The sequence below is a fragment of the Notechis scutatus genome, chromosome Z (assembly GCF_049901735.1).
Source record: "Notechis scutatus isolate UNSWTSFEM ecotype Mainland chromosome Z, rNotScu1.2, whole genome shotgun sequence".
NCBI classification, from domain to species: Eukaryota; Metazoa; Chordata; class Lepidosauria; order Squamata; family Elapidae; genus Notechis; species Notechis scutatus.
In genome coordinates, this window is record NC_142025.1 from 135,431,685 (window position 1) to 135,503,773 (window position 72,089).

Here is a 72,089-nt window from a genome sequence, read left to right on the forward strand (position 1 = left end):
CTGGAAGCTTGGAATAAACTTCAAAATGGATGCGCTCATTTCATGTTCTAGGTATTAAAAGAAGGGCCATACCAAATGACCAAAAATAGGGCTGTTAAGAAAGGTAGTACTAGCACAAAATGAATGAAAAAGAAAGAGGTTGAATATTTCTTCTGCTTATGTCTGTGGATTTCCTGCCCATCCGATCCCCAAAACAAAAACCTTTCTTTCTAACGGATTTTTATCAGGTTGCTAGGAGGAAATGGACCACTAATTAATTACTTTGCTGACAATGATGCTAAAAAGGAGCCCTCCCCGCCCAAAAGATCTCCTCAGCTATCCCTCCTACTCTTTATAGTCCCTGCTTGATGCCCTTGTCTTCTCAAGATGGTCCATTCCATTTGAGGTCTTGATGGAGGGAGAGAGATGGGTCATACCACCTTGGCAGACACTTCTGAATGACTAATCCTTTGTCCTTATGGCAGCCCAAAATGGCCGGAAAAGTTGAGGATCTTTGACTTATTTTACAGAAATCTGGCAGTGACCTGATGGCTCTACCACCATCCACGAACTTGATTAGGATTCATGCTACATCATGCTAGAGGAAAGTTCTGAATAATACTGGAAGCAAAGAATAACATCGCTTTTTGTAGCACATTCCATCCTCACTGATTCCTGAATTATTGTCATTCCACACTTCCTGCTGTGATACTACTTATCATTCATACTGCAGTTTTCCAGACATTTAATTTAAACTTTCACTCCTTGAGAAAATGCAACAATGGCAGCTAATCAAATCCTGCTGTAGTGGGTTCCACCAATCAATGACAGCACACATTTCTCTAAAAATCTGGATCTTTCTTAGTTTTGTCTGGTACGTTTGGCATCCCAAGTCAGATTTCATGCTGGGTTATTTCCAGTTCTATCAAGATATTGGGATTTGAAGACAAATTTCCATTCCTCTGAGCACTCTTACATATAGACAGTCCTTGATTTACAGCCATTTATTTAGTGACTGTTCAAAGTTACAACAGCACTGAAAAAAATGACTTATGACCGGTCCTCTCACTTATGACTGTTGCATCATCTCCACAACCATTTGATTAAAACTTGGCTCCATGTATTTACAACCGATGCAGCATGCTGGACTCATGTAATCGCCATTCCTGACCTTCCCAGCTGGCTTTTGACAAGCGAAGTCAATGGGGGGAAGCTGGTTTCACTTAATGACTGTGTGATTCACTTAAGTGCAGTGATTCGCTTAACAACTATGGCAAAAAGGTCATAAAACTGGGTGCAGCTTACTTAACAACGGAAATTCTACGGTAGTCCCAACGGTGATTATAAGTCGAGGACTGCCTGTACGGTGATTTTGTGCCTCTTTTGTATGGGAAGAAGCACAAGAAATGTCTACAAGAGCAGCAGTCCACTCAGTTTCTCACACAAAAATGCACAACTACCCCCTTGCAAGCGAGGGACAATGGGGAAGTGACACAATCACGTGCACACATTCCATTTCTGCCCCCTCCCAGTGTGCACAGAGAAGCCCTGCGCTGTTGGCTTAAGACAGTAAATGGAAATGATTGTATCCAACATTTCATCTATTGCATCATATATATTTTTTTCTATTGTCTTTTGTTTTGCTCCGTTGAAGCGCTGTGCTCTCTCAGTCAACTGAAGAGCATCCTAGTCCAGTTTTCTATCATTTTCTATAATCATTCCCTTAGCATGGAGAGCATCAGTGCACTGGTGGATACATGGTTCAGGCTTGTGAAAAGGGACTCTTTTGGATGTGAGTCATGCGCTGAAGTGCAAGGGCTGCGCTGAAGTGCAGGGCTGCGATTGTTTCATTTACTTATTTACGTCCATCACAGCACACAAAACGGATGAGTCTGCATGTTTCTGCCTATGAGGTGGTGTTTGTTTGTGGGTTGTTATCTCCCTAGTGAAGGGGGCCCATGACTGTGATGTTTATATATGCGTTGAAGAAAGAGAAGAAATAAAGGTAAGCACAAGAAGAGCAAAGAAAGTGAGACGGGAGAAGAGGAAAATGTGCAGGAAAAAAAATATCACAGTTTTCTGTTTGAACAAAGTCACAGTTTTGTCTCCTAACATCCTTTCCCACCGCAAGGTCCAAACAGTAGTGGAGGGAGGCCCTCCACCACCCACTCCCTGCCCTGGAGCCTGATGGCACTGGCTGCTCCAGCTGCCAATCTGTGGGAGGACAGGGAATCCCCCCACCTGCTGGGACCCTCACTCGGTGCTTGTCCAAAGAGGAGCAGCCCTGCTGTTTGCAGTAGCCCGTTGCCACCAACCAGAGGGCCCCACCCCACCAAAGTGCCACAGAGTGGCAGGAAAGCCCTTTTTCTGGATATAAAAGGTCTGTTATGGAAACGCAGGTGGGAACAGCTCCCCTGTACCCCCACCCCCCGCTGCAAATTGGCTGGTGCAAGGGATTGGGTGTTTTGTCAGGGGGGCTATTCTGGTGGCACTTGGGGTAGCAGTAGCAGAGTGTTGCCCCTCTCTGAGATGTTGTCTCTGTTCTCCCTTCTGATTTTTTGTTTTCTTTTAATGAGAATATCAGTGGTTCCAGTCCCCACTGTGGTTTTATCTGTGATACTCTTTTGGTTGAACAATTCCCCTTCTCTGTGGCAGGGAGATATGACACTATGCCATCTCTTCTTGGTGGCATCCTGGCAGCATGCCCTTGGTGGGTTCATTGGTGGCCCTGATCTGCATCCCCCTCTCCATGGCCATCTTCATGGTATTGCCTTTGTTCCTTGAGTTGGGCCACAGTGCCATCTCCACCTTCTGAGTCTCAATCACAATTCAGTCTTTTCTCTGTTATTTCATCTTAAATGTCTTTCTCTACCCCTCCCCCAGGCCCGCCCCATCTGGCGCTGGTCATACCTCGGACTCCAGGCTGGAGAAATGGGCCGAACCACGCCTGGCAAAAAGCTCCCCGCTTCGACTCACCCGGCGTGGCAGCCACTCCGGGGAGAAGCCACCCTGGTGTCGATGGGAAGCCCCACAGCGCATCATGTGGCAGGAGCTGAGGTCCTCCAGACTACGGGAGGTTGGGTGAAGGACTCCACCACCTGGCCCCATCTCACAGGAATGATGATGGCAGCGTCGGTGGAAGCCATGGCGATGCCGAGGAACCAGGCAACTGTAGTGGCTACAGTGCCGATGCTCCCAGTCCAGCCGGCGTTCCAAATGCTCTTCCGAGCAGCTCAAATAATGCAAGGCTTCCTTGCGGCACGGTGGAGTGGGTGGCGGGAGCATTTCTAGGCTCAGGCAGTGCTGGCAAGGACCATGACACCCGTGGCATTTGGCCAACTTGTCGGCTGACCAGTAGTGCAGAGGCTTGTGCGTGGCAAAGAGCTGCCTCTCTCGGGAGGGGTAGGTGCAGAAATAATCTGGCGACTGGTACCAGCAGCTGTGGCCATCACTATCCCTCTCACAGATGTCAGAATCAGAGTCCGAAAAGTCCACATAATGACTTTGGCTGCGCAAACTGGCACCGACGGCAAGTGGGTGGGAATGGCTGCGGCAGATGTGAGCCCGGGAGCTCCTCTCGCGGCTTGACGTGGTTGGGCATTTTGCTTCTGGCTCAGCTCGTGGCAGAGACGCCTCCTCTGCATGTCGGTAGCGGGGGACTGGTGGGGAACGCTCATCTTCGTAGGACAGCCGGGTGTAGCCATAGCGGCTTCGCTCTTTCCCGAAAGATCGGGAAGTGCTCCTCTCCAGCTCACAAGGGCTTTTAGTGGGATAACTGCTTGAAGGACCATCATATTTTTCACCTCGGAAGCTCGGCCAGCCCCTTTCCCTGCTTGGAAACTTTCATACAAACCCCGGAGAGATTTGCGTTGCCAACCTGATGCCACCGGTGGCATATCTGGAGAATCTTTTTCCCTCACTATAGCAAAGTAGGACGGAGGGTTTTCCAGCCCACGGGAAGGCTGTGGGGGAGAGATCTGACAGGGTGCCATTTTTTTGCTACTGACATGATCTGAAAGCCCTTCGGGTTCAATGGGGCCATAGAACCGGTGGAAGCCATCCGAGAAAGGACTCTTGAGGCTGTGGCGTGGCGGTTTAGTGGTAGGGAGTTCTGCAGGTGTAGGGGGGTACAAATCCTTGTAACAGTTGGGGCTACGGGCATGACGCCACCGTTCCACAATGCGCCGTTCACGAGGCAGGAAGCTGGAACAGGGGAGTGGAGGCCCAGGAGGACTGGGCAGAGCTGGGGCTGCACCTCGTGATGGTCCATAGGTGTGATTCAGGATGGGCAACTGCTGCTGGTCTGGTATTTTGGGGTCTTCACTGCTACAACAACTATACATGCCCTGGAAGAAATGGGAGAAATAGATAATAGATAATAATAGGTTCTTCAACCATAGCTGTGTTTTTTACCTGTAGTAAGCTTACACTTTCTATAGTGTAGAAAATGCACTGGAAAAATTGATAACAAGAGAGTGCTCCCTTAAATGACACCTGAATAGGTAGGACAATTAAATACAGGGGTCCTCGGTTTATGACTGTAATTAAGCTCAGAATAAGTCATAGTGATTGTTAAAGCAGGTCACTACCTGATGGTTCCTGATGTTATAACCATTTTTGCAGCAGTCATTAAGCAAACCCATTGCACCCAATTGGCATTTTTTCGGAAATAAACATCAGTTTTTGGCGAAAAAATGTAAATTGCAGTCACATGACTGTGAGATGTTACAAATGGTCCTAAATATGGACTAGTTGCTAAGCTCCAAAATATAATCACATAGCCATGGGCAGTGGTGGGATTCAGCCGGTTCGGCCCGGTTCACATGAACCGGTGGTAAAAATTCTGGCTGGCCCACCCACCCCGCCCTATATATCTTGCCTTCGCCATTCGGCCCAGCTAATGTCCATGCCTCACCCACTCTGTTCACTAAAGGTAAGCATGCCACCCACTCACCCTTCGCCTCAGGTCGGGGCCTGGGGATGTGCCATTCCCCAGCCTTGCCCTGGAGTCTCCACCCACTTGCCATTTGCCTTGGCCAGGTTGGGGAATGTGCCACTCCCCGGCTCTGGCCATCCCGGGGAGCCTCCGTCCACATGCCGCCCACTTGCTGTTCGCCTCAGGTTGGGGAATGCGCCAGTCCCCGGTTCTGGTTTTCCTGGGGCCTCCTCTCACATGCCACCCACTCTCACTTTGACTTGATTCAGGGGACGCACCAGTCCCTGGCTCTGGCCTTCCTGGGGCCTCCTCCTGCATGCTGCCTGCTCGCCCTTCGCTGCGCATTGGCCCATTTCCCCTCCTTCAGAGGCCCCAGCCCTTATTCAATCTCCCTGCTTCCTCTTCCACAACCGCATCTTTCTTCTTCTGCACGTGCAGCCTCCAGCCGCTGCTGACGGCTCAGTTCCGGCCGGGAAAGAGCGGTGGCTGTAGGCTGCTCACACTGGCAAAGAGGCAACAGCTTTGGCCATTTTCTGGGCTCGAATATGGCCCAAAAATGGCCGAAAAACTGCCTGAAAAATGGCAGATGGAAATGCCCCATTTTCCGCCTCCATTCAGCTATCTGCATTGTGTTGGATCATGACGGGGAGGGGGGGGAAGGAAAAAAGCCCGACGAGTCGTACTCACCAGCACGAGGAAGAATCTCCACCATGCGTTTTCAAGTGGCTGCTTGAAAACACATGGCTGGGGCGGAGGAGTGGTCCTCCTTAACAAGCTCCAAAACTGCTCCAAGCCCGGGTTCCTCGTGGGCGGGTTAATGTGCCTGGAGTGAGGGGGAGCATGGGCTGACAGGGTGGGGAAGGCTGGTACTTCTAGTGCCCAAGAGGAACCCAGGCATGGAGCAGTTTTGGAGCTTAATCGACCTCTCCTCTGCCCCAGCCATGCATTTTCATACGGCTGCTTGAAAAAGCACGGCTGAGGCAGAGGAGTGGTTCTTCTTAACAAGCTCCAAAACTGCTCCAAGTCTTGGTTCCTCATGGGCACTGGAAGTACCGGCCTTCCCCACTCTGTCAGCCTTCACTCTCCTCTCACTCCAGGCACCGATTCCCCCAGTGCCCCATGCGCACGGGTTAAAATTTCCGCCACTGTCCCACTGGCATTTCCAGGCAACGCGGGACCAGCGCGATCGTCCATTCGCGCGCTATTCCCAGGAGACTGTCTAGGAGTGCCTGGTGGGCTCAGGCTTGGCTGTCTCGCGAGGCAGTGGTGGCCACGGGTGCTAGGATCACCACTCAGGGGATGCAGCCAGGCTCCAAAAGTTAAATGCTTCTTTTTCTTGCAAATGCATACAAGCATCATTAAAGGGAGAAATGGTGAGTTCTGTAACCAGAAAAACTGAGAAAGAAAACAATGTATTCCAGTTAAATTAGAAGTGGTTCTTTGTGAAGGATCTGTGAAAATTTTGGAATATTGCAATAAGGCCCAAGGAAAAAAAAAAGCAGAAAGATTTAATTAAAGGAGAAGAGAAAGAATGGTAAGACATCTACTAAGTGACTGCTTTGAAAATGCCTTTCAAATATGTTTTCAATCGTAGGATTGGAAATATTTGCTTGACTGTATGCTTTAATGTTCAAAAAGAATAATCTTTATCAGTATAAGCAGAGATGTATTCTTCAAGCTTTAATGCATTTAGCAAAAATCATTGTAGTAAACTGAATACCACTGTAGAACATAATTTCTCACCAAAAATGCAATTTAATGGAGAGTAAAGTAAGATTTTACACAGGCAAGAAAAAAGTATAGAATAGGTGGTGCCTGGCTCAACTGGAAGGAAATGTGAGATGGATCTGTGAGATGGAAACTTATCAAACAGATCCAACCTAGAAATAAGAAGAAATTTCCTGACAGTGAGAACAATTAATCAAAGAAATGGGTTGTCTTCCGAAATTGTGGATATACCATCACTGGAGGTTTTTAAGGAGAAATTTGTCCATAATAGTATAGGGTCTCATGCTTCAGCAGGGGTTGGACTAGAAAGCTACCAAGGTCTCTTCCAACTCTGTTATTCTTTATAAATCTCTCCATTCAGTCTTTCCAAGAGAATGGTGATAAACAATATTTGGAAATGTCCATCAGGTCTTCTGATAGCAAAATCTCATCTTATTGGCTAGTATCAAGGGGAAGATGACTTTGAAAAAGCTTCCTCTCTCACCATAACATGCAAGACGAGGCAAGGAGTGGCTGGGAGGGGGAGGGAGAAGAACTAGGAGAGGCCAGGCGAGGCGCCCCTCGATGTGAGTGACATCAAGCTGGCCACACCCACCCAGTCACATGACCACCCAGCCACGTCCACCCAGTTACATGATCACCCAGCTACACCCACCAAGCCACACCCACAGAACCGGTAGTAAAAAAAAAATAGAATCCCACCATTGGCCATGGGAGTGGGTGGGTGAAGGTCTGTCTTAATTTTGAACAATTAAATAACCATTCATAAGTCACAGAATAACAGAGTTGGAAGGGACCTTGGAGGTCTTCTAGTCCAACTCTCTGCTCAAGTAGGAAAGCCTATATCATTTCAGACAAATAGTTTTCCAATATCTTCTTAAGTCAAGAACTATCTGTATTAGTTCTGTACCAAGAAAGTTCTATGTTGAGTTCTCAGAATAATCTTTGAATAGGTTGGAAAAACACCCGCCTTCACAGTGATTGCCAAGATAAGGGAGATGGTATCCAAGCTAGCTGAGCCGGGGATCTAACTCAAGTTAAGACACCTTTTTATCTACCTGCAACAGCTCCTGACATATAACAATAATAATGACAATATAAATCACTGCTCCCCAGTTTTATACAATTATCTTCTTCTAAATGCAACTTAAGAATTTCAATGAGATACAAATGACTCCGTTCATCGACCATATCACATCTTTCCCATCTGTCCATTTCCTATGTCGTCTGTGCCCTCCCAACAGCTTTACTCTTCCTAGCACTGTAGCTCAGCATCAAATTCCTCGGCCAATTTATCTTTTTTGAGTCTTTATATCAAATCCCCACTTTGACAAGCGTCATCCTAACGAAGCCTTGCATAACATACTTATTCAAGATGTAGCAAGGCAGCACTATGAATTCTAGAAAAATAGGAATTCTTTATCTGGTCAGCCCTATAATGTAGACCAGACTAAGAAACAGACATTCTGTAGGCCTAAATCTACTTTTATTAGAATAGCTCTAGTAACATGCTCTTTGTAAGTCTGACTCTACTTTCTTCCCTCCCTCTTTTATTTGCATGTGAATTTGGGGAGAGGGGCTCTGAGCCATTTTTTAGGTACAGGTAGTCCTCGATTTACAATAGTTCATTTAGTGATTGTTCAAAGTTACAATGGCACTGAAAAATGTGCCTTATGATAGTTTTTCCCAGTTATGACCGTTGCTGCATCCCCATAGTCATGGGATCAAAATTCAGCCGCTTGGCAACTGGTTCATATTTATGATGGTTGCAGTGTCCTGGGGGATAAGCAAAGTCAATGGGGAAGCCAGATTCATTTAAGAACCTTGTTACTTCCTTAACAACTACAGGTATTCACTGAACAACTGTAGCAAAAAAATATCATAAAATGGGGCAAAACTCACTTAACAAATGTCTCACTTAGCAACAGAAATTTCGGGCTCATTTGTGGTCATAAGTCAAGGACTGTTATCTTATTGTGTCCTTGACTTATAACCAGTCACTTAGCAAAATACCAACGAATCTCCCCAGCTCAGTTCCAGAGCTACAAGAGCCCCCACATGATCATATTTTGGATGCTTGGCAACTGACTCTCATGTATTGCCATTTGCTGCTTCCCAGTCATATGAAAGTGTTTTACAACGTTCTTGCTGAAAACTGGAAGCAAATACAGGTTTTTGGCAAAACCAGCCCATAGCTAAAAAGTGGTTCACTTAACAACCATGGTGTTAATGCTTAATGACCACTGTAAAACAAGGTCATTAAATCAGGTTGGTGGCCTGCTTTACCATCATCATGACTTACAATTGTAATGTAAGTGAAGGAATTCCCCCTATGGGCTCCAGCCGATTTGATTGTTAACTTGGATCTTCCCTCTATCTGTCAAGGGCATTCTGTTTCTTAACCGGGGCAAGTTTAAGATGAGTGGATTTCAACTCCCAGAATTCCCCAGCCAGTTCCGCTGGTAATCTCTACAACTTCCCATCCTCTCTCTCTTACTCAGTTATGGGAACAACCATGTGAATCCTTCTACCTTGAAGCTAAGAAAGATCATCGCCCCCTTCTGCTACTGATAGAGGTTGAATTTGTGGTTGAATTTCCCCTTCAGTATAGACAAATGGCTGTAGAGAAGGATCTCCAGGCTAATGAATGCAGAGAAGCAGAGAGGAAGAGCAGCAGAAGGGATGGTAGGGTAAGGACAGTTAGGATTACAAGAGATCAGGGAAGCAAGCAGATAAATCAAATGGGAGATCAGATTTCTGCCACGTGGATAAATGGGCTCTCTCCCACCATTTTTAAACTTAATTTCAGTACTAGACAACAGTAATGTTAACTGTTGTCTAGTACTGAAAAGCGATAGACATGTGCAAATAAAGCAACAGACATGTGCAAATAAAAACTACAGACAGCCCTCGATTCACAACTACACCTGGAAGTGGAAGTAAATCATGCCTGATTTTACAACCTTTTAGATTGCAGTCGTTAAGCGACTCCAGCTTCCCCCATTGTCTTTGCTTTTTGAAAACCCCTGGGAAGGTTGCAAATAGTGATCACATAATCCCGGGACTCTGCAACTGGCATAAATACATGCCAAGCATCCTGCCAACGGTCATAAGTGTGAAAAATAATCATGAGTGACTTTTTTCAATACCACCGTAAATTAGACCAGTCACTAAATGAACTGTTTTAAGTCGAGGACTACCTGTTGCTCCTTTAAAACCACATCAAAGTTTGATGCCACCTAGGCTTCCTTTAGTGGTCTTTGTAAAAGCTCAAAACTAGGCTTTAAAATCAAATAGATAGCTCCTGTTCCTTCTCCTTGTCCCCAACTTTTTAGAAATTAGCCACCAATAATCTAGATTTCTTTCTTTCTTTTTTTAATGGAGGCATGGAGTTGTAGGATGCAGGCTGACATCACATTAACATTTGATTGATGCATTTCTTCTTCTGCTCCCTACTTCTGGGAGCAAATCTGCCTTCTCCCAGTGTGTCACTACATTTGATAGACGTACAAATCAGCACGTCGCCACCTCCAGTTCTTCAGGCAAGCTAGCCACTTTTCCCCCCCTCAAGTTGAATGAAAACAGATTTATTCGACAGCATGCTAATTGTCTGCCTTAATTTAAAAAGAAGTGCAAATTTTGAGAAGCAGGGGCTTGTTTTTACATTAGAGACACTAACAACTGATTTATGTTTGCAAGCTAATTTTTGCTACAGACTACTACAGCCAGTTTTCCATAGAAAAGAGATGTCTTTTTGTAACCGAAACATGCTGTGTAGGCTTCAAAAGTGGGACTATTACTCAATGTATGTACATCAGTAGACATGCCTAGATAAAGAGATGGGAACAAGGAAGACAGAAGCAGGAATGCATGACCTAAAAACAGTTGATTCTCATCTCAAGTAGGCTAGCTTCCATGTTCAGTACACATGATTTTCAACAAGCAAACCTGCATAAGTTGATTCCCTTTGCATAATTTAGTTTTAGGTAATGTCGGATCCAACAGTTGCACTTGCAATCTTGATCACCTCCTTGCCCTTGTTTATGAGATTCCATATCCCATTGTCTATATATACACACGCACACTTAAAAAGCTTCTAGAAATCTATGGGTTGTTTTTTTTAACCCATAAAATTCTAAAAATGCTGATTTTTGTATCCATTTCTCCTTGGAACATTTGAGCCATGCAATCATAGAATTCCTGCAGCTCTAGATAAAAGGAGAGAAGTAGAGAAGAGCGCCCTTTTAAAAACTCACCCTGCTGAAGGCGAGTAGGAAGTCCAGCCGTCCCGTATGTCTCATGCAGTGGCGCAGTTTCCAGTAGATGAGATGTTCCCAGGCAAAGACCAGCAGGCTCAGCCCCATCGCTACCAAAAGCATGTAGAAGACCCCTGCCATGTTGTCTATATCCAGTTTACTGCTCATCACCTCTATTTTGTCATTGTGGCAAATCCCTGACAGCCACAAGCGCTCCAGGAGCTCGATCTCATCTGAAACAAAGAAGGGCAGCGGTAGAAAAGATTGGGGTGTCAGGCCTTTGAGGTGGCCCAGAAGCACCAACTGTGAGTACTAATAAGGGGTGGGAGTTATTTTTTTTAAACAACCGGTTCTGTGGGTGTGGCTAAATTAGTGGGCATGGCTTGGTGGTCATGTTATTGGCTGGGCGTGGCCAATTCAATATCACTCACATCGAGGCACGCATCTCCCGGCCTGGCCTCTCATGATTGTGGGGATGCTGCAACAGTCATAAGTGTGAAAAATGGTCATACGTCACTTTTTGCAGTGCCATTGTAACTTTGAATGGTCACTCCACACAAGCAAAATACCAGCAAAGGAGGGAAAAAAACATCCAGAGAAGTTCCAGAGACAGGAAGTCTAGTCCTGCCAAGAATGTAATAAGGGTTAACGGAGAGGCAGTTTCTGTAAGCAACACCAGAATGTTTCCTTCCTGCCTTCCTTACAGGATTAGGCCAGTAATTTCTTCTAACAACCGGCTCTCCGAACTGCTTAGAATGTTAACAACCGGTTCTAGCAAATAGGTGCGAACTGGTAGAATCCCACCCCTGGTACTAATACTTCCTTTATTGTAAAGTTACAGCAAAAGGCTCTTTCAAGTCTGAAAGTATCTCTCCTATCCTGTACATTTACTCTGCTGAAAACTAGGGAAGGCCCCTTCTAAGATACTTTCTCCTCCTTCAGATTCAGACTTTTGTTTACCAGGCTAGTCTGCAGGTCTTCCTCTTGTCTCCCAAAGTCACTGTCACATACCATTATAATAGGATGGCGCAGATGTCCTTCTTCCCTGTCCTTTCCTTCCTTCTTTCTGTAAAATGCAAATCCTCTTGTTCTGGACAGAAATTGATTGCCAAGGTCTGAAATGACCAAGTAGCAGTGACTGTCTAGCTGGTGCCCTTCAGTTGCATTAGCAGTATAGGTAGTCCTCGACTTACGACCACAACTGAGCCCAAAATTTTTGTTCTTAAGTGAGACGTTTGTTAATTGAGTCCCCCCTCCCCCCATTTTATGACCTTTCTTTCCAAAGTTGTTAAGGGAATAATTGCAGTTGATAAGTTGGTAGCCCAAGTGAATATGGTTCCCCCATCGACTCTGCTTATGAGAAATTTGCAAAAGGGGATCACATGATCTTAGGACAGCAATGGTCATAAGTATGAACCAGCTGCCAAACCTCTGAATTTTGATTACATGATCATGAGGATGCTGTAAAGGTTGTAACTGTGAAAAATGTTCATTTTCCCCCCCCCAATACTGTTGTAACTTTGAACAGCCACTACATGAACTGTTGAATTTTGCCAGGGGTGTTGGGGAGTTGGAATGAAATAAGAATTCCCACCCATCAGAAACTTAAAGCTCAGACACGGTGCAAAATTGAGGCGGCAGAGCCAGAAGTTGTTTATCTCTGCTGTTTAACAAAGAAGTTGGTATGTGGCCACAGAGGTTACAGGTAGTCCTCAACATGCAACCAAAATTAAGCCCAAAATTTCCATTGCTAAGCAAAACAATTGTGATTTTTGCTCTTTTTACAGTCTTTCTTGCCACAATTGTTAAATGAATTAGTGCAGTTGTTAAGTTAGTAACACGATTGTTAGGTGAATCTGGTTTCTCCATTGACTCTGTTTGTCAGAAGGTCACAAAAGGTGGTCGCATGATCCCAGGATGCTGCCTGTGGTTAACACATGCCCGTTGCCAAGCATCCAAATTCTGATCCTGTGATCATGGGGATGCTGCAACGGTCACTAATGTGAAAAATTGTCATAAGTTACTTTCTTCAATGCCATTGTAACTTTGAACAATCATTAAATGAATGGTTGTAAGTCGAGGACTAATTGGATGGCATATCTGGGAATGAGGCAAACGCTGACAGTAGAGGGAGAAAGGTGGCCACTAAGGAGCCCCACTTCATCACAATGAAGTGATGATAAAAACCTAGTTTGCATTTTTAAACTGGAATAAAGCTAATTTTTGCTAGCTGAAGGTGAAGAAGTCAGTGCCTTGTTCTTTCTCTCTTAATTTTCAGTACAAGATCGCTGGATTTGCTGCTTGCTCCAGGAATATCCATTTTCTTCTATTCCGCTCTACTTGTAAATCAAATTGATATTATCAGTTGTATTTCATCTGAAAGAAACTCAACATGGACTTTTCAGTACAGGAGAAAAATGCAATCTTATATTTGGCAATCTTGGTTGCAAATGTAAATGAATAATTAGTGTGTGTTAAAAGGAAACAAATCAGTGCTAACTAAAGTTTAGAATCAATGCATGGAAAACAGAAGACATTAACAAAAAATATGAAAACAGAAGATCAAGTAGAACTGATGGAGAAAGTTTAATATTGAGAAAAAGTAAAATACTTGGAGTATTACTGTGATTGTATATTATTTCAGAATAAATTATGTTCAGATGTGGAATGAAATTAAGGACATCTTAAGATGGGAGAAATTAAAATTGTCACTTTTGGGGAGAATTTCATGAGCAAAATCAATGCTTTGCCTAGAATGTTTTTGCTTCAGACAATATCTGTTTTGACAACTGATATACCATTCAGGCAATAAAAATATATATCTAAATTTGTATGCAAGGGGAAAAACACAATTTATATACAGAGTGCTAACAGGATGCAAAGAAAGGGAAACTGCACAGAAATGGTAAAACTCATGTTAGAATTGCAAGAGAGACAAGAGAAGGACTATTATACAGCCTGATAAAAATGGTATAACTGGTTGGATAATAGGACAATAGGAATAAAAAATAATATAAACAAATAAGTGTGTGTGTGTGTGTGTGTGTAGTTAATAGAAACTGGAAAAGTTGATGTCACAACACTGCAAAGATTGTGTTTGTGTTATTTTGTTGTTGTGTTGCTTTGTATTTGTGTTGTTTTTAACTGTGTAAAATTCAATAAAAATTATTTTCTAGAAAGGAAGAGGATTTGGTTTCCCAGTTTTGAAATTGTGTTTTGGAGCTCTTTTTGCTTTGTTTGGATGAAAGAAAGGGTGTTGCTGAGAAAAAAAAGACTTTCAGAGTTAGAAGCACATGACCTAAGTTATGGGTGGCATATATATTTATGCTACAATACAGCTAGTGTGGATTTTAAAAATCATTTCATTTGAAACACCATATTAAGAATATGGAATATATATAAACCAAGACTGTGCCCCAAAACATCTCTGTGGATATCAGCACAAAAAACATTTTACGTAAGAGAAACAACAAGCAAAGATAAATAGTTAATATACTAAAAATTATTGGAGAGTCAGCAAGGGAAATTTAACATTTAATCAAGACAGCAACTAATGGAGTAGGATATAGTTGTCAGTGGTTTTCCTGTTTACAATTATCAGAAAGATTTTTAAAAGATAGAAAGACCTCGTATTTTAAAAAAAGGAAGACAGAATTTGAAGTGCAATTGTGTACCAATGATGAACATGTAATTGCTAAAACATGTAAACTTTTCTTGAAATCTGAAATGGAAGAAAAGCAGGTTAAAGAAGGTATGTTAAAGTGAGCTAGTAATATACAGATAGATTCATCTATCAATATATGGTCAAAAAGGTTGAAATTTACATTGTTATGATCTTAAAGATAAATTTTATAAAAATGATGTATTATGGGTACATATATTAGAGAAATTATCTAGAAGGTATAAAGGCATTTTAAATATATGGAAATGTGAACAGTTTGAAGGCACATTTTATCATGTTTGAGATATGTAAAAAAAAAAAAACTTTAAAAAAATTGGATTTCAGTATATACAGAGGATTTTAGACATTCGACTGAAGCCAGAACCTTTTCTTATGAGACTGATAAAGGATAAAGGATTTTAAAAGAGCCATGGAAGATTATTTCCATAAATGATTACTATGGCAATTATCATATGTACAAAGTGGAAAGTTTCAGCATTACCCACCATGGAGGAACATCAGATGAAATTGACAGAATTTGCTGAGATGGTCAAATTGGCTTCTTTGATTAGAGAAAGGTCATTATTGACATTCATCAACCGCTGGAAACCAATTATGGATTTTTTTTTTGCATAAAAAAGAAAATGATTTTGTGACTTATGGTTTTGATGATTAAAAAGAATAATGATTATGATGAAATCTTGGAGAGAGATTTGATTAGAATTGTATGCATTACTGCTGAGAGGAAAATTGGAAGACATTTTTAATATCTCTTTTCATGTTTTATTTTCTATCTCCTTTTTTCTTTGTCTCTTTTTCTCCTCTCCTTTCTTTTCCTCTTTCACATTTGCTATATCTTTTTTTCTTGAATGTACTTCTTACTATATATGTAAGACCTATTAATAAAAAAGTATTTAAAAAAGAATTTGTGTACTGAAAAATAGCATTACAGCCCATTTCTAGTGGAGGACAAGAAATATTTTCTTATTACAATGATGCTGCTTAATCCAATTTGATGGCAACTGATGAAGTAGATTGCTGTTTGTCAACTTGAGAAGAGAACATGACCCATGCATAAGCCTTGAACTTAAAATTTTAAGAATTATTTTAAATATATGTCTTAGAAAGAGATTCCAGATGCCCCGCAGTGAAAGGTATTACCAATTTAGGCTATACAGTTTGGGAAATGGCTGCATGGAGATCTGGCTCTAAAGGGCAACATATGGTTTTTAGAGCATGCAGGGGCCCATTTATAGCATCTCTCAGGAACACCTTAAAGTTGTTGTGTCTTTTCCTAAATGTGTCAGTCTTAAGAAGGAGCGTACCTTACTTTCAGGAGCTCCTGGCATGCTACATGCACATTTACAGATACTCTGAATCACATTTGATTTTTTTTCTTTCTAGTTCTCTTCACAGTCCAGTGGGCTATATAGTTTAAAAAAACTCAAGCCTCACTAACTTAAGAGTATGTACTTAGAATAATGCATAATACTTTTGCTTTTAGGTACTTGGTATATTTTAAAAAGTCCATTGAAACATTTCTTTCTGCCTCCCAATTCATCATTTGCTTCTAACCAAGGCGGTCCACTTCAATTCCAGTGTCCCTCCTTAGAACCTGGGCCTGATCCGTGAAGTCTTACCATCGCTGAGAAACTGAAGCAGGGCCAGATCAATGGGACGTTTCCATTTGGATCCTTTTTGCAGGGCAATGCCATAGCCTGTCGTGGCAAAGACCTTCCCACTTCCAATGGTGACAAGCTTGCAACCTTCTTCCTTGCGGGCCATGTAGTTGAGGACAGCTGCATCATAAATGAAAGCATCCAGCTTCCTACAGACAGTGGGGGGAAAGCAGGCTGAGATGAGTTGAGGAGAATACAGAGAAGGTGCATTCAATTCTCTCTTTTGAGAGAAAGAATGTGCAAATTGAATTGCACATTCAATTTCTCTCTTTTGAAACCAATGTAAGTATTTGTTCCAAATAAACCAGACACCTGTTTTTAATAGAAGATAATATTTGTACCATCAGTGTTCTGAGTAACACACCCATTGAAAGCAGAACTCCGAGACAGGTAGATTCCTCAAAGAACATGTTTATTGGATACATCATATTGGCACAGTAAGTGAAAACCAACTCTAAAAGTTCCCGCAGTTTTCACGTAATTAAACAAGTAAAAATCCCTGCTCCCAGGTATTGTCACATTGTCCAATGAATATAGCTGGCAGGCTCCTCTCCTTCAACAGCCACCTGTTACGATGACCTTGGTTCCCACAGGAAAACTTTTTGTTTTGACTGTTAGCCAGGCTATGTACTTCCCCCCTCCCTCCCCCTCTCAGGCTTCATGTCAACTATGAGGCAGCACAAGATGGCTTCAGTCAGGTTTGCTTCAGAGTTGGCATGTTGTTCAGGGTTGAACTGTGCTACTCTTGATGCCCTCAGAGCTTGGTTATTTGCTTGCAGATGTTTCATTACCCATCTAGGTAACATCATCACTGTTCGCTCTGATGATGCAACTAGCACTGATAATGTTACCTAGTTGGGTAATGAAAGGTCTACAAGAAAACAACCAGGCTCAGAGAGCACCAAGAACCCCATACACATATTTGAATCTTGAAATAATACAATTTTCTTGGAGTCTAACCCAACAGCTTAAAAGTAAGTTGGTTTGATAGATGCATAGAAAGATGCAGAGTTGTTCTGCTAAGAGGCAAAATGTGGCTAGTTTGGATTAGCTAACTGAAAGGAAACATATCTATAGATGGCTGGAAGGAAGAAGCTAGCAAATAATCTAGCCATCTACTTTACTCTATCTTAATCCTCAATCTATATCAATAAACAGCATACAGAAATATTATTTATTCATTTGTATCCCACCTTTACTTTTTATTTATTTGTATTCCATCTTTATTATTTTTATAAATAACTCAAGGTGGCAAACATATCCAACATACTTTCTTCTTCCTATTTTCCCCACAACAATGCTATGAGGTGATTTCAGCTGAGAGTGAATGACTGGCCCAAAGTCACCTAGCTGCTTCCATGTTTAAGGCGGAACTGGAAATCAAGCCCTCCCACTTTCTAGCCTGGTGCCTTAACTACTAAACTGGCCCTTTATGACTAATTAATATACCTAAACAGTAAAAGAACATAGGCAGAGATTTAAAGCACTAGGAATACAATTCATAAGCCAATAAGAAAAAGTTCTTCCAATTTCAATTGTTAGAATAAATATTGTTCTTCACCTTGTTCTTCATTATTCCCTCAATTTGATCGATTCACTGATGTAGATAGATAGATAGATAGATAGATAGATAGATAGATAGATAGATAGATAGATAGATAGATAGATAGATAGATAGATAGATATAGAGATAGATAGCCTGGTGTTCTTATTACAGTGAACTTTCTATAGGGCCAGGCTGGGGAGATGTCTACAGTTCTGCTTCCTTCTAAAGAGACTAACCTTAGCAATTTTAAGATGTGTGGACTTCAACTTTGAGAATATCCCAACCAGAAATGAGAAGAGTGGGGTATTCTGGGAGCTGAAGTCCACACATTTTAAAATCGCTAAGATTAGAAACACTATTCTACAATATTTTTGCACATCACAACAATATTGTGATGCCTGGAACCAACTCTGGATTTGAAATTGGGATGAGCGGGGTGGGGGGGTTGATAGAAATGCTACTGGACTGCAAACAAAATCAAAAGAAGTCTGCACAAATTTAAAAAGCAATACAGATAATAAAATATAACAGATTTCCTTCATGATAAAATTCACATTTAACTAAACTAGTGAGACTAATGTATGTGTGTGAGTGTTCATAATTTTCTGAAGAATCATGGGGTAGTGTTAATCTGTCTTAATTAGCAGCATATATGAATGTGATCTTGGTATATAGGATTAAATAGTAAATCATATATTTATAATAACCCAGCCAGTTGGCTTTTTAAATTGATAGCAGGCTTGACAGCTGTTCCAATAGCTATGAAGACCCTACCCATATGTCTGCTCAAAGGAGGCTGACTGAGCTATAATCCCTCTTTTATTGTGAAAATTAATATTTAAGTTGCAAAACATTCATATATGAAAAATTCCGATATAAACCCCTCATAGCAGTTTTACTAAAAGCATAATGCTGCACAATTCCTTTAGCAATCGGGTAGGGCTTGTTTTATTTATTTTCTTTCAAAAAGAAATCAGCCAGAATTTATAGACATTCAGAGAAAGTGCCGTTGTGACGAACAGTAGGAAGCCTGTTTAGTAGTAGGCACAGTTGGACTAACATGTATTCATTGCAAGACTCAAGAAAGTTAAACCCAGATTTATTTATTTCTTTAAACATAAATACAGACTTACTCCTAGGTATGTTCTATATTCAGAAGATTTGTGGAGACACTTGGTTTGAATTAAAAAAATTCAGAATATTTTGATTGTCCCAAAGCAACCATTTACCATTGATAAAAAATAGTAAGAGCCAGTCTAGTATAGTGAAGATAGGGGGCTAGAAACTAGGAGATTATAAATTCTAGTCCCGCTTTAAGCATGAAAGCTGGCTGGGTGATTTCAGGCCAATCAATAGGAGACTGTGAGTTCTAGTCCCACCTTAGGCATACAAGCCAGCTGGGTGATTTTGAGGAAAGTCACTCTCTTTCAGCCCAACTCACCTCACATAGTGATTGTTGTGGGGAAAATTGGAGAAGAGAGGGGTAATATATATGTTCACCACCTTGAGTTACTTATAAAGCAATAAAGCCAAGGTAAAAAAATCTAATTAATAAATAAACCAGGTTTTAATATTTTTAGTTTTTAAATAATACAAATCCTTGAAGACAGTCCTCTTATATGGGAGGAACCCATTTAAGAAGTTGTTTTCTCTATCCCAATTGTGCATGCTCTGAAAATAAAATATATATATATTTTGCCTTTAGAGCTTCTTTTTCTTACGAGTCTTTCAACCGAATCACTGATTAATTGACCAAAACTCATGTTATTAACTTGACTAAGATTTATTTAATAAAAACTAATTAATAAACTTGTGTTACAAGGTCACAAAATAATATGGGTGTGAGAGTCAGCCATGTCACCAGGCACATCCAACAGTCACCCATGACACTTGCTTAATCAAATGTCACACTGTAATCGCCACAGCAATTAATATTCCTTTGCAGCTGTGAGTTGGATAGGCAGGGGGAAACACGGTCCCTTTTTCAGGGTGTATAACTGCACTCAAATGCAGCCAGCTAGTAGAGAGAATCGTCTAAAACTTGCTAGAAAGTGTTTGCTGGTAAGACCTTCAGATGTTACACCTGTAGGAAAAGAGCAGGCAGGCCCTGGAGGTGGAGTCAAGTGAGTAATTAGCCTAGAGAGTCCTTAAGATCCTTCAAAGTCTAAATCCAGCCCCTCTTGATTTCCATTAGCTCTTATCTAGCAGCAATTTAGCAGCAGTTTAGTTGACTAGATTCTTATGAATAGGCATGATCAATAAATCAACTTAATGTGTGGTCCTGATTCTTTGTACCTGACAACACTAGCTGGAATGTGAGTAACCACAGACCATCTACTCTAGATCACAGGAGACAGTATTAAAATTGGAGTAGCTAAATGAAGACATGGGGGGGGGGACAACAATCTTGTCTTCCTTCCCCATTCTCCCAATGTTATGCTGGTCTTTCCTGCCATTCCCCCTTTACTTACCCTGTCTGCAGATTTTGAAGTGCATCTTCCACACTGCGCTGGTTGTACTTCCCCATATATTCATGCATTTCTCCATAGTTGTTCCGAATATTTTTTTCGGTGCTACCATTAGGAACTGTGCCAAATCTCAATGGAGGATAATGGTGCTGGGGTCTCTGAAACTGGAGAGTAGACAAATGAAACTGGCATTGCCAGCCCATCCTTAGAAATGGAAACACACTCGGGGAAAAAAGAGACTAATCCTATCAGAGAGGATTGGAAGCTTCTGTGTTTTGGCTGAGTGAAATTCATGATGTTTGGCTAGCTCTGGTTACAATAGAAACCATATCCAAAATTAAGATTTCTAGATACCAGGAGATTCCTGCTATGTCAGGGGTCAGGTAAACCTACAGCTGGCTGGCTGGCTTGTTGGCTGGAAAGTTGGCATCCCAGGTTCAAGACCTGAGCACCACCTGACAGGTTGAGCTCCTGTCCTTGCGTCAGCTTCTGCCATCCTAGCAGTTCGAAACCATGCAAATAGAAGTAGATACACTATAAATAGGTACCACTTCAGTGGGAAGGTACCAGTTCTGTGACATCATGATGTCCATACGTCTACAGAATTGGTTTTGGACAATGCTGGCTCAATGGTTTTGAAATGGAGGTAAGCATCGCCCCTTTAAATTGGACACAACTAGTGGAGTAAGAATCCACAGGCGCTTCTTTACCTTTTTGAAATATATAATATACAATAGATATTTATATAGTGATCTAATCTCTCTTTCTAATCTTTATATTCTATTCTAACAAAAGGACTTTGAGAGTTAGAAAGAATGTTGAGAAATATTGGCTATCAGGAAGTATTTTTCCAAGGATATAGTAATAGAATTTCTCTTTTTAATTTTTCTGGCAATCCAGGTGAATGATGTTAGTATTTCTTGAAAGCATATCTGAGAATAAGTCTCAGGGGCTCCCCACTTGTCACATATAAGCAGGTATAACTGAGCTCCAATATCATTTTGTAATTAAAAACAGCTTTGGGAAAGAGGCTTTCAGAGTCAAGAACATGAGGCCAAATAAGCTTTTGTACCCCCTTAGCAGGAAAAAACAGCCATATACTGTATGTGCAATTCCAAGTCACATATTAACCGTCAGGAAGAAAGAAAGATAAACACTGTTGATTGCATTGCACTGCTCTAAATATTATTTTTTGAATCTACCTTGTATTTCATAATGACTCTCCATGTCAGTTTCATGTAACACAACTGATTATTAACCCTACAGGTTGTAATCAATTACCAGGTTTACAAGTTGGGCGCTTAAAAGTTAAGAACACTTATGAAAGTGGTACCCAGGAAAAGCCTAGAGAGATCCTGAATTCTGCAGGTAGTTTGAGGCTGCACAAAATTTATGCAAAGCTTTTCGAGGCTGATTTTCTCTCTCTCTCTCTCTCCCTTTCCCTCCCTCCCTCTCTCTCCAGATACTTAGATATATGCATTTAAACTCAAATTACATAGATACATACCACACACACATACATTTAAACTCAACCTACATGCATGCATATATTTAAACTTGATACATACATACATGTAAACTCAAGTTACATATACACATTTAAACTCAACATACATGCATACATGCATAGTCTAGGGCGTGTCAAGTTTTTCAACTTTCAATTTCCAAACACTAGGGGTGCTCAAAAGTTGTGACATGCCTTGGGGATTGTAAAGATATTTTGGTTACTTTAATTTAGATGTGCTTGGTAAGTAAGTACATAAATATCATAACTTTTTAACATTTTGTTTCATTTGCATACTGTACATAAATACATTTAAATAGTGTAGATGCATACATATATTTAAATAAGATACATACATACTGTAGATGCATAGATCTAAATTCAACATGCATACATTTAAACAAGAAGCATGCTATATATTATATATACGTGCATTTAAACTCAACATACATGCATACATATAAACTCAAGATGCATACATACATGCGTTTAAACTCAAGACACTTATATACCCGTATCTAAACTCTGGGGTGAAGAGTTAACTTTGTCTTTTATGCAAAAGAAGGAGAGCAAATAATTTAGAAAGCCGACTGCAAGCAGGAGATGGGCCTATGGGTGGAAGCAAGGCCTCCAATGGCCTCGGAAATAGATCGACGCCATGGAAAGATAATTCTGGATACAAAAGGATTCAGCAGTTGTCAGAAAATGATTGTTGACAGAGAGGTGCACAGAGATCAGCAATACGGAAATAGACTGGGACACATTTAGAAGGATCAAGGATAGGGCCAGCCTATTTGTTCTCTTCTAAGTGAGGGCTTCAGAAAACTGTAGAGAAAAACATCCTTGTCACATTTCAAGCCTCATCAGATTGGTTGCTTGTAACAGACTGCTGTTCCTGGGGGCCCTCAGACCCTGCAGGTAAGGAGGAAGTGGCCAATTTAAAACCCATCCCTAGTCAGGAACAAAAGTCAGAGCTTCAGCACTCTGAAAGGATTGACTCCTCTAAATGAGGATCATAGTAAAAGGCAACTTGGGGGCAAAATGGCTGAGGAGCCATTACAGCAGGGGTGGAGAACCATGGCCCTTTTATGACTTCAATTCAATTCAAAGCCTTTATTGTCATTGTGCATCATGGATACAACGAAAGTGGTTTAGCCTCTACTGGTGCAGTCCATACAAGAATACAAGACAACATGACTAATATAAAGCAGAGGTCCCCAAACTTGGCAACTTTAAGACTTGTGGATTTCAACTCCCAGAATTCTTCAGCCAGCTATGCTGGAGAATTCTGGGAGTTGAAGTCCACAAGTCTTAAAGTTGCCAAGTTTGGGGACCTCTGATATAAAGAATCATTCTTATACAAGCAATTAGGGGGGGAAACTAGTCATATGTTTCCATATGTACAACATATTCTGTGCAACATGTATATTATTCTGGTATATGATCCTATATCATGGTATATACATATTACACATCATACTGGCACCAGTGAAATTCATCATATTAATCTGTTTGTGGTGCTATATTGTGTTTAGGAGTCTGACAGCCCATGGGTAGAAGCTGTTTTTAAACCTGTTGGTCTGGCTGGCTCTACTTCTGTGTCTTCTGCCCGATGGTAAAAGTGAAGAGAGACACTGGCCAGGGTGTGAATCATTCCTAAGTATCTTCCTGGCGATGCCATCCAGTGGGCAACCGATGATTAATCACTCTCTGAAGTGCCTTCCTGTCTGCAGCTATTAAACCAGCGTACCATACTTATGGACTTCAACACTCAGAATTCTTGAATCAGCCATGCTGGCTCAGGAATTCTAGGAGTTGGTCCACAAGTCATAAAGGGGCCATAGTTCCCCAGCCTTGGATTAGAGAGAGAAATGTCTCCAGAGAATGCTGGAAAGGAATATAGGAGTTGGACAGGGATTATCAGGAGTTTGACAGAGCTGTGGATATCATCAAGGAAGAAGGGGCGGAAAGGAACAGAGAAAGAACCAATGGAGGTGGCTAAGAATATATAGCCAGAGAAGGTGGCAGGATGCAGAGATGGAGAAAGGTTTGTGACTAAGAACATGAAGAGATTTGTGATACCTTCGAGATGTACTGGCTTGTTAGGTTTTATGGACTGCACAGCTTTGTCAGAGAAACAAAAGCAAGGTTTCTGTTTTAATAGGCAGTAATGCTGGAGAAGTTTTATCCTTCAAGAGCCACATGTGGTAGGGTCACAGACCAGTAAATAGTGGGGTTGGAGCCAAAGGGAGGGGGACAGCAAGAATTTCCCCCTTTTTCCTTCTTTTATTGCCCCAACCACCTCTGCCTTTCACTTCTGGAGAGGAGCACATTTCTCTTGATCATACTCTGAGCTGAAGGCTTGCTGGGGGCTTTGAAATGAGGCCAGAGGATTGAGACCTCAGTTTGCCCATGGCCATGTAAGAACAAAATCCGGTGCCTTTCACCACGGCAAGCTCCAGAAGAGTCATGCTACTCCTACAAAGCTAGCATCTCCAATTTTATCTGTTTGTTTCTAGCTGCTACTGAAAGATTCTTCGCTGTAATGTTGTAAGACATTAACAGGCCTCTGCTGTGGAATTTTACACCACTAAATCTGCAGTCCCAGATATGCCTGCCAAGGCAAAAAGCCACCCGGCTCCGTGTGGCTTAATTCAGAGTATGAAATCTATCCAGCAATGCCCATTTCAAGCATATTTTGCAAAACTTTCCTTTCTCTGCTTCCAATTACCAACTTTCCCCCCCCTCCTCACCCAGTGTGATTTTGTTAAAATGAGCTGTTTAATATTTATCTGAGATTGCGTTTCTTGTTGGACATTAATTATGTCTATTAATTACACCCCAGCTTGTTAGCTCTTAACGAAAGGGATTCAATGGGAGCTGGGCTGCCATGCCACAGCTGGTCCAATTTGTGTGGCCCCCTCCTTCCCACAGCTGTGGTTGTTCGTCAGGGGCTAATTACCAGGCGATAATCAGCCACGTCCTGGTTTATAAATACATCCAATACATGCTGGGTACCAACAAGGCTTCCGGTGGAGGGCCCTGTGGAGCTACTAAATGTGACAAATGAGTCCAACAGCTTGTCCATCTCCCGTAACTTGGTATGCTCCAAAGGTACTGGAATTCAGTCCCCATGCTGGAAGGAAGGATAGGAGTTGAAGTCTAAAGCATTTGAAGGCATCAGCTTGGAAAATGCACCTGGTATTTACACTTTAATAAACAATGGGGAGCCAGATCCTTTGCTTCCTTCCATCCAGTCTGTCAGGTTTGTCATTTTTAATCTTTTATTGTAATTTCTTTGTTTATTCTGAGCCAACTAGTGTCACTGCAATCAAGCTACATACAAATTTAATACATTTTAATTATTATATCCATGTAACCGCTCTCTCTTTGTGTGTGTGTGTGTGTGTGTGTGAGAGAGAGAGAGAGAGAGAGAGAGAGAGATTGCAAAATATAATCTCTATGTCTGAAATTAGAAGCACTTAACAACCACTTGTTCAATGGCCATTCTAACTTGCACTTGAATGAGTAGTACTTATGATCAGTCCTAGATGTTTTAGTCCTTATAGCATCCCTTCATTGGTCACCTAGTTGCCATTTGAGACTCCTTTGTTAATTTCCTACAAGCAAAATCAATGGGGAGGCTGGCAGGAGATCACAAATAATAACTTCCTCACTTAACGATGGCATGGAATTTGCTTAACTACACCAGGAGGTGTTGAATGTTGCCATTGCTAAGCAAGATGGCCATAAAATGATCACATTGTTTATCTGGTCACAATCGCTGTTGTTAGCTGAGGACTACCTGTATTGGCTACTGAGATGCCTTTTCATGAGACAGACAGGAGGGTATAATATTTTAAAAATACAAAACCATGTTGGATTTGTAGCAGATGTACAGTTGGAGCTCTTCCGTTTTTCAGATAGCCATGATGTCAGAGCTTCTTCTGACTCTCCAAAGGAAAGATTATTGAATTCAAGATAGTACATGCTGGGTAGTACAAACTATAATATGATGAGCACATTTGCTTTCTGTACAGGAGGTCTGAAATTCAATATCATCAAGGTCTTTGCAAATAGTTCTCCAACAATCATAAACTTCATAACTTTCTGGTATTTTGTAATGGGAAACAAAAATCTTTATAGGCCCCTGCTCCCTGTCTTATTCAGGATAATTCCATCTTCTTTTTGACTGACATTTCCTGAGCCACTCTTTAGAATAGAGAGCAAGTTTTCCCTTTCCTGAGCTGGCCTGATCACAGCCAGGTACATCTTCTTAAACACTATTTAAAATAACCCTTGCAAAGTCTGAATGGCTCAATCAAAGGAAGGCTATTTTGGAAGACAAGCTGCTTTGCAAGACAATTCACAGAGCTCAGTTCTAAGACAATGTAAGCAGACTATGTAAAAAAAATCCTGGGCTTCTTCAGAAAATGTTACATGGAAATGGACAGTGAAGAAAAACAAAGATGCAACCCTACTCTTAATGTTAAACTGTATCAGTAGCATACCTCTCCCTGATGTTTAAGTTAGTCAAATATCAGAGCAATGGACTAGACAAGGAAATTTCAATCATTAGAACCGTCGTTTCCATCTCAGTTTTAAAAATAACAGATTTGTCAATCCTTTTAACCTGACGGAAGTTTTGTTCCCTGGTATCTAGTTTTATTTTAACGAAAGCCAAACAGTTTTAAGGATGAAGGAGAGGGGGAAGGTCCAAGAAATGAGGAAGGTGACATGGAATCAATGCAACTGTGTATATAAATCTGTCTGGACTCTGGAGATTGAAGACCAAGCAGATGAGTAGGTCTACATTTTTTCCCTCATGAACCCCATTACCCATCCTCTTCTTCTCACCTTCTGGTCACTCAGCCCAGACACCGTGTCAACATACTCCTCCTGGATCATAAAGGCAGCCAGGTTGGCTGTGTAGCTGGCAAGGAAGATTACGGCAAAGAATGCCCAGATCAGCACCATGATCTTGCTGGTGGTGCCTCTGGGGTTCTCCACAGGCACAGAATTATTAAACACCAATGCCCAAAGCAACCAGATTGATTTTCCAATGGTGAACTTGGAGCCTCCAGTGCCTGGAAATCAGAGGGGGGAATGGGAGGAGAAAACAACTTTCAAAAACTAACCCGACCTAGGAAGGCTTGAAAACCAGTAAGATGCGCTGCTTGGCTTCCTCAAATTTCCACTTTCTCTCTCCCTGAAAACTCACGTTTGCTGTTGCTGAGGCTGCGGTTGTAGCCCACCGGGCTGAAATATTCGAAGATGAAGACAGTCACTGCAACGACCGTCAGGCACATGACAAACATCATCACCCAAACAGCAGGGCTGTAAGGCTCTGTGGGAAAAGAAATGGGGTGGGTGCCCAACTGACATTTTAAAAAATCCCCTCTCTCCTTCATGAATTAAGATGCTCACCTCGCCTCTTCATTTTCCAGCCTCCAAGTCAGCTTACCGATACCAAATTAAAGATGGTAACAAAAAATTCAAGATATGAGCTCATTAGTTAGAACAATTAATCAGTGGAATGACATGGCCTCCAACACTGGGTGTTTTTAAGAAGAGATTAGACAACCATTTGTCTGAAATCGTATAGGGTTTCCTGCTTGAGCAAAGGGTTGGACTAGAAGACCTCCAAGGTCCCAACTTTGTTCTTCTGTTATTGAATCAACCAGCCAATCAATTAATCATTCAGAATAGAGCTGGAAGGGACCTTGGAGGACTTCTAATCCAACCCCTCCCTCCTCACGCAGGAGACCCCGCACCATTTCAGATAGGTGAGTGTTGAAGCCCCTACCGCTTCTGAAGGCAACTTCTGTCCCACTGGTTAATTGTCCACACTTTTAGGAAGTTTCTCCTTCATTCCAGGTTGCATCTCTCCTGGATTAATTTCCATCCAGGGTTTCTTTTTCTTGCCTTCGGTGCTTTCCCTCAGACTGGCTAAGCCCTTGTTCTGAAATCAGTGAACGTTACCACGGGCGAGTTTAAGGACCTTGCAACTGATTCTAGTGCAGTTTTCAGAATAAGACTGACCTGGCAAGCTCTTTGTCCATCACCCCCTCCCCCCCGCACAATGCTTTTCCCTTTGCTCAAATCTCGTCCTGAGCATTCACCTAGGAAGGCAGAAGGTGAAACCGTTCCATTGCTGCGGGACACCATGACACTGATGCCTGTCTCCACGAAGGGCACAGAGAAATCTATGACTTCGGCTCTTTCTGCATTGATGGTCAGGGATCCAATTGCCATGTCAGCTCGCTTGTAAAACACCTGATGGAGAAACAGACAGGATGAGAGAGTGGGTTTATTTTTCTGAGGCAGGAGACAAATAAACATCCGGAGATTTGTGAGCCAGATGAAAAGATTAATGCTGCCTAAGGCATAATATGTTAAGGAGCAGGATTATATAGTTTTAAGGGGCAGGGGCAGCTTTCCCATAAGCTGTGATGAAGTTTAGATGAGTAATCACTGTCAATGAACTGTTAAGATAGCCCCTTTCTTCCATACAGTACCCAGAAAGCTCTATAGGTAGTCCTTGACTTATGACCCTGGATTGCGATCCGAATTTCTGCTGCTATGCAAGGTGGTTAAATGAGTCACGCCCAATTTTACAATCTTTTTTTACCGTGCTTGTAAAGAAAACCACTGCAATCGTTAATTAGACAGTTGTGATGCAAATCCGGCTTCCACCACTGAATTTGTTTGTTGGAAACTGGCTGAGGAGGTCACAAATGGTCACCATTTGACCCCAGGAAGTTGCAACCATAGTAAATATATGCCGGTTTGCCAACCACCCCGATTTTAATCGTGTCACCCTGGGGATATTGTGATTGTTGTAAGTGTAAAGAGGAATATTACTCACCTTTTCCAGTGCCATTTTAACTTTGCATGGATGCTAAACGAATGGTTATAAGTGAAGGGTTACCATATAGAAGGACTTAAGAGCCAAGAAGAGCAAGAATGGCTAGTGTTTAGGAGGAGGTCAGAACAGGAATAACGGGCATTTCTAAGATTTTGTGTGGAAATCGAAGCCCCTGGTTCTTCAATTACCTCTCCAATCATGCCGTTCCACATGCCATTGACTTTTTTCCCATGTTTGCCATTGGTGACAAGGTAGAGGTCATAGGTGAATCCCAGAGTTTTCGCCAAACGCTTCAAGATGTCGATGCAAAACCCCTTACAACATCTCTTCTTTAACTGATTGCTGTGAACAGTGCAAGGAAAGGAAAAAGGAACCCAGCAGATAATTTAGGAACACCACAGAAAGTAAATAAGAACCAGCGTGGCATTGTGTTTAGTGTGGAACTCGACTTCTCACCAGTTCATTGGCTGGGACTTTGGGGAAGCCATCTGAGTAACTTTGGGCCAATCACCAGGACACTGTGAGGTCTAGTCCCACCTTAGCATGAAAGCTGGCAGAGTGACTTTGGGCCAGTCACTCTCTATCAGCCCAATCCACCTCACAGGGTTGTTTTTTGTGAGGAATATAGGAAGAGGGAGAGGTATTAGTACGTTCACTGCCTAGAATTATTTATAAAAATATGAAGTGGGATACAAATAAATAAAAATGATTTTTAAAATGGAGCTAGGGAAGATAGTAACATGGACCAGTCCAAGAAAAAGGTGGAATCTAACTGGAATCATGTACATAAGCTCCATGAAGTGCTCTCATATTTTTCAGGAAGAACAGGATTAAAATCTAAGAATAATTTCCCATGCTTGTGAGAACCCTTCTCAAGGATATCGCAAATACCTGTCAGTGAGGTTGAGAGGGTGATGGCAGGGCACCGAGTCACGGATACAAGTCTTGGTGGCAGGATCAATGTCATCCACAATTACAAAGGGCCTTTCCTCCAAAGTTGCCACCATCAAGTGCTTGTTGTCATCCACAGGTTGCAGGAACTTCCTATAGCGTGACATGCTCAGGATTCGTCGCTCCCACCTTCCCACCTGCCTCCCAAGGTGAAGAGAAGAGATTAGATACGTCCCCAATCTTTATAGTCCTGCCAGACCCCTAAAGTGATACCAAATTCATTCAACATACAAGAATTGTTTCAATCCATCAAAACAGACAGACATTTCTTTTGAAAAAGTGCTCCCAAATTCAGCTTCTTATATTACGTTTTGAATTTTCCCAACAACCCCTTTCCCTTAAAATCTCACTCATCCTTCAGCTAGTATCCTTTAGGAACATCTGACTAAGACAGAGGTAGAAATATTGGGTAGACAAGAAACATGTCTTCTGGCATCGTTCAGGGGTTTAGCTTGGCCGAGTGTCCAGCCTCAGCAATTTCCAAAGCTGGAGTCAGGACTGTATACATTAGCCCATTACATTTTTCTATTGGCCAGAAGCCGCTTAATGGTTATGAAATCTGGTTTGGTTTAGCTTGTTTATGTAATTAAAAGTTCTCTGGTCTCTTATCTGTATGGAACTCAGATGTGTCAGAATGGGACAGAATGGAGACCAGAAGGCACTCTTCTCCACTTCTAGTCCTCAGAAGGTTCCAGAAACTTACTCCAACTCCAAATTCACATGTATCATATTTTCCACAAGGTCACCTTCACTCCATATTACTTCTCTAAACCTTCCTGCCCTCCAGCTGTCTTTCTTGCCAACCTATAGCTCATTCCCCTCTTTGCCCCCTTAAACTCACCTCTTCCCAAGTCCGATGTTTGCTAAGTGAGATTACAGCCAAAGATGGATTGATCAGGTATCCGTCCTCATTAAAAGAAAAGTCCTTGTCACCCCATGTGACATTCATGAAATATCTGTGTGAAAAGACAGAAGAGAAGCTCTTTGGATAACCTCAATCTGTGTTTTTAACCCATACCTTCTCTCCTGTCCCCAGGCCTGACCCCAAAGACTTTTATCCAATGTCTGAGACAGAACACTTGGGAAGATGTGAACTAGGCTTCTAAAAGAAACCAAGAAAAGAAAAAGGCGATTTTGAGTAGAGATGGATGACATGTGGGAGGAATTCGATTTGCGAATACAAGGTGGAACAGGTAAAATTGCAGAGTGAAAAGAAACACTCTGACCTCTGTAGAAAAGCTAGCTGATTTTTGCCCTCCCCCAACTAAATCTTAGCAACTTTTCCCACTAATAAACTAGGATATTCTCTACCCACTTCAGAAGCAATGCAAAATAATATCAGCATTCAATTTGCTGTCCCTCTCACGCCTTTCTTCCATCTGTTCCACCTAGTGGTCAAATGGTTTTGTCTTGATTTGTGAATGTGCCACTCATTATAGACCACATGAGTTGTCTTCCTGTCCAGGTTTTGCATCTATTATCCTCTTTCTGTTCCCTTATTATTGGCCAATGGGAAAAACATAAACTGTCATGGGTCTGGCTTCAAGATTCTCCCTGTCTTTTCTCCGGTGGTGCATTTCTTCTTCATTTGAATACCTTCAAGTAAAAATAATGTGAAATAAAGAAGGTCCAGAGGAGCAAATCAGATCAGAGAAGAAGGAGAGTGGTCCTAACCTTATTCTGCACCCTAGCTTAAATTAGAATGGCAGTAATCAAGCAATGCTTGTAATCAAACAACCAAAGCCACTTCAACATCCCTTATTCTGAAGACTTACAAGGAGGAATATTAGAATGCTGGTTCTGAAAATAAAAATGCAGTTTGGAATACCATAATGCAAGCAGTATTGTAGTGCCAAGGAGGAAATATAGTTTGACTATGCTCAAAGACATAACAGACAAACAGAATTAGACTCCAGATGATTAGATACAGCGGTGGTCCATTCAGGTTTATGCCATATGTAAATGTATAGCAATAGCACTTAGCAGTTCACAGAGCTTTAGAGCCCTCTCTAAGCGGTTTACACAATAAGCATATTACCCCCAACCTGGCTCCTCATTTTTACTAACTTTGGAAGGATGGAAGGCAGAGTCAACCTTGAGTGGGTAAGACCCAAACTGCCAAACTGCTGGAGCTGGTGATCAGCAGAAGTAGCCTGCAGTACTGCATTCTAACCACTGTGCCACTGTGGCTCTTAATCTACGCATGATGCAAGACTTTTTATTGCTTAAATGACAGTCCTTCTCCAATTGTCTTGGATACAACACAATCTTATGCCAGTTGGGAAAGGCAAAAGCTGGATCCAACACACCTGGGAGGCATCAGATTGTGGAATTAAATGGGTGGAATGATGTGCAAATCAAGAAAAGGATGCAAGTGGAGAAAAAGGCACAGGGTGGGAACAGGTCAGAATTGTTCGTGGACAGGAACAGTAGATCCCTCTTGATTGCACCACCCTCCCACCTAAAATGCCCTCCCGAGCCTCTTTCCCTGCTAACCGATGTAGATTCTCGTTGAATTGGGTGAGATTGGGTGCCCGGCAGTCACTGTTGAATTTTGGAATTGAGCCGTAGACTTGGAAGAGGGCCTCGGCGCCTTTGGCAATTATGGCCACACCGTTTTGTACTCTGTGGTAAAGATCATCTTTCCATCCTGCTGAAAGCACCATGAAGAGACCCTCGGGCAGTTCTTCAGGCAGGTAGGCAGTTCTACCAAAGTTGGCACCTGCCATGAACCAAATATACCCAGGACCAGTAAGTTTGACTTCGCGAGCAGCACGAAAGATGCTTTCTGCTTCTTCACGGGAACAGTAGAGAAGGCAAATACGGGCATTTATTTCTCGGAGCTGGCGTTTCAGGCGGGCTCCATCTGGGTCATCGGTGAGGTTAAGGGTCACAGTGCTGCGGCGCTCCCAACCAATGAAGCTGCTATCGGTCAGGACCTCAATGTAATCTACAAAATCTTCATAGCCAGGAAACAGAGTAGTAATGACGGCAAATGCTGTCCAGTCATATTGTTCCAGGACCTCAAACATCACCTGCAACTGTTGTTTGGTTGAGGAACCAAGCTGCAGGAATGTTGATCCTTTCTCCTGGATTTTAGAAGGGACAAAAGTGATCAGGCTGAAAAGCAGAAATGGTTTTATATATTTATTTGTTTGTTTGTAAAATTTATTGGCCGCCCACTTTATCACAGGGTAACTCTGGTCAGCTTACAATCTTAAAATGAGTTTTCCACTCATTTTCCATCCAGATTCAAATAAATCATACAACTTTCCAAATGTTTTCAATTGAGGAGGTAAAAGTTTCAGTTTTAAGTTCTGCTTTCAACCCAGCCCACCCCAGCAACTTGTCTTTCACAAAATAATTCTCAAAGTTTTTATAAACAGAATTAGACCATCTTGTTAGATCTACTAACTCCTAACTGTAACTGAAAATAAAAATGTAGTATAATTCTATTATAACTTGGTGATATTGATATTTTCAGTTATGTTATTATTTCTTAATCTCTATCATATCCCCTCCTCCTTGTATACACATTTCTGTACATTTAACACTTAAGTGCCCCTTTTCTGAATTGCTTGTCTGTTGAGTAAGCAGATTTCTGTTACGTGACCGAGCTTCCATGTATCTTCAGGTAGAAGAATAAACACAGGAAGTTATGTTACCTTGGGAGTAAGAACAATGGCTGATCCTCCATTGATACCAATGATTGGAACTGAGGTCTGTGCTGAGATGAAGTCCAGAATCTGGGCAACGTCCTCTGTTCGTGTATCATCCTCAAAAACGACTCCATGGATATGCAAGGAGGAGAGGACATCACAGAGCCGTACGATTAGGCTACGAGGATTAGTGTCGTTCAAAACGACAGGGATGGGGTTGATCTCCATGGAGAAATTGCGAAAATCCTCAGGTGAGAACCGGGCACTTTCTGGTGTGTAGGTTGAGCCACTGAAAATAATGGGAATGTTGATGGTTCGTCGCCGTAGGTCCAGGAAAGGGCTGGCGCAGGCCAGAGCCATAACAAAGAGCATCCTAGCAGCGGGGGTGCCCGGGGGCAGGCTCATCTCGCAGGATCTCTATGTTCCCCCTGTAGAAGGTTGGAAGAAGAAAGAGACTAGAGAATGAGAAGCAAAAGATCAAACAGGACAGGAGGCCAACTGTGACCTCAGAACTCAAATGGAAACAATTTGGCTTGTCAACCAGAATGGTGTTTGGGCTAGTCTAGCCTTCCTCTCCCAAGGCAGCCCTTGATGGGGTCCAGTTTCTTTAGATCAGAGATGGGGAACCCATGGCCCCTTTATGACTTGTGGACTTCAACTCCCAGAATTCCTGAGCCAACATGCCTGATTCAGGAATTCTGGGAGTTGAAATTCACAAGGCACAAAAGGCCCATCGTTCCCCACCCCCGTTTTATATCATTCTCGTCCCTCTGCTAAACAGACGAGCTCAGGATTGGGAAGGCAAAAAGATAATCTATTGAACATATGGAATGAAGTAACTCTTCCTCCCAAACTTCATATTTCCCAATTTCTCTTCCCTGAAGGTCAATCCTTCCTGTCTTGTAGATTGATGTACAGGTAGTCCTCAATTTACAACCACAACTGAACCCAACATTTCTGTTTCTAAACAAGGCAATTGTTAAGTGAACTTTTCTCCACTTTACAACCTTTCTTGCCACAGTTGCTAAGTGAATCACTGCAGTTGTTAAGTTAGTAACATGGTTGTTAAGTGGATCTGGCTTCCTCATTGACCGCTTGTCAGAAGGTCACAAAAGATCATACGACCCTGGGACAGTGCAACCCTCATAAATACATGCCAGTTGTCAAGCATCTGAATTTTGGGAATACGCTCATGTGTAAAATAGCTGTAAGTGTCCTGGTAACTTTGAACAGTCACTAAATGAACGGTTGTAAGTTGAGGACCACCCGTGTATGATTGAAATCCCATGATTTCCTGCTAAAAATAAGCAGTTCAACCAAATCTATTGAACCTAGTGCAGAGCCTGAATGTCAGTTGTTGGTCCTTTGCCACATTTGTACTATTCCAAAGAAGCAGTGAATAAGATTAAGCCAATTAAAGAAAATCAAGCTAACCGTAACGTGGACTGAGCGTAGATCAATGGAATTGATTAAAATGAGATAGGACGGATAACCACTTAACTCTGGGTAAGTACAGGTAGTGCTTGACTTTTGACCAGAGTTAGGACCACAATTTCCATTGCTATGCAAGATGGAAGTTAAGTGAGTCACGCCCAATTTTATTTTTTACCATGGTTATTGGATGAATCAGTTTTTTCCAAGTGAATCTGTCTTCCCTCACTGTCTTTGCTTGGGAAGGTTGCAAACAACTATCACGTGTCCCTGGAATGCTGCAACCACTGTAAATACATGCCTGTTACCAAACATCCAAATTTTGATCACATGACCCATAGGGATACTGTGATGGTTGTAAGGGCGAGACCGTCAGGCTCTTTTTGTCTTTCAGCCCCATTGTAACCTTGAACATTCACTAAGCAAATGGTTGTAAGTCAAGGACTGCCTGTACATAATATAATCTCTTTCACTGCCTAAAAATGGATGCTCAGACATTACGAAATGCTTCTTCAGAAACAGCTAGCCCAAAACCCCACGAACAAAAGCCACATCTCTGAATTTCAAACATGCATTTGTGTTCCTACCCAACACTCTACCAAATTTGGTCATGGGTTTCATCTGGCTGATGTTGGGTCACTCGGTCTTAACCTGACCTACTACTTCACAAGGTGGTTAGGAGGGGGGAAAATGAGAGGGGACTCTACATTTTGTCCTCCAGAGAAAAGATTTTTGAATATATGAGACAAGAAGCATCCAAAGATGAAGTTTCCATGTATTCGGCAATGCAATCCAGGAAAATCTGCAGTGCATAATCCTGCTGTTCATAAAGTTTATCTCTAATATATAAACTATGCAGAAATCACTTCTAATCATTGTGGTATTTTTTTTTTATGATGCTTTACCATCCAAATTCTTGAATTACTAGTGGGAGCTATTGATTTACTAAGAAACAAGGCAGGAAGGTTGTGTGTGGCAGGAAGGTTTTGTGTGCATGTGTGTGTGTATCTGTGTGGGTACAACATGCACGCATGCGCGCACACAAACACACACACACACAAACATGTGTCAACTAATCCTTAAACTCCCCGATGTCCTAAGGCAAGAGTGAGGATTTACCCTTTTGTTGCAAGTTTACCCTACAAATTGCAAATGCCTAACTGAGATTGTTTTCCTCCCAGCTAAGGGAAAAAAGGTCATCAGAATCCTGCAAATTAGAGGCAGAGGTTAAACACACACACACCCTTGAACCCCAGTTCTACCCTATAGATGCTCAGTCCTTAACATCCAGGTGCTACACAGCCAAGAAAGTCCCTTGGTATGTTAAGAGTACTGGCGGCTGGGCCATTTTAAAGCTATAATTAACAACCTGTCTCTATCTCTGTGTGCACATCAAAAGCCTCTTCTTCACAAGAGAAATTCTTATCACAAAGTAAAATATTACAGAGAATCCTATGCTGCCTTTACTAATTTTTATTATCACTTTCACCCAGAAACAGATTATCTATGTGGTCATTTAACCACACAGCTCACCAGAAAGAGTCATTCTGAGAGACCAGTAACCTTAAGCAGTTGCTTATTTCCTTTGCTCATGACATTTCACCCACATTCACCAAAAATGAATTAGATTGGACACAAGGGATACACACACACACACACACACACACACACACACACGAACACACACACCACAGGCAACCTCCCTCTCAAAAAACATGCATCCTATAGAACTGAATCAATTCTCTCTCTCTCTCTCTCTCTCTCTCTGTGTGTGTGTATGTGTGTGTGTGTTTCTATGTGTGTGTGTGTGAATTTTAACAGAATGGTTTAACTTGTAGTTACTCTGAATCTTTAATTTGCCTCAAAGCAATCTGCCAAAGCCAATTGATCATTAGCAGAACCACTTTATAGACATTGGAGAAGCAATTTCCAAGTTTGCTTCATAAATTACATGAAGTATTTTTAGGATGCTCCTAAGAATACAAAAATCTCCCAAAATAACTCTCAAAACAAAACAATACAGTTCATTTCTTTCCCCACAAATGAAGAAAAAAAATCAGCATTGGGGAAAACATGTATCCTGTTACATGAGAGTTAAAAGGGCTTATTAGAACTGTGATTTCTTTCTTGCAATGCTTTATACTCCTTTAATGATGAAATAAGAGCAGTTATTTAACGTACAGTTATCCTCGACTTACAACAGCTCATTTACTGACCATTATGACTATTTTTCACACTCAGGACTGTTGCAGTATCCCCATGGTTATATGATCAAAATTCCGATGCTTGGCAATTGATTCACATTTATGACCATTGCAGTGTCCCAAGAAGGCCATGTGATCCCCATTTGCAACCTTCTGACAAGCAAAGTCCATGGGAAAGTCAGATTCACTTAACAACCATGTCACTAACTTAACAACTGCAGTGATTCACTTAACAACTGTGGGAAGAAATATCATAAAATGGGATAAAATTCACTTAAGAAATATCTCATTCAGCAACAGAAATTTTGGGATCAATTGTGGTTGTAAGTCAAGGGCTACCTGTATTTGTGGATTGTTCAGATATCAGGAAACTTCTAACCACAATATAATATAAAATATGTTACAGAAAGTTTTTCAAATGATCATGAAGCTAAAAACATGGGACTTTGCTTTTTATATCATAAATTTTAAAAATGCATAACAATATATTGTTTAATCAACCTTTTTACCAACTTATTTAGAAAGAATACATGGATGAATCTGCATTCACAGAAACTATGTTTAACTCTATTTTGATAATTGGAGTAGATAGATAGATAGATAGATAGATAGATAGATAGATAGATAGATAGATAGGCAGCCAGGGATAGATAGATAGATAGATGATAGATAGATAGATAGATAGATAGATAGATAGATAGATAGATAGATAGATAGATAGATAGATAGATAGATAGATAAGAGATAGAAGATAGATAGATAGCCAGGGATAGATAATAGATAGATAGATAGATAGATAGATAGATAGATAGATAGATAGATAGATAGATAGATAGATAGATAGACAGATACTCAGACTTATATACTACTTTTGTGTGTGTGTGTGTGTACATGTAAGTGTGTATCTCTCTCTCTCTCTCTCTCTCTCTCTCTCTCTCACACACACACACACACACACACACACACACACAGAGTTTATGATAAACTGATATGATATTTTATTCTTTCTTTTTTTTTTCCCCCTAAGGAGGTGAATGATCAAGATAGCCTAACATTTCCACATGAAATATCTGATAGAAGAAGGTATCTCATCTCATGAACAAAAATTGTTTTGGCTCCCTTACCCATAAAGTTGCCATGAGAATTGAAGAACTGACAGATATTGTAAAAATCCTTTACACATACCAAGTGCTACAGGGATTATAATGTATAATAATATGGCCACCACCTGCCACATTCAAGAAAATCCTATGCCAAGTATGTTAATTCAGGACTGTTCTAATATGCAGATGAGCTCTGGCCCTCTGGCTCACTGTATTATTGTGATGCAGTCCGCAGTGTGAGCGCCAATTTCTTGCTCCTGGTCCAGTGCCACTTGGCACATTCAATTGGTCGCGATAGGGAAAAAAAACCCAACAAGATAAAGCCTCACTGATGGCAACCATGCCAACTGATATTTCCCTGCAGTAAAATGGGCAAGATTGCATCAGATGATTGCCAAATCTCTTGATTTGGCAATAGATGGAAAAGGTTAACCGTGCAGATCTCATCCACAGCAGAAGATCTCAATTCACACCCAGAGATGCCCAACACACTTGACCTGCGAGTTGTCTCCTGCAATGCTACAAGCCAGTGTTCTCAACCTTAGCAACTTGAAGACGCATGGACTTCAACTCCCAGAATTCTCTAGCCAGCAATCTGCACATCTTCAAGTTGCTAAGGTTGAGAAACACTGCTATAGACATGAGAGTCCTGCTTCGGGACCTAAACCCACAGCTTCATAGCAGTGTGTAACAAGGTCTTTTTCTTTCTCACCACCCTGGCTCTGTGCAACTCTGTGTGGTTCTTGCTTTGGCTTCTTTCTCTATCGTTTGACTACCTTTATGATTTTTCAGCTCCAGTCTGCATCTGTCAAGCCTTCCTTAATTGGTTTCTGGTTGTACCTGTTAATCCTCTTCTCAAATCAATACTCAGATCACCAGTCATGTGGAACTGGATGATCCTTAGTTAGGGATGTAACCATAACACACGTTAATCTGTTTTTAAGAGAACGTTTGAACTTGCATGCTAAATGACAGGCACTGAAGGGAGCAGCTTAGATCATTTGTGGGAATGTAATGACGACAATAACAAATGGTGTTTGGTATGGCAACTCCTTTCCAGCATGAAGAAGTGACAGCTCTAAGGATTCGGATCAGAAAACATCTGCGTTGGAAGATAAATATAATTGGATGAAGGTACAGTCTTCATCTGTCTGGGATCTTAATTCTCAGCCTCCTTTCTTGTGATGGAGCATTTTCTTTCATCAAATGTTGCAGTGCTTCTTGGCCCGTGGTGAAATCACCTGGACTTTCTCGTTCCAAAGACTGCATTCTCTGAATTCAGATAGGACTTGCCATAAAGAAGGGTGAAGCAACCACCTAATGATGGAGCCTGTTGATATGCAGACTGTGAACTGAGACCAGCATGGAGTTTGACTTCTTCCTTACTAATGAAGAACTCTGTTCTGGAATGTCCCTTCCCCTTCACTGCAATTCTGAGACTTCATCAGAATTTCTCAACCTTGGCAACTTGAAGATACGTGAACTTCAATTCCCAGAACTCCCCAGCCAGCCATCTTCACGATGCCAAGGTTGAAAAACACTGGCGCAGATCCCTTCATTCCCCAAGGCAAAGTGTCTCCCAAGGGTTTTTAGCTGCTGCTGAATCCACCAGAAATGTTGAGCTGATTCCTAACAAGTGTTTGCTGCCAAGTAAGTATTACACAGCTCCCTGGCACAGAGTGGGTTCATCATTCTCCACTCCTCCAGGTTCGGATGTACCTGGGAAATGGTGATACCAGCAGCTGGGGACTGGATTGGCACCAGGACAGCTTGCTCAGTGATGGAGGGAATCCAGGGAGGAGGTAACAATGCCAGGACAAAGGGACAGGGAAGTGGCAGTCAGAGAGAAGTCCAAACCACAGATGCCTAGTCTATAACTTTCCTCCCTTGCCAGGAAAGATCAGGCATATGGGGACATGCCTAGCATACCATGCCCATTGCATCTCAGGTACGCAAATCTGCAAATGTGCACAGTCCTCCTCATCCTCCTGAATACAGGTAATCCTCAACTTACAACAGTTCATTTAGTAACTTCATTGGAAGTTATAATGACACTGAAAAAAAGTGACTTATGACCAATTTACAAGCACTGCAGCATCCCCATGATCAAAAACCAGATGCTTGGCAACTGACTCATGTTTACAACAGTTGCATTGTCCCAGGTCATGTGATCACCTTTTGCGACCTTCTGACAAGCAAAGTCAACAGGGAAGCCAGATTCACTTACCATGTTACTAACTTAACAACTGCAATGATTCAATTAACAACTGTAGCAAGGTTGTAAAATGGGGCAAAATTCAATCAACAAACATCTCACTTAGTAATAGAAATTTGGCATTCAATTATGGTTGTAAGTTGAGGACGACCTGCACTGCAGTTGGGTACAGATTTGCCTCTTCCAGCCACTCCGTCACTCTGATCCTCGAGCAGGAATTTCCTACTTGGTTTTTCTCTTTATCGTTGTGTTTTGTCTGCGATCCTTTTCAATGCCACCGAGCCATTCTGAGTATTATAGAAAAGGAAAAAAGCTTCCTCTCCAAGAAATGAAAGATATGCTTTGCCCACACATACACGCTGGCCTGTTGCCATTGTAAACGCGTGGGCAAAAGGTAGCTTGGCTTTCTTGGAGAGAAGATAGTGAGTCCTGCAGCAGCTAACCAGACATTTCTTCTCCTGTATTAATATTGCTCCTTGGGAAATATTTTTATTTTTATTTATTTTTATTTATTTATTTATTTTGTCAAGGGATTATTAGATAAAAGGTATAGGTATAAACATGGTTATAAATACATGAAATAGATATGAATAAATATACCTTGTCTCCAAATTAAAAGCTCCAGGCGACACATACGCAAAAAGATCAAATTTTACAAAGTTATAAAACTCTCCCTGAAAGAGTAAATAATTACTTTCTGAACCAAAATAGAAATGAGAGCTTTAAAAGAAACCGGAATGCAACTCATCAATTGAAGCTGAATGAACATAAAATCTTGGCCAAAGGGAGCAGAGGAGATTCCTTATACGGAAGTTTATTTCCTCATCTTATTCTGCCCTTTTGTGTACTCCCAATTGTGGTGGTTTAAACCGTAGCTAAATTGAGAGGGTTCCCCCCCACCCCAGAGAAATAGCATTACCAAGACAACATGAAACTCTATTGTCCAGAAAAGATTTGGAGAACAGGGAGAAATGAAATAGAAAAAGGATGGAAGAGAAATTGAACTGGGCGGATTTGATGGCTGCTGCTGACCACTACAAAATTCTGAAGTATTTGGTGCCTGTACTAAAAGTCTGGCATTGGTTTCCAACTGCTCACCAGCCACAATCTGAGGCATTGGTTCTAACTTTTAAAAACCTGCACCATTTACAGTCTGAATATCAAAACACGTCTCTTCCCTTAATGATCTACCTATGTAGTTATTGCAATCTGGAGAGGCTCTTTTGAAGACGCTCCTGCTATCAACAACCTTGGAAATTGCTTTTGGCCTCTGAATGCATCTCTTCTGCCAGACCTGTATTTCTTAACTGACTTCTTTGTGATGATTGTATTAATTTTCATACAAATTAATATGTGCTTAACTTTTTGGATCGATGCGTTTGGTTAATGGCTTAAATATGAACTGAAGTACAAAGGCAAGGTATGCAATTAATAAATAACTAATTGGATGGGTGGGTGGGTGGGTGGGTGGATGGAATGGATGGAAGGAAGGAAGATGATGCTCGGCCTATAAAAATATAGATAAAAAAAGAATTTCTGTGATAAAGGCCTCATAATGGAGTCCACCCTAAATAGGAAATTTGTGCTTTATTGTTCCAAATATATGTGGAATTTTATATTTTATGTTTTTTATATTTAATTTTTATGGCTGCCTTGGCCCACCTGCCATCAGTTTTTGCTATGTGACCAGCCCATTTCCATTCTTTTACCCTTTTGACGATATTTGTATACTTTTGTTCATGTACAATATCATCAAGAGAGTAAAAGAATTGAAATGGGAGTGGACTGGTCACATAGCAAGAAGAACTGATGGCAGGTGGACCAAGGCAGTCATAGAATCCCACCTGTTAAAAAAGCGTCCATGATAGAGATCTAAAACAAGATGGAGTGACGACATCAGCAAGTATTGTGGGCCCAACTGGCAAAAAAAAAAAAAAAAAAAGCTCAGGACCGTATTGGTTGGAAACATGTGGAAGAGGCCTTCATCCTGAACTGGATAGACAATACTAAAATGATGATGATGATGATGATGATGATATAGGAAATTTTCTGGTTAATCTGCATGAGCAATTGCAAATGGGTACTCAAAAATGGTTGCCATTTTGAGGTGGGCTACATTTTTATGCTACAGCAGGGGTCTCTAACCTTGGCAACTTAAAGCCTGGTGGACTTCAACTCCCAGAATTCTGGGAGTTGAAGTCTGCCAAGCTTAAAGTTGCCAAGGTTGGAGACTCCTTTGCTACATCGTGTTAATGCTGACAAGGCAACGTTTCTCTATCAATAGAACTGAAATCAAAAGCAACACTGAATATGTTATTAGTTTTAACAGCCATACCCCTAAAGTGCTACAGACAAATTACAAGTACTGTAAGGAAATTCTATATAAATGAATGGCAGAAATTTAAAATAAAGGGAGCTCTTAGTACTTACAGCAACAGCTTAAATGGAAATGATTCAAAGAGATCAGGACCCAAGCTAGCATAGCAGTTGATCCCAAAATGTCAGTTGTTCGCCTGCTACAGCCAGGTAAAATCATAGCTTTGAGATCAAAGCTACGTATATTATCCTGCAATTACTAAAGCTATGCTGGTCTTTGGATTCGGTTCCAAAATGATGCTTTGGAGTGTTTCAGAATGTAAACACAGTATTTGTCAGAGAATATTTGTAGCTCAGGGCTGAAATGAGGGATCATTTCTGGCCTTGGTTGTTTTCTTGCAGACCTTTCATTAGCCAAACTAGGTAACATCATCAGTGCTAGTAAGGAGTGGAGTTTGCCTAGTATTTGTCTGCAACACTTTAAACCAGCAACATTTCCCCCCCATGCAATCTATTCTTTAAGAAATTGCAAATAGTTGTTATATTTGCCCCCACAAATCAAACTCAAAGCAACAATCATTAAAGGAGGTTTGCCAGCTCTGAGAATTCAAAAATTAGGTTTTGCTTCTCTCAGATCCTTGAATCTCCCTCTCCCCAAATGCCATCAATGTGCTAGATAAGATAAAATTATTAAATGTATGGGTAAAATAATGTATTTCTTTTAATTAAATTGGTCCTTTTTTCCATTAGATTCCTCACTATTAGGATTATAGCTTCTGGAGAAGGTTTATACACTCCTCAATTAAAGACTTCTCTCTTTACAGAATTGGAAAATGACAACGGTGCAAATCAAATAGACCAGCAGCCCCAAACCTTTTGGCCATCAGCGACCAATTCTGTGGAAAGAGGTTTTTCTGTAGACCAGAGGGGACATGGTTTCATGTGCTGTCTATATCACAGGGATGGGGTTTCGCTTTTTTGTGCAGCCCAGTTTCTTGCATGCCACAGCCTGGGGGTTGGGGACCCCTGAAATAGACTTTTAGAAACAATAAAGAAGCTATTCATCACTTGTGTTCTACAAAGAATAATGTAAAATAAGATGACTCTATAAACATGAAACATTTATTTCAAGCTAAAGGAGTTCTTAAGAAAGTGGTCTTCTTCGCAGATGTGTCTTGCCTGTCATTTAGAGCAGTACTTTAATTATGTGTTAGTATACCCACACCCACAAACACCCCCCCTACACACACACACACAGACAGAGGGAGGGAGAAAACCACCAGAAACTAAATTCTTAAAAAATAGAAAGATAATATATCACATTCTGGAATGAAACAGGAAAACAAATAAATATATTAATGCTTTCTAAATAATGTAAACAAAAATGACAGTTCAAGAGAAAAATACCGATAGCCCCAGGAAACAAATTTGCAAATCTCAACATGCTACCAGCTCTCATTTGGATAGGTGACAGTATAGGGTACACTCAGGTGAATTCCATACATTTCCATGTGCCAAGACTGCAATTCAGCATTCTATTATCAACATCACATGAGTATTCAGTCAAGGCACACCACAGGCAGACATGTATGTCACATATATACACAACAAAGACACATCCATGATAATGTCCATGCCCATACCCACATATATAGACAGTACCTTGCTAATGCAATCTGCTGGGAAATACACAGAAGGTTGTGTCAAGACTCTACACGTCTTTGTGAAGCTCATCATTACAAGTGACTTCAGGAAAGGTTGTCTTCTCTCCCCACAGGTGACACGTGTGTGCTAGTGTGAGCCATCTCTCCCCTCATATGTACTGCTTATGTTTAGATTTTTAGAAGTAAACTGAGCTCTTCCTTCAAATGCACGGTGTAAGAATGCACCATGAACAACACACCAACATTGGGGGGGGAAGGGAACAGTCCCTGCTGCTTTGACAGCATTGCATAAATTAAGCAGACCCCTAAATGGCCAACCTCAGATGGAACACAAAGCAATCTGAGGTTTCTTGATCTCCTTCATGGATGCAAGAGAACGAGAGCTATCTGCAGAGACGGGTCTACAAGTGCAATCCCAAACAGAGAAGTGGTTAAGCATCCATCTCTTGTGCCTCTTCGCTAAGGAGGAAGCAATTTCTGCAATCATAGAAGTGTTTCTATTCCTGGGAGCGCAATCAAAAAAAAACAAAAAACAGCACTCTGCCCAGCTCATCAGGGCCATGTGCGAGCAGAGACCAACATCCCCAAAAAGTCATCCATGCTGCCTTTCTTTTTTTTCCTGCTTCTGTCACTCCATCACTGGGTGTGGGGGGCAGGAATCCTCATTTTTGTGTCCGGAGGCCACCCTGAATAGCAGTGGTGGTGGTGGTGGAGGGAAAAAGAGTCATAGGAAAGAAGGATAATCACAGAAAGTCAGGATATCTTAGGAGGAGAGGTGGGAGAGAGAGGTCTGGGAGAGGCCTGGGAGTTTCAATGGGTTAAGGCTAGCCAAACGATAGACTGGCGTTGCCACTTGCCACCCCCAAATGCCGTGCAACCAAGAGCAGCATGGGCAGAAGAGTTTCTTGCAGCAAGGCTGGCGAAGGGGGGGAACTTCCATCCAGAAGGAACGGAGGGAGGGGAGGTACAGTGCCCAGGAGCTGGGGAGTCCATTTCTTCTCCATTATGGCACCTGCCCTATGGAACATCTTCCCACCCTTTCACAATCCAAACAGCTCTTACGGTTGGCCTTTTGCAAAGCCGCGAAGACCTAATTCTTCACCGGGGATTGAAGTCAAGATGGGACCTCTGATATAGGTTTATGTGATGTGTAGCTGTACTGTGCCTCGACTATTTGATTTCTCTTGGTTTAATGCAGTGTTTCTCAACCTTGTCAACTTTGCGAGGGGTGGACCAACACACAGAATTCAGGGAGATGGCTGGGGAATTTAGGGAAGTCCACCCCTCTCAAAGTTGCCAAGGTTGCATGGAAACCCTGATGTTTATTTTGTCTGCCTCCCAGAGCTCCTTGAGTAGACGGGTAGCCCTCAAAAAATGGAAGAATGAAATAGAATAAAACTCTGGTATAGTTGTCTAGAGCCTCAAGAAAGTTGCTTTTTCACAATTCCATCATGCCCTCTTTGCAAAATGGGAATTACAATCTGAGAGAGATAGAGAGGGGGAGAGAGGGAGGGAGAGGGAGAGAGAGAGAGATTACACAGACAAATAGGAAGGGATAATTCTTCATCATGCTACAAAATATTCCAAGTCTCCTTGAACTTCTTAAATGTGTGAGATGAAGGACTGTGATAGTGTCAGATAGCTTGGAGAAGGAGGCTGAAGAGGACCAGAGTTCCTTGGGGAGACTTTGACTGGTCTGCCTCTCCATTAATCCTACCCCTCCAAATCTTTGTGAGATCAAGGGGAAAAACATGTGCCTTCAACTGGCAACCTCTGAGGAAGAGCCGGTTAAAATTTCTAGGGGAAAAAAAATCACTTTCAAACTGGATTTAGCCTGCCACCCTGCTTCGAGGAATTCCAGCGAAAATGAAGAGGAAGCTGGAACTGCTAATGTCTGTCTTGAAAACTCATCCATTTGCATGGATTTCTCAATTCTTCAAGAGATCTTCCTAATTCCTGCTCCATTATTCTCAATCTCTGCTTCCCACTTCCCTCATCCCTGCCTCTTTCCCCCTCTTCTCAAGAGCTTCCCCCCTCTTCTCTCTTTCCTTCTCTCTCCCCTCCCTCCTCTCTCTTTACTTCTTACTGAAAATATTGATTTTTTTTTTCCCCCCTGCCTTTTCTCTTCCTCCACTCAGGCCCCAAGTCGTGCTGTGTTTTTGTCCCTTTCCTTGCTTTGTCTCAGTTGGAAGAACACAAAAACGAACATGGTCTCAAGGTGTACGACATAGCTAAGTGAATGCCACCCACCTGGGTGCTTGGCCTCTCTGCCCGGCACCCAGGCCAGGCTGATGGCACTCATCTGGGATTAAAAGAGGCAGGCCACTTAGGGTGCGGCAACTTGACTTGACTCAACCTGCAACTGATTCCTGTATGGAGAACAGCCATTACTGCGGTGGGGAAGGGATGCCTCAGAGGGCAGGTGTCTCCCAAGGGGGGGGGATCTGCCAACCTAGGAATTCTTTAGGTGGGTTTCTGCAGATCCTTCTCAATAGGGTGCAGAATACAACTGTGGGTTTGTTGTGTTGGTAAAACTACTATGCTGATAGTTAACACTGCAGCAAGAATAATAAACGCTGCCAAAATACTAAGGGTTATAAAGGAGGCACTTCATCACTTGAAGGCAAAAGGAGAATGGAATTCAAAAGGTCAGTGTCATTCATCTAAAATACCTGGCCTGAGTATTCTGAATTACCATTTTTTAAACAAAAAATAATAATTCCTGGTTTAGACCGTGTAGGTTGTGTGTGAGTTTGTGATAGTCAAAAATCAGGAGTCTGCTGCACGTATTCAGGCTAACAGATATTATTAAAGGGCATAAGCTTTCGTGAGCCTCCACTGAGTTTATGCGTTTTAATAAAATTTGTGAGCCTGAAAAGTACTACGGACTCTTTCTGATTTCTGGTTCAGACCAGGAATTGAATTGCAACATGTACAGTACAGAAATTCCACTCCATTTTCTGAGCTATTCACCACTCATCCATCTCAATTCTCCCTCGCCCTGCAATGATGAATACAGAATAAAGGACTGAAGACACAGGAAGATCAATTCCAAATGGATGTTGCAAGGGACGGGACTTGCCAATAGTAAGGGTACAGATAGTCCTCAGACTTACAACCGTTCATTTACTGGCAGTTCGAAGTTATAATGGCACTGAAAAAAGTGACTTATGACAGCATCCTAATGGTGAAATGATTAAAATTCAGATGCTTGACAATTGCCTCATATTTATGACAATTGCAGTGTCCCAGGATCGTGTGATCACTTTTTGTGACCTCCTGACAAGCAAAGTCAATTGGGAAGCTAGATTCACTTAACAACCATGTTACTGAACAACAACATTTAAAAACTGTGGCCAAGAAAGGTCATAAAATGGGGCAAAATTCATTAAACTCTTTTGTTTAGCAACAGAAATGTTGGGCTCAGCTGTAGTCTTAAGTTGAGGACTAACTGTAGTTGGGTCATGACCCAAAGAGGAAGATGGACTCCTTTTCATTCAAAAATATGGATATCCCCGCATTTTTTCAAACTTAGGAACTTAAAGATATGTGAACTACAACTCCCAGAATTCCCCAGCCAGCATAACAGTTGAAATCCACAGATCTTAAAATTGCCAAGTTTGAGAAAAACACTGGGCTAGACAGCCACCTGTCTGGATGCTTTCATTGCATTAATCTGAATTCCTGGAGTGAGCACCAGATGGTCTTATGTTCCTTCCAAGCCAAGGGTTACATTATACTACTGAAATACACTGGAAGGACAAGTCTGTATATTTCACTGATAGATTCAGGAGGGCTGAAGCTACCGGAGATAAGTTAAGAAAACCAGAAGGCACCTGTCCATCTGCACCTGCAATAGGACTTAATCCACAGGCCTTGGCGACCAAAGCAGAGAGACCAAAATACTGTTCTTAGTGCAGGTAGCCCTCGACTTACAACAGTTCACTTAGTGAACATTCAAAGTTACAATGGCACTGAAAAAAGTGACTTATGACTACTATTCATACTTATGACCATTGCAGCATCCCCCCATTGTCACATGATTTACATTTGGATGCTTGACAACTGATTCATATTTATGACGGTTGCAGTGTCCTGGGGTCCTGTGATCCCCTTTTGTGACAAGCAAAGTCGATGGGGAAACCAGATTCGCTTAACAACAGTGTTACTAATTTAACAACTGCGGTGATTCCCTTAACCAATGTGGCAAGAAAAATCGTAAAGTGGGAGAAACTCACTTAACAAATGTTTCACTTAGCAACATAAATTTTGGGCTCAGTTTTGGTCGTAACTCAAGGACTACCTATTCTTCATGTTGGGTTGGGGAAAAAAACCCAAATGAATTTGGGAAGTAAGGCTAGAAAAGCATAGGAATCTGTGGGGTCAGGCCTGAAAATCAACCTTGTTGCTCTAATGGCGTATAGGAATTCAAGCTGAACATGATCCGCTTATGAGCAGATCTAGCCCCACTGAACCCCAAAACTCTGTTTTGGGGCTACGGTTGTGGGAATCCAGGTTGATCCATTCACCCAAGGTCAATTGAAATATGGTGTGCTAAACTCAGTTTAGTTTAGAAAGAGTGCTGACACTTTTGAACGTTGGTATTTGAGAAGTTTTATGAGAATGCAAAACACAAAAAAAATAAAAAAAAATAAAAACCAGATCATTGAACAAATCAACCCAGAGTTGTCACTCAAGGCAAAATGACCAAATTCAAGTTATCCTATTTTGGACACATTATGTAACTCTCTAGAGAAGGCTTTATTGCTGAGAAAGGTAGAAGGAAAATAGAAGAGAATGAGCACCAGCAGAATGGACGAACTCGTTAGAAAAGCGATAGGTGCACCATTGGAGGATCTGAAGGATCACGCTTGGGACAGACTGTCATGAAGAAAATCTATCTATGTGATTGCTAGGAGTCGACACCCGCTGGATGGCATATAATCAATCAAGCAAACAAACTAATTAATTTTAACCTTAGTTAGGCGGATGCATGTCTGTGTGCATCCAATTTACTGATCGCTGAGAACCTCATGCACAATGACATCTCTCTGGATTAGTTATTATGATCCAGTATCAGTGAACCCAGAATGTGGGCAAATTCAGTAACCAGATGATAAATCTTGTACTCCATTGGGATGATTAGAAGTTCTTTTGATCCCACTCCAAAACTCTGTAAATGTCTTAGCCAGAGAGGACTATAGTATTTACTGGCTCAAATCAAAGGCCCATCAAGTTTAGGAGCCAAGATATTGAACCAGATGTTTTTCTATCAGCTTCTTCTGTTTGTCCTACACAATACATTATATTCAGAGATACACCATTTCTGAACATGGGATCTCCATTTCACCCATCTGGCTTTATAATTACTGACAAACACATCTCTTATGGAAGGTTTTAAAAATCTCTTTCTCACATATGAGGCCAGAGAATGCCACCTGTTCATTCTATGTTGAATACAGAAGATGCTTTCTGTTGCTTCTCTGCATCTCTGGCCAGCTGTTTTGACAAATATTCTGCTTTTTTCATCATTATTGATAATTTTATCTTATTCACTTTTTACATATAACTTTATTAATTTATTAAATATTTTTTTTAAAAAAATGAAGAAGTATAAAGTGAGAAAAGGAAAAAAGAAGAGACAGATGTCAAACAGAAAACTAAAAGTGCAAGAAAGGAAAGAAAAAAGTAAAGGAAAAGAAAAGGAGGAAAAAAGGAAAGAGAAATAGAAAAGAAAGCAGCTACAAAGAAGTAGCTTCTGAGCTTCTTTAAGGCCATTATAAGTACAATTATAAATTTACCTCTTACTCTATGGTTACAACATAACTCTCTCCTTTTTAAAATCTCTTCTGTCTGATCATCAAAACCGTGCATCAGAAATTCATTTTTCACACAAAAAAATCTGTAAGGGGTTTCCCGTCCAATAAATGTGGATAATTGTCTTTTCTCTGAATTTAGAGATCTCAGTTTAGCCACCTCAAATTATTCCCGTTTTCCTAAATCACCACCCATCTAGCCTCGATCCTGGGCATCTGCATTTATGGTTGAGAGGTGCCCCCATTTCAGGGTTCAAGGGGCTGGGGAGAGGTCAGCCTAGGATCATCAAACTTGGCTTCTCTTTCAGCGACCCTGCCTGGATGAGGCACACAAGCTCCGGAGAGGTTTAATCAAAGCCGGCAGTTTTCATTTCCACCTGCCAAAGCTTGAAGAAATAAAATCCCCCAGATCGTTGCAGGTTTGGGAAGGGGAAGGGGAAAGAGGGGAGGACTCAGACAGCCTGCAAAAGGAAAGAATTAGAAGGGAAGCGGATATCACCCAAGGGGAGACAATTGTCCGGTTCCCAAGGCCGGAGGAGAGATGAGGGGTCCAGAGTTTTGTGCCTCAATTTCACACCTTCCCACAAACCCTTAATCCCATCAAGTGACACTCCCAGACTCTCCACTGCTGGTAATTAATTTACAAGCATATACACGCTCAAGCTCTCCAGACTTTGAGTACAGAATCTCTGCTCATGCCTCATTATTTTGGTTTGCTACATCCTGCTTTTTTTTTTCCATCTCCCCCTCCTCCCTGCTTTTAAAAATTTTGTTTGCAAGTATGGAAGTCGCTTGTTTTCCTACCTTTTCAGGCACATTATTTAGTCTTGAAGATGGAGATGGTGATTGGCATCAGTAAGGTGCATTTCTGTAGACTTCACTAACCTGTGAGATGAAGCTGCTAGAAGTTGGGGGCAAGAACGATAGCAGTAAAATGAGATTTCAGCCCAGCTCCCTCTCATTAAAACCAAAAATAAAACAAAGCCTTCTTGAATTTGCTTGGGAAAGAGATTCTCCCAGCCTACAATTCCTCGTCCCCTAATTCTAGATGGGGTGCGTGCTGCAGCTGCTCATAACCGAGGGTAGGAAGCTATGCACATGCTCCAGAGAAGTGTGCAGGGGCTGAGTACTGGGTGAGACCAGACCAAGCTGAAACGAGCAGTCGCCCCATCTGCCAACTTTACTGCTCTCAGTTGCTCTGATCTTCTAGCACTGGCTTCCATGCAGAGGTAAAACAAGACCCCTACCCAAACCACTGCTTTCATCTCTCCTCTCAGCAAGGCCCTTTTCCAGCTGTTTTGATCTCTGCCTGTTTCCTGGAACCCAGACCCCAGGTGGCCACTTTCACTTGGACAGCTGTGGCTGGCAATTTGACCGCATCCCCCTTCTCTGCTCTCCCCTTGTGTGGTGGGGCGGGGGGGGGAGAGACCTGTCCATAAGTGTCCATTGGTGGCTTGTTTTGGTACTGGGAACATCTGAAGGAAGGGGGAGGATCGGCAGTTGTTCCAGGTTTCTGCTTGGAGGAACAGGTGGGGGGTTGATGGCAGTGAGAGATAAATGAGAGAAAGTAAGGGGGACGGACACAGAGACCATGTGCACACCAGAAAAATGAATCAGGGTGAGAAGAAGCAATTTGGAGGGAGGGCCACCAGAGATCTATAGGTCCAGCTGAAGGAAGATTCAGCATCACCGTGGATCCTAAGCCGAGCAGGTAGAAAGAGGGCACTGTCTCATCAACCAAGATTTATAGCAGGGTCTGGGTTTTCAGAACGGTTGTAACATGCACATGCCAACACAATTTTCGCTGAGCAGCCTTTGGCCGCCTCATGCCCTGCAGATGTGCTGAGCTTCAATGTGTCTCGCTCTCATTCCTGCATCCCGAGTCTTTCCGACGGCAGTTTGCAATGTTCGTTTGCACAGAAGATGCAGGGGAAGAGTCGGACTTAAATGCGACTAGGTTTTTGTGTAAGTGCAGTGAGCAAGAAAGCATCATCCAGATTGTGATGGCGTTTATGAACTGTTCGTACGAGGGAGAGTACAAATATTTAAACTAGCCTGTGCGGGTGTGTGCATCCTTCTATAAAGACCAAAATATGACTAGCTATAGGCTGAAAGGCTACACAGACACAACACAGGCATTGTTATGTCAGTGCACATAGCGTGGATAACCACATCTTCTTACAAGGTTACACACAGAACACTTGAGAGCCCGGCATAGCATCCCAAAGTCCCAATATAAATTCCATATGTGTTCTGCAGGACAGATAGAAGAATACAGTATAGATCAGGCTAAGGAAAGTATAGCTTTTCCGAGCAGGAACAGTCAGAAATCATGCCTCTAAAATTCTCTAGTGACCGTGGGGAAAAATATGTAGATATAAATCAGAACTCTACTGACAAAGCATCTATCTTCCAAATATGTGGTTAAAAGGGGGGGAAATGTACGTGATAAATTCTAGCCACTGTGCACATTCCCTAAACACTGTAAATAACAACTTAATTGTACAAACAGACCGGAGTATGCCAGCCCGTCAATATGCATAAAGGGAGGTTAGAAAATATGGACTAGCCACACTTAACCAATAGCAGTGCCTATTTTCTAAGTGGGGCAAATATACCTATCTGCCAATCAATGAAAAGTCCTGTTAATTCCCAGGCAATCTGAAGACTTTGCACATTGACTAGACAATGTACAAATCCTTTAATTCAGGTTGTTCATTTACGCATATTCTTCACAATGCCAATTGACTGGGCAGAGTGGCAAATAATATTTATGCATATTTTCCAGTCAACACACATGAATCATAAGTTTATACATGTTACTATGTTCTTCAGAAATATAGTTAATGAAAACTAACATAAAAATATAGTACTCAATGGAGAAATAAGGACATTAGTAAATATATATACTAATGGGAGGCTTTAAGGAAAGAGAGATTACCTGTACAAATGTGTGCACTTGGAGGGTATATTTGGGAGAACCATGATAGAAGACTGGGGTTATCACCACAGAGTTGGCAGTAACTATAGTTGTTTTTGTTCAGTTTCTTTATTCCATATCTGCGTAGAAACTCTTGTACGGTTTTAGCATGGCCATAAAAACACCAAAGTTTGTGTGTATTAATGTAACCCAGTAAGCTGGATATGTTGGAATCCCTTACTGACCACACCAAATTAGGTATGTTACTAGGACACTTCCACCCTAGTCAACATCTTCTCTTAAGGCATGAAAGTAACAACCAGTGGGAGAAACACCACAAATCACAGGGAAAGAGCTGGCAGTCGTACATTGGGAGCATGGGACAATCTCACTGTGGCCTCTTTCTCTGATGAGAAAGAAAATTATTCAGTGTAAAAATCAGCAATACCAACAGAAGCTGCCATCTTCCTTCCTTCAGGTCCTTCCACATGAAGTTCTCCAGTTCTGTTCGGTTGCAGTTCTGGTCACTCACATCCAACATAATCATCCTTTAGTATTTCAGGTGAACACTATATCAAGGAAGGTGCCCTCTGACTAGATTACTCACACTGTGTTATACAAGGGAAACTGCTGAAGACTGCTAAGTGTTCCTCAGCGCTTCCAGATGGGCTGGCCAGCTAGATTTTGAAATCTGACATCTGGAGACCCATAGTCTTACTAAGAAGGGTATAATGTATGAGGGGAGAGGGCTTAAGCTAAACCTGCAGCCAACCTTTGCGTGATTATACAGAGGATCAGGAAAGATACCTACCTACCTTGATACACATTGTAGTAGGAGAAACAACTGCACATAAACAAGATACCCAGCTTGAATTGAGACAGCCGGGAACATGCTGGGAACACTTATAAGTAGAAAAATGCTGGGAACACTTATAAGTATTAAGATCACATACAGTGAAGAAAGGGTTCAGTCACTGAAGTAGATAACCAGAGAACAAAATAATCAGTAGCCCACAGATATACACAGTCAGAGGAAGGGAACAAACCATGTGCAAGACACAGGCCTACACCCGAGGAGTAATTCAGGCCCAATTTAAACGCATAGCCAGAAGCACACTTTGGTACAGCCAACAGTAAGGAGACATAGTCCACAGTGTCCCTGTTGTAGAAGCCAAGAAACTCACCAGCACATTAACAGAGACATACGTGGAACTGCCTCAAGGACACACCTGTTTCACAAAGACGTGAGCAACATCACAGGTGGATTGCCAGCCTCCATGTATAAAAGCTCACAAATACGTGTCCTCAGGGACTTTACACCTAGCAATGCGGAATCCCAAGTGCAAATATTAACAGACATGGAATTACTCAAAAGTCATAGTCACCATTAGCCTGGCCCAGACCACCGATCCCTCTGAGCCTAGTCTCCAGAATTCAACAAGAGAAACATGGCTTCAGCCCCGCATTGCAATGGAGGCCACTGGGGGGAAAGGGACTCCTTTTCCAGTCCTAGGAGGAAAAGGGGCAGAAACACATGGGTGACTCACAGCCACTGACTGCTGGTGAGGTTACACAAAAAAATGTACCATGCACCCAACATTGGTGTGATGCCACTGGGCCTTATCCAGAGACCCCCCTTCAAAAGAAACGAGGATGAAATAGTGGTGAGAATAGAAAGAATTCACACATCCTTCAACATAAGCCAGCATCTCCTTAGGGATTCCCACACACACATCCTGAAAACAGTTTCCAGAGGAAATCACAGTGGTAATTATGGCATGATTTTATCTTCTCCCTCACACTCGCAATTTAACAGATGGCTTGCCTCTGCTACCTAAGCTTCTTGGCTGATCCCACCCTCCATCAACCCCTTGAACACAGTCTCTCTCTCTCTCTCTCTCTCTCTCTCTCTCTCTCTCTCTCTCTCTTTTTTTAAAGACCAGCTTAACATCCCACTGACAGGATCCTGTGACAACAGGTTCCACAGGTTGATCATAGTCTGTGTGTAGGAAAAACGTCTGGTGGCAATCAATCAAATAGATGAAACAACATCCTCAATAGGACAAATGTAAACATGCCAGCCAAGATAAACAGTTTGTTGTTATTTGTCAAACACCAACACCACCTTGCAATGTCACCTTTTCCCCCATTGGTTCAGTCTCCTCCTGCTTTATTGTTCTTCAAAAAACAGCACCTGGCCTGTGATCTCCAACATCATCACCATCACCGCTGTTTCCTGCCCAACTCCATCTTTGTTCCTTTCCTCCATCTTTTAATTCTCCATGCTTTGCCTTTCTTTCCCCACCCTTGACTGAGTGGCAAAGAGTCCCAGGAGTTGCAGCCACCCAACTTATGCAAAAGGGTGGGTGGGTGGGGGCTAATATTTGAACGATCGTGAGAGCCTTTTACAAAACACACAGTCTCACTTTTTAATCTCCAATTTCACCCTCACGCTTTTCCCAGGTGTCTTCTAAAGCCAAGAGCTAGGAGGGCATCGCCAAAGGAACCTGAGCCCAAACCTGGGAAAGCCCTGGAAACATCTACAAGAATTTCACTGCATCCTGGCACCAAACTCACAATGACTGAGCCTCTTCTCCTGACCCCCCATCCCCCCAAGAGAAGCAATTCCACTGGCCAGGCAGGCCAAAGAGCAAAGCTGCCACCTCCAATCACCCTTCTGTCCTCTGGAGACCAGCAGAGATTAAAGTAGCTGCCCAGGCTAAGGAGAGAGGCGGCCAGGACACTGGCCACTGCCTCTCTCTCTAGACAAATAGAGCAAACGGAGCTGGATTGGTGGGGAAGTCAGTTATGGATTTCGAACCAAGAAGTTGGGGAACCCAACTAGGACATGAGCTGAGAAACGGGGCACCAGCCAGTGCAGTCATTTGGGGAACAGGTGGCTTGAATCAATGGCGTGCCCTGGTTTCTTTCTCACCCTGCCTCAACTTTCTACATCTTTATCTTTTAGGGGTGCGGGGAGAGGAATGAAACCCAGCGGATTTCCATTGTCCCTTATCCCCTTTTGCTTTGAAGTGCCAGCAATGAGATTTTTTCTTCTTCTTCTTCTTCTAATGACCGGGAGATAAATCACTCTGCAGCTCAGCCTCTGAGCCTTTCCATTCTGTTCACGGAAAACCCCCTCCCTTAATTCCCATCCTACCTGTCAAACCCCTTATTAAGAGGCCGATTTAGACAAACCTCCAATCAACCTAATCATGCATCCCACCCCCCCCCGCCTCATGTGGAGGAGAGTTGCATCCTTAGGAGCCGGTCTGCTGCTGCCTAAAAAGGAAAGCTCCTAAGTCCTCCACACCTCTTCCACACACCTGGCTTTCCTCTGGGCAGGCTTGGGAGCTCTCTCTCCATTCCAGACCCCAAGACGTGCCATCAGAGCAGCCCCCCGCCCCGCTGCCATTCCTCCTGTGGATGGGAGGTGTGGTTTGGGGATGGATGGAAAGAGTCGCCCCAGCCCAGCTACACCAGCTCACCTTAGCCAGCTTCTCATCCAGGCATCCTTTTGTTTGGGGGGGCCCCCACACCCCAAATTCCTCCAGCAGACCTAAAAGGGGGGCCCCCGTCTTCTTTGGCGCCTTCAGTCCCAGCATCAAATGGCATTCTCGGCTATCTAAGGCCCTGCCATGCGCATGGTGTGTGTGTGTGTGTGTGTGTGTGTGCATGCGTGTTTGTGACTGTGCGTGTCTTGGAAGCTGGACAAAACCCAGCAATACCCACCCCTTGAGCTATAACTCTCCCGATTCCCCAGTCAACCTCCCTTTTATGAGCGGATCTTGCAGTGGGGAGGATGTTCCCGTTACTTTAATCACAAAAGCCCCCAACAGAGAGAGCTAAAAATGCCTGGATCGGATGCCACTTTGACCACTATCCTCCACTACTTTTCTGGGCTCAGCCCAAAAACCCATTACCATTAGGAACCCCTCTCCTTCTCTGGAACTCAACACAGCCTCCCACTGGTTCCCACTCCCAAAGGGCCCAGGGATCATTACCAATTTTAAACCTGCCCACTTCCTGCCGACACCGCCCCCCGCCCGGGGGCCACTCCACACCGTAGGAGGAAAGGAACTCTTTGGGGCGAAATCAAACAGGCCTTTCCCCCCCTCTCCCCACCTCACCTCCCTTTCTCTCTCTCTCCTAAAGGGGAAAAGAGAGCAGATGCCCTTCAGTTAAGCTGCATTTTTCTCTCCCCCACCCCCCCGCCCGCCCTGCCACCTTTTCACCAATACAGATTCCCTTCTCCTTCAGAGAGGCTGAAGGCTGCAGTGAAGTCTCTATAGTGTGCATCTCTGGTGTTTCTGATTCTTTTGCAGTTCCAGACCGGTCTGGATTAATTCAGAATACAGTAATGAGGTTTTTTAAAAAAAACAAAAACAAAAACACCCTTTTGGGCATTTCATACTCTTGCAGTCTGGATGACCAATGCCACAAACAAACCACGGGTGAGGGTACGCTCTCTCTCTCTCTCTCTCTCTCTCTCTCTCACACACACACACACACACACACACACACGAATATCAGAAAGGGGAGGGGGACATAAGAGAGGGGCCATCACACATGCTTTCCCCCCACCCCTGCAAACCAGGACCCTGGGGGAGGGCAGGTAAGAAGAGGTAATAATTTGCTTTCAAAAGTCTGAACTCAAACCTCAGGCTGGCGGGCACGTCCCACAGAAAAGGCAGAGGACAAAATTGTGACATCAGGGTGGAAGGAGAAATGCTCCCCCCGCAAGGAAGGGAGGGTCTCCTTCATCTTGCATTAAGGGTTCGGGGTTCCCCTCTTGCCCTGGCCCCCACAATAAGGAAAAATGCCCCCAAAGGCAGCAATGGAGCCCACCCACCCTCCCCAAACCACCAAGTAATAAACCTCTGTGCAGCACTGGGACATTTGCTGCAGGAAGGTACATATTCCATACACAAAAGGAAGAAGAAGAAGAAGAAGGGGGGGGGGGAAGCAATGAATTAAATAATTAAATCCGGCTTACCTTTTCATGACAACTCCTGAGAAAAGGATAAACCAGGAAACTGAAGAGAGGAGCAAAATGTTCTCCGCCTCTGGAGATACACAGAGAAAGAGATGGTCTGTATTTTTCTTTCTTGGTTTTATTTTATTTTTTAATATGTAATATTATTTTTTCCTAGCCTCTGCCCCGCCAGCCCACCCGCCCCCATTTCTTTTCCTCCTGCGGGAAATCAAACAAGCGCTAAATCCAACCAGCCGCGGAACAAACAGCAACATCTTCCCCTTTCCTTCCCTTCCAAAAATTTCTTTCAGATCTTTATTCACCGCTCACGCGCACCCCACACCTTGCTTTCTCTTTCCCCACCCCCCACGCCCCCCACCTGTCTCCGTTCAAGGTTGTTGCAGGCTTTCCGCGCTACACATGTTGCATCCCAAAGTTAAAGCAGAACCTGGCGCCTAAGCGGGCCCGGCGAGGAGGGGCTAAAATAAATAAATAAAGGGGGAAAGCCCCTCTGCCTTCTCCCCACCCCCGCTTCCAAGCCGCCTTTCCCGGGGCCTCCAGCGTAGAAATCTCTGCATCGCTTACAGCTTTGAGTTTCCTTTCGTTCTTTATTTATTTATTTGTCTCTTAGATCACCCCTCCCTTTTATTCTTCTTATTCTTCTTCTCCATCTCTCCCCCCCCCTCACCCCTTTCCCGGGTCACCTTTCTATAAAGACACGCGGCGGTGCAAAAAATAAAATAAATAAATAAAAATAAAAGAGAGGTGCGAGGAGACGGAGGAAGAGAAGCGCACGGGGAAAAGGTGGAGGAGAGGAGGGGGCGGGCGCGTTGGGGAGGGGGGCTTGATATATTTTTATTCCTTTAATGCAGACCAGACCACGTCGCCTGTCCTTTCCCCCCGATCTTGCAAGGCAAAGGCAGGCAAGGCGGGCAGGCGCGCGCCCGTGCGCAAGCACCGGGGAGGGTCATTAGCATTCAACACCCATCCCTGAGCCTCACCACCAGCGCGGCAGAAGCGGGTTGCGAAGCCGAAGGAGCCCAGCGCCGCAGTCCTGGGCGCTGGAAGGCGGGGAGGAGGAGGGAAAGAGGGTGGGAGAGAAGCAGGGATCCGACCCCCGATCCCTGCCTTTCCTGCGAACCGGCTCCCCGAGCATGAGAAGGGAAGCTCGACCGTGCGCGCGCACCCGCCACCTGGCACCGGCAGACGCGAGGTCCGGCGTCCTGGGTCTCTGGGCAGGTTTCCGAGGCCGCCGCCGAGCTCAAGGCAAAGCGGCAGCCCACCCGCTCTGGGAGGGTGAGATTGCGCTCCCCCGAAGAGAGAGGATCTCTTCACCATCAGGGAGGAGAGGACCAAAAAGCAAATTCACCGCAGAGGGAGGGAGGGAGGGAGGGGAGGGAGAGAAGGGAGGGAGGGAGGGAGAAGGTGAAAATTGCCCCCACCCTCCCCGGCTCTTCTGGCTTCAAAAGTCAACCGCCTCTTTCCAAACTCACCCACGAGGGAAAGGAATGGAGTGAAGGAACACACCCCAACACTTTCCGTTGCATACGGGAATCATGGAGATTTGTGTAGATGGAGCCGTCCCGTGTTTAGTAGGGCTTGGAAATAAGCAGAGCAGCAACCTGGTGGTAGAGAAGATGGGGTAAGGTGAGGTGGGGTGGATCCTGCCAGCTCTCTCTGACCGCCATCGCTTACGCCGGGAAGATCCCTCGGGTGTTTTTGTAACGCACGGGAAAGGACTTTTAAAAAAAATAGGTATGAGAGTGCATAAAATACCCTGTCCCGAAGGTCACACGGTAGTTGCTCTTTTACCTTTCTCGTTTCCGCCTTGTAGCCAAAAGGACGAGGCTCGTTGTCAGGGGGATGGATGGGAGACCAAGCGGAGGTTTTTTTGTTTTTTGTTTTAAAGTGGCGGTAGTTATTCAGAGAAAACTACAGAGGGCGCTGCGCCGCTTCCATCTGGAGTTGTCGATTGACCCCAGAGGGTGGCGTTTGGGAAGAGTTTCAAATAACACAAAAAACGGGACCGCTTAACCCATTTTTGCGGGTCAGGGCGCCATCGAAGGATCCGAGTTAGGAGAAGCGGGGAAGCAGTGCTTGGAAGTGTGCACGTACACCCCCAAGACTGGGTTACAAAAGGACAAGAGCACCCAACCGGTCACCCGAAAAGCAGTTTTATTAAGAATCATGCCATCAGCCTAATCCGGAGCGCGTCTTTGAGTTGACGCTGCCGGGCTGCCGTTCGCCCCTGCAAAGGTCTTTCCCGGATTTCTTCGGGTTTCAGCCCCCGCGAGGTCTGTGGCTGAGCGAAGAAACACATGCCGGGTTAGAGCACCTCCCTAACTCTGCCTGCCTTTCGGTTTCTGTTCCTCGACCCGTTCAAGGGATCGAAGGCTTGGAAAAGCAGGAACGAGCAAGACCCACTAAAGCCAGGAACGGTGCGAGGAAGCCGCCTGCTGCCCTTGCCCTGCGCTTTATGATTTTGGTTCACCGACCCGAGCTTTAATTCTCCTTCTGACCAGGAGATGGCAGCAAAGCTTCCAAGCGGGCCAGGTCTCCCTACAGCCACCTAGTGGCCACACGCACGTGGGCCACAGCACCCCAACTAGAGAAAAACGAAAAGAAACGAGGAAAAGAAGGAAGAGCTGCCACCTTGAGCATCTTCCTGTCCTCACTGTTTTCCCCTTTCATGCTGCTAGTGAAGGAATGAGGAAAAAGGTGTGTGTGTGTGTGTGAGAGAGAGAAAGACAGATAGACAGCGGGCTTTTTGAGGTGGGGGCAGAAGTGCCCGTGTGAGACTTTGGGGAAGGAGGGGGTGTCTAAATTTTCTCACCAAGGGGTTTAAGTATGTGTCTGTGTGTTTTTCACCAAGTTTGGGGGGCATTTGAGAAGTTTCCTTTGGGACCCAGACACCTTTGTAGGCACCAAGCGGCACCACCGCTATCTCCTTGCCCCACACACCACTCCAACCCTGGCAAGGCTTATAAATAACTCGCCTTGCAGGATTGTTTTTGTTGAGGGGAAAATTGGAGGAGGAAGGAAATATTAGGCCTTGATTTATTCATGAAGATAATAAAGACGGGGTATAAAATCCAAATAAACAGATTCCAACCCTGACCAGAGGAATGGGAAATACCATGTCACTCTAGATAGTTTGTGCATTGGTTACATAACTGAGCGCTCTCGGGGGGGCCCTTACCCATTTTCACACCGCTAATGCCAGATCAAACAGATTTTCAGTTTAATCCATTCAGCAGGACATCTTGTTCCCCAAAGTCCTTTCACCTTTGATCGGTGAGATTCTGAGGACCGGCATCTATCTTAACACACCAAAAAGGAGAGGGACAGGATTTATGATGGATGACTTTGTCTCAGTGCTCGGTCTGCAAATGTCTTAACATTACACACACACACACAAACACACACACACACACACTTTCCTGTTGAAAGCACTTGCAGTCTTCTTGCCATTCATGGATGCTCAAGATTTGGGGGGGTTAATATTGACTGTGCTCAGAGACCGGTGCCAGTTTAGGGGCATAGGGCTAATTAGCAGGATGTTAGAAAAGCTGGCATGGCTGGGCGTCCTGCAGCACAGGTCCAGCTCATGCAGTTGTTGAGTGCAGAGACAGCTTTTGCATCTGTTAGGAGGGTGATATTAGGAAGATAAAACAGTTTTGCTTCAATTGTCCCCAACAATTGTTTTTTATTAACTATTGATCCTCCCCCAAGTAAACAAAAAAAATAACACTCTGGAACATCGTCAGCAATGCAACACAATCCTACTATGGTTGCCAAAAAAAAGTTTTTGGTACTTCTTTGCTGACATCTAGTAGCGGTTGGGATCCTTCTTAGCTCAGATCCGTTACGGGGAGCAGTTTACATTTAACCCAAAGTATGCAATCTCATGCTGCTCCATTACAATCTGTTCATAGGTTTCTTGCTTGAGGACTAGAAGATCTCTAAGGTCAATTCCAACTCTGTTATTCTATTACTCTGTTAATTCTGAAATGCTGCCTGGGAAGGATAGGCTTTGTAATCCAAAGGTGCACCAAAGACTCCACAGATTGTGAATGGCTGTTTCAAAACATTGTGCTTTCATCAGCTCCCGCGTCCCTCCGCATACTGAAACTAAACATTTTCGTGTTCCAAAGAAACAGTGAAATAGCTCTCTATACAGATAGTCCTCAATTTATGACCAGAATTGGATGCTTAATCAGGTGGTGGTTAAGTGAATCACACCCAATCTTATAACCTTTTTTGCTGTGGATGTTAAGTGAATCACTGGTGGTTAAGCAAATCCAGTTCCCGCCCCCTGATTTTGCTTATCGGAAGCCCGCTTGAAAGGCGATCACATGACCTCAGGGTGCTGCATCCATCATAAATACACACCAATTGCCAAGCACCTGAATGTTGACCACATGCGATAGTCGTAAGTATGAGGACGAGTTACAAATCACTGTCCTAACTTTGAACAATTATTAAATGAATGGTCGTAAAGCAAGGACTACCTTTATTATTATGCAGGCTTTGGCAGGATGGAAAAACTATTTTTACAGGACCCTTTGTCTCCTTTGAAGATGTTCCAGCTTTGAGATGGAAATTTCCTTTCTTTCTTTTCCTCTCCTCTCCTCCCTTGCCTTTCTTTCCTTTTCCTTTCCTTTCCTTTCTTTCTTCTCCTTTCCTTTCCTTTTTCCTTTCCTTTTCTTCCTCTCCTCTCCTCTTTTCCCCTTCCTTTCCCGCATAGCATCTGCAACCCTTGTCTGAAATGGCATAGGGTCTCCTGTTGGACTAGAAGACCTCCAAGGTCCCTTCCAGTCTGATGAATAAACAAACACAAAATTAGAATTGGAAAGTTTAAAGAGGGAGGCTAGAACGGGAGGAACATTTTAGCTCAGTCCTAACAGCAGCAGGAAAGCAGAACGGCTCAGAGAAACAAAGAACTCTCTTCTCTATTCATGACGAATCGACTTTTGCTGGCAGGGAACAAGGGAATGGGGAAGAAAAGGAGAAAAAAATAGAAACAAGAGAATGAAAATTGCCAGGATTCCAGCTGCCTTTAATGAGGGAGCTCCATCCCACGTTTTAGGAAAAAGGAAATCAGACTTAATAAATTGAGGCAGGATAAAACTCCTACTTCATCCTCTGAATGGAAGAAAAGCACTTACAGAAGATCCAAACAGGTATCAGAAATCCTAACTTCTGAATACTTGTATATCCGGAGGGAGGAAAGGCGGCACACAAAAATGTTGCCCTAGAAGGAAAACAACACCCTGCATAAACGTTGCAGAAAGGGTTGGGGAAAAGGAGGCAGCATAAGCCACTCTGGGTTTTATGTTGGATTTCTACAGTCGGGCAGATTTTTGCAGACAAAATTCATAAATTGGGGACTACATCCTCCTCCCATTTGCTCATATATCTTTCCTGGAGATTCTCTCTGCCTCCTTCCCAAGGTTATTGTTCTCCAAGCGTAATCATTTGTACGCGCACCCATTCAGAAAAGGAAGGGATTGTGCTGGCACCATGGAAAACAAAGGCTAATCCACAGTGAAATTTGTTTCAGTGTATATCTTGTGCCTTCTTCCTTTGCGTTTCCTGATTTATATGTATGGGAGCTACAGGGGGATTGGAAAGGCTCCAGTAGGTGAGGTGGTGTGATTGCAAGTGTGTGTGTGTGTGTGTGTGCGTGCGCGCGCAGGCGTGCTACCCCTTAGAAGGACCCACAAGCCTGGTTGTGACCTTGCAAAGTGAGGCCCCTGCCTCACTTCTATGCAAGCGAAACATGTGCTTTTGGTGATAAATGTCTACTGACACATGAAATAAATTCACTCAGGCAAGCAACCCTTTGAGAAGTCGATATTGATGCGGCCTTTAGACATTTACAGATGCATGTATTCATCACTGAACATGCATATACCATCATGGCAGGAAAGCACCAGCCTGACCAGACCCATGCTTAAATCTAGCATTCCTATTTCCAAGGATAATTAACCCAAGCCAAGTGCCAATGGCTACACCCTCACTAGGCATAAAGTAAGCCTCTCCCTTTTTGGTCTGGCACCAGCATCTTTTTTCTGAACCATGCAGGTAGTCCTCAATTTATGACTGATTGCTTAGTGACCGGTTAAAATTAAGACTGACCCAGATGCTACTTACAATCCAGTTTCAAAGATACAGTACCCTATACACATACCTCAAGAGACACATGATCACATTCTTGGTGCTTGGCAACCGGCCCACATTTACGGCAGTTTGCAATGTCTCGTCACATGACCACAATTTATGATGGTTTTTGTTGGAAATCAGCATTTACTTCCAATTTCTGGCAAAAACTGCTTCAGAGGAAACAATGGATTGGCTTAACAACTACTCCAAAAAAGTTCATAAAATTGGCTCCGGTCACATTGCGATTCATTTTATGACTGTCACGAGTTGCAGGGTTCAATAACAGTCATAACTCAAGGACTACCTATACTGATTCTCTGTGTGAATGATTCATCTAGCTGTTATGACCCATTGCCACTAAAGTAAATGCTATTAATTTGGTTTTAATTACTAATGCTGTTAATTTTAATTTTTTTTAAAAAAATATCACGTGCTACTCAATGATTTAGAAGTAACATAAGAGTTTCTGAAGGTCATTCCTTTTTCAGATTAACTGCCAATCAGTTTAGGGTGATCTCGAGTTCTAGTTTTTAAGAAAAACTGAGAATAGTTTCCTACTCTTCTCTAGATGCAGTTTATAAATAACTATTATGTCTCCCTATGCCCTATTTATTAAGTAATGCTTTTTGTTGTTGCTGTTGTCATTAAATCACACTTAAATTCAAGTAATCAGCCTGCTTCTAGATCAAAGATCTGCAGCTAAAAACTATTTTTTTGTCATGCACAAATATTCCACAGAGATGTAAGCTTGTCTTATAGAAACAGTATTCACTCACCAGTTTGTCATACAAACATTTAAAAAAACATACAAGCTCATTTCCAGGTTCCTAGGTTCATCAAGGCAAGCAGGAACGGTTTGCAGTATATGTAAAATTAAATATACACATGTCAAAAAGTAAGGATTCGGATTTGCACATACTTTCAAACATAAATACTAGACACTATCAAAATAGAAGGATTTAATCGAAGGACTTCAGTGTGTACCCTTTTACAACCTCCCGTCCACCATTTCCCCTTTTTCCATCTCTCTCTAGCCCCAATAAGTGAATTTGTAGGGACAGTATGTCCTTTGTTGCTGAGGGAACATTTTGTTGCAGAAGATGTACAGTATTCTAATTTGGTTCCTCCCTCCAGTATCACTCTAACACAATTAAACTGTCCACATCCAGAGAAAACCAACAGGCAAAGGCACAATGGCTAATAATCTAAACAAATTGTGTATTTCCTGTTAACAAGAGAAATTATTTGAATGGTACACCAACTTACCAGGATCAGTTTCGTTTCTGTTTTCTTCTCTTCTTCTTGTGCCATATCCGTCATCAGACGTTGATGATCATGTTGGCAATTCTGTTCTTAGAAGAACCAAAACTCTTGCAAACCAACCAAGCTACAGGCCAATTCTCTGGAATATTCCATGAAACCCTGGAAGCTTCAATGATTCAACAATTACTTTGAAAATTGTGTATCTTCATTGATGCTCAAGGGGGAAAAACACAGGTATTTAGAAGCACTTCTCTCTGTTAGTCAACCTTCCTAGCTGGAAGGAGGAAAGATTTGAAGCAGACTTGAAAGAAGGCCTGGCATCTCAGCATGGTTTGGCTCCATCAACCCCTCACCATAGTGGTCCCCAGCCTCTTTTACTTTAAGTGCACAAGTGTCACCAGAGTCTTGATCTGGCTCTCATTCAGAATGCTCTTTTACTTCCTTTTATTTTTATTTCTCACACTACCAATGTTCACTAATATTTCCTAGGAGATATTGTATGTGGCAATTGACACCCTCTTTTATTGCTCTTCCACAAGCAGCATGTGGTGCCATTTGGCCTTGAAGGTCTCTGTGGTACTGAAGACGGAAGAAAATGATTCATTTATTCCTCTCAGCCACCCTTAATGATGTTGCCATTGCCATTGGCCGTGGCTGCCTGGGTAAAATGAATGTTTCCCTGCTTTTTAAACCCTTTGTTAATTGCTTTCCTGAATGTGCTCTGCTCCGCATGAATGAGACCAAAACAACTATTGTGCTCGGAGATCTTTGGGTTTTCTGCAAGAGTAATGAGAACAACCCAGTGGGTTTCACAGGGAGAAAAACCCACGTGGCTAAGGCAGATCCGGGCAGTCTAATTGAAAACAAGAGTGGTTAGACCCTGGGTCTTCTGGGGCAGGAAACAGATGGGCTTCTTCAGTGGAGGGGAGAGGAATAAAGTGTTTTACTGACTGGTTCACAAAGGAGGGTGTTATCACCTTTTCGAACATTTGTTCTACCTGAATGCTTGCTAACAGCTCTATTATGGAAGAAAGCGAGACTGTCCAGATTCTCTCAAGCTGCCTCCCTGTCCTGCACGGGATATTGATAGGCCTGGTGCCCTGGCTCAGGTTTTAAAGATGGGGCACCTGGCTTTAAAATGTCGGATATGGGCAACACCACCAATTAACCACTAATAAAGGAACTTTCGAAAGAAAGAAAGAAGAAAGAAAGAAAGAAAGAAAGAAAGAAAGAAAGAAAGAAAGAAAGAAAGAAAGAAAGAAAGAAAGAAAGAAAGAGAAAGAAAGAAAGAAAGAAAGAAAGAAAGAAAGAAAGAAAGAAAGAAAGAAAGAAAGAAAGAAAGTTCTAACACGCAGAAGGCTTCAAGGTCTCTCTCTCTCTCTCTCTCTCTCTCTCTCTCCCTCCCTCCCTCCCTCCCTCCCTCCCTCCCTCCTCCCTCTCTCTCTCTCAAAAAAAAGGGGTGGAGCGGGAATCTGGTACCTTGGATTACACCACCTATAAACACCAGTCTGCATGATTATGAGATCTGTAGTCCAAAGCATGGAAAGGACCAGACTGGCTATTCTACAGAGTCAAACAAATGGCAACTTCAAATCTCAACAAATAAATGCTCTGTCTTGTATATTGGCAAAAAAATCAGAAAATAAAATACAGGCTGAATAGTCAAGACCTTGTTAATGATCCAAACTCTGTCAAGGACCTTGGAGTATTCATCTCAAATGATCTAAGTGCTAGAGCCCACTGTAACTACATAGCCAAAAAGGCATTAACAGTTGTTAACCTAATCCTGTACAGCTTTTTCTCTGGTAATATCACACTACTAACTAGAGCATACAAAACATTTGCTAGGCCAATACTTGAATACAGCTCATCAGTCTGGAACCCACATTACGTATCTGATATTAACACAGTTGAGAAAATCTAGAAATATTTCACAAGAAGAGTTCTCCACTCCTCTACTAGTTGCAGAATACCTTATGCCACCAGACTTGAAATTCTAGACCTAGATAACCTAGAACTACACCGCCTTCAGTCCGATCTAAGTATAGTATATAAAATTATATATTGCAATGTCCTACCTGTCAATGAATACTTCAGCTTCAACCATAACAGCACAAGAGCACACAATAGATACAAACTCAAGGTTAACCGCACCAAACTTGATTGCAGGAAATACGACTTCAGCAACAGAGTGGTCAATGTCTGGAATACTCTACCTGACTCTGTGGTTTCTTCCCCAAACCCCAAAAACTTTAACCTTAGACTGTCTACTATTGACCTCACCCCCCTTTCCTAAGAGGTCTGTAGGGGGCATGCATAAGCACACCAACATGCCTACCATCCCTGTCCTATTGTTTCTTTTTATTTTTCTTATATGTATCCATTTCATGTATTCATAACTACGTTTATTCTTATACCTATTATCTTGTAAGCAATTGACAAATCAAATTAAATAAATAAAGAAGAGTCTCTATTAGTGTTGAACAGGTAGTCCTTGACATATAACTGTAATGGAGACTGCCCATTACATCAGGAATCGTAAACTGACCATCCTGATTTTACAAACTTTTTTGCAGCGTTGTTACATGAATGCGGCAGTCGTAAAACAAATGCGGGGTGTGGGATGGGGTCATTAAACAATTATTTGCTTTGGTGTAATTTTTCTGAAAGCCAGAAGTAATGTAAAATGTGGTCACATGACCATGCTGTTGTTGCAAACAGATGTAAATTTGGTTGTGTTGCCAAATAATCAAAGTACAGTCACATGACCATGCTGTGTGTGTGTGTGTGAGAGAGAGAGAGAGAGAGAGAGAGTGGGAGGGAAGAAGGGAGAGACGGAGAGAGAGAGAACCTGGTCATAACTTTTTCCAGTTGTCATAACTTCAAATAGTTGCTAAGTGACCAGTTGTAAGTTGAGGACTTACCTGTAATATGTAAATGAAGTAATGGTATGATTTGATTACTTCCCAAAATATAGAACACATAGGAGTCAGCTGTGACACATTTTAGTGAAGAATGTCAAGAAAAAACAGACTCAGGTCAAGTTCAGGCAAGCTTCAAACTTGACATCGAAATAAGAAATAAACAAAACATGGATGGAATTTAGAGAATGCCCTCTCTTCAGTTACCAGATAGCTCATAATAACAGAAATGTGCAGAAATTGTCTTGCTTTTTTTATTTCGTTGGCAACCTCTTACCTAGAAAACCTTTAAGCATTTTCCCATCCACTTGTTAACTGATATGTGAGTTATGTCCCCCTGCCTGCATTTGAAGTGCTTAAGTACATTCACACACGCATTTGCAGTAGAAGTACTGGAAGAAACTAGAGACCAATTTTGAGGTTGAACTGCCCTCTGTTGCCCACAGCAGAGACTGCAAATGCAAGGGGGGGAAATCACTTTTAATTATTGGAGGGAGAAGAGCAAATGTAGATACCTGATGAAGTGCATCAAGATTCTCTCCTAAGCAAGAATTGCTTCACATTCAATGCTAGGTAATACATTTATTTGAAGTGTATATGTAATTGTCATATGATTATCATAAATATATGCACTTTACATATAAGTACATATAAATACATGCAGTTGACAGAAATACACATGTTCATACATGGGGGAGTTTGGATGTTTGCAACAGTGTGTTGCATGGGTCATCACTTATGCAGAGAGATTCTGGGAAGGGAAGTTAAATAGCCCTAGAAAATACGGCTAACTACCAAGATAATAATGAGCACAATCTTACAAGGTGATGTGGATGTTACCTGTAGTTTGTAAACAAGTAAATGGAAAACAAACAAAGGCCAAAGGACTGGAAAAGATCAATTTATTTTCCAGTACCAAAAAGGTAGTATTGAACACTACTCAAACTATTGAACAATTGAACAGTTTTACGTATGACCATGCTGAAGATTTTACAATCTAGACTTCTATAATACAAGGAATTAGAAGTCTGTTAAGTTGGGTTCAAGAGAGTTAGGAGTTCCTCAGTTCACATACCTGATAGATAATACAAGAGGTTTCTATTCCGTTTCTGCTCCCTTGATTGTACAATGTCTGTTGACTGTATAGATCACAATAAGTGGTGGAAAGCTATGAAATACATAGGGTATCTCATCTACTCATTAAAGAATTTGTACAATGATCAGGAAACAACAGTAAGAACGGAACCATTACAGATAATCCTCGTCTTACGACCACAGTTGGGACCAGAATTTCCATTACTAAGCAATGCAGGTGTTAAGTGAGTTGTGCCCAATTTTACAACATTATTTGCTATGGATATTAAATGAATCACCGCAATTGTTAAGTGAATCACATGGTTGTTAAGTGAATCTAGCTTCTCCTATTGACTTTGCTTGTCAGAAACTAGTTGGAAAGATCACAAATGGCAATCACATAAGCCTAGGACACTGCAACCATTGTAAAATCACACAGAATAATGGAAGGGACCTTGGAGGTCTTCTAGTCTAAACCTCTGCTCAGACAGGAAATCCTATACCATTTCAGACCATTTCAAATAGTTGTCCAATCTCTTCTTTAAAATCTCCAGTGATAGAGCCTCCACAACTTCTGAAGGCAAGCCATTCCTTTGGTTAATTGTTCTCACTCTCAGAAAATTTCTCCTTAGTTCTAGGTTGGCTCTCTCCTTAATTAGTTTCTATCCGTTGTTTCTTGTTCTGCCTTCAACTTTGGAAAATAGCTTCTTTGTGGCAGCCCCTTAGATACTGGAGCACTGCTATCATATCACCCCGTCCTTCTTTTCATTAAACTAGACATACCCAATTCCTGCAACCATTCTTCATATGTTTTAACCTCCAGTCCCTAATCATCTTTGTTGCTCAGTTGCCAAGCACCCAAATTCTGATCATAGGACAGTGAGGATGCTATAATGGTCATAAGTGCAAGGACCAGTTGCAAGTCATTTTTTCAGGGCTGTTGTAATTTCAAATGGTCACTAAATAAATGGTTGTAAGTCAAGGACTACCTGTAAATGGAAAAGAAGCACACCTTATACAATCACTTTTATTTACTTAAGTTACATGCATAATATATACAGAGATGTTAGAATAAAAGAATTAGAAATTGGAACTAAAATTGTTCGGAGAAACATTCACAGCATGAGATATCCTGACTATACTAGTTAGATGGCTGGAAGCCAAGAACACAAGGAATCTCTTTTGAAAGTGAAGAAGAAAATGAAAAAGATTGGTTGACTGCTGAAACCTGAGATTGTATGAAAAAGCAACATTAATAGAATAAACAGGTAGGAAAGAAGCTGAAGTAATAACAGATATTTACTTTCCTAGGCTCAAAATTTCACAAGGATGGGGGCTGTGTAGCCATTAATTAAAACAGATTGTTCTGACCAAGGTGTTGTAATGACAAGGCAGTCGAGTTGTTTGATCGTGAACAACTGAATCATGATGATCTTTACTGGAGTCTAGTCTTGCATTTATACACATTTTTAGTTATCCTCCATCACTGGTTAACTTTGATTACTGCTTAACTTTCGTTACTGTTTAGCACCGTAATCCATACAATTAATTATCTCTAGTTAAAGTCTAACATATGTTTACTTCCTCTCTCTCATCCTCCTTTAGATTAGTGACTTTGTTTACCTGAGTTGTATTTGCTTGGAAACATTCTTTATCTGAGGTTTGCCATCCGAGATTGGAACCTTCCTGCAATTACAACTCTACATATCCTTGTTTTTTATTTTAAATGGAGGATTCAAAGATTTATGAATTGTAGAGGATTAAGAGAGGGGGAAGCAGGACGAAACAATGCGAATAAATTTGGAATACATTGAATAAAACAACAGGTTGCAATTAGTACAATAATAATAATTATAGCATAAAAGAAAAACTGTCTGAGCCAAGACCAATCAGGGAGCCAATTGGTTAGCCACTCAAAAGGTGAGTAATGAGCATGGATATTATTTTGAATGTATGATTGTAAATAGGCAAGTTCATCCTCAATAGTTTTATTCAAAGAATGAAAATGCACAGCACATCCACGGTGTCCAACTAACGTACAGAACCCTCCCTGATGGGCTAAAAGATAGTCTATGGCAAAACGCTGCTGTAAGACATCTTGATTTAAGTCTTCTATTTCATGCTGCAAATCACGAATAATAGCAGCAGTAGCATTGATGGATTTTTCAAGTCTGCAGGTGAGACCAAGAATAGATCGTCTGTTTTCTTGAGCAATTATGCCAGGATAAGAGCCTAGAGTAAGGACTCCTGTAACGGCCCCTGCCAATGCACAGCCAAATGTAGAACCAGAAGACAATTGTGTGTCAATAATGACTTCATCATTACATGTAGGCGCCAGAGAGGAACGCCGCTGTCGAGTTGATGGGAGCGTACCTATTTGAACAGGTAGAGTAAAATAACCTATAGTTGCACATTGATAATTCTGAGGATGAACATTAGTAGCATATTTATCAAAAAAGAACCACATATTAGGATCCTTAAGCTGCCAACCAGCGCATATCGATCCTGTATTAGATTGATCAGAGGCATTAAAATTAGGAAAATTGTCAGGATACATATCAGGAGCAAATTAATTCAATGCAAAGAAGAATTAAAGGTACCTGACAACCAATAGTAGTCAGAACAATAACTATAATTCCCTAGCTTTTTAAATATGTGCTGAGCAGCATCATAATCATAAATAATCATAAAGCATCATAAATTATGAAGCCAAGTGTGTTTAGCGTGACAACAGAAACACAGACCCCTTGTAAATTGACTAACTTTCAAGTAACGCCAATAGACAGA

General features: G+C 42.4%; 1 protein-coding gene across 1 annotated transcript; it reads right to left on the reverse strand.

The window, feature by feature from the left end:
* Nucleotides 1-1,804: 1,804 nt before the first annotated feature.
* Nucleotides 1,805-58,014, reverse strand: GRIN2D (glutamate ionotropic receptor NMDA type subunit 2D). The gene is given in 14 exon segments (XM_026682375.2): nt 1,805-3,779; nt 3,782-4,325; nt 10,900-11,132; nt 16,201-16,388; nt 20,257-20,417; nt 26,615-26,844; nt 26,979-27,104; nt 27,880-28,033; nt 28,814-28,967; nt 29,517-29,713; nt 30,418-30,532; nt 32,073-32,665; nt 33,242-33,663; nt 57,901-58,014. Coding segments are annotated over 13 exon segments (3,990 nt in total). The 5' UTR covers nt 33,641-33,663; nt 57,901-58,014; the 3' UTR covers nt 1,805-2,883.
* Between the last annotated feature and the right edge of the window lie 14,075 nt (nt 58,015-72,089).